The sequence below is a fragment of the Rhamphochromis longiceps genome, linkage group LG11 (genome assembly GCF_057381845.1).
Source record: "Rhamphochromis longiceps isolate RC_006_pf linkage group LG11, R_longiceps_female_GT1.1, whole genome shotgun sequence".
In the NCBI taxonomy this organism is placed as follows: domain Eukaryota; kingdom Metazoa; phylum Chordata; class Actinopteri; order Cichliformes; family Cichlidae; genus Rhamphochromis; species Rhamphochromis longiceps.
The window spans coordinates 8,833,957-8,906,045 of record NC_140567.1 but is presented as its reverse complement, the minus strand read 5'-3'; the positions used below and the strand labels follow the sequence as shown (position 1 = coordinate 8,906,045).

The following is a 72,089-nucleotide window of genomic DNA, read 5'->3' as shown; positions in this document are numbered from 1 at the left end:
TCCAGGACACCAGAGAAGCATCCACCTGCATCACTGCTAACTTATCACCCAGGAGGGTCGGCCTGATGGTGTTGAAAGCACTGGAAAAGTCAAAAAACATGACCCTCACAGTGCTCGCCGGCTGGTCCAGATGGGTGTAGACACGATTGAGCAGGTAGATGATGGCGTCCTCAGTTCCGAGACGAGGCTGATAAGCGAACTGAAGGGGATCCAGATGTGGTCTTACTATGGGTCGCAGCTGGTCCAGGATGAGCCTTTCCAGAGTCTTCATGATGTGAGAGGTCAGTGCCACGGGCCTGTAATCCTGGGGGCCACTGGGACGTGGCGTCTTTGGTACAGAGACGAGGCATCAAATCAAATCAAATTCAAATTTTATTTGTCACGTACACAGTCATACACAGTACGATATGTAGTGAAATGCTTGGACAACTGCTCGTGACCTAAAGAAAATGATGTCTTCCACATCACCGGGACCCTCTGCAGACTCAGACTCAGCATAAACAGTTTATGAAAGACTCCACACAGCTGGGGGGCACAGGTCTTGAGGACGAGGGGACTCACTCCGTCTGGTCCAGCAGACTTGCCTGAGTGAAGTCTCCTCATTTGCATCTCAACCTGGTATTGAGTGAAGGTGATGGGTGGGGGAGGGGTGTCAGGAATCTCACAGGAGGCAACAGCGCCATGTGAAGAGAGAGGCTGGCACAATGGTGTGGCTCTGGATTCCAGGCTGACTACAGGTGAGGTTGTGGGGGTGGGAGCAGACACTGTGGTGTCGAATCTATTGAAAAACAGATTCAACTCGTTGGCTCTATTCTCACCTCCCTCAGCTCCCCTGCTGTTGGTTGGCCTGAATCCAGTGATGGTCTTCATGCCCCTCCACACCTCTCTCATGCTGTTCTGCTGGAGTTTCCACTCCAGCTTCCTCCTGTAATTGTCCTTAGCCTCTCTGATCTTGTCCTTTAGTAACACCTGGATCTTCCTCACCTCCTCTTTGTTGCCCCCTCTGAAAGCCCTCTTCTTGTTGTTGAGGAGGGCTTTGATGTCCTTAGTCACCCACGGCTTGTTATTTGGGTAACAATGAACAGTCTGAGCTGGAACAATGGAGTCGGTGCAGAAAGTTATGTAGTGTGTGATACACTCAGTAAGCCCATTGATGTCCTCGGCGTGAGGCTCACAGAGTGTTTCCCAGTCGGTCACCTCGAAACAGCCCTGTAGTTCCGCTATTGCCTCCTCTGACCACCTCCTAACAGTCCTGGTGTTCACAGGTTCCCTCCTCACAATTGGCACATAGCGGGGGGTGAGGTGAATCAGGTTATGATCTGACCTACCAAGTGGGGGGAGGGAGGAGGAGCTGTATGCATCCTTTACGTTAGCATACAGTAAGTCTAAAGTTTTCTCTCCCCTGGTGGGACAGTCCACATATTGTTTGAATGTTGGTAGTGTATTTGATGCAGTGTGAAAAAAAATGCACAGAAATCAATTCTTTTTCAAGAAATATTAAATAGATTCAACATCTTTCTTCAACAAAATTGCAGACTGCACAGATGGTACCTTCCCAAAGGAAAATGTACTATAGCTTACTAGGGTATATTAGACTTAACAGTTACTATATACAGTAATGGACTTCTATACATTTTACATCAGATTAAAACTTTGGGTGTAAGATTCAGCTAATTATTTAATAACAGCCAGACATTTTAAATGAGAATAAGAAAGAAAAGTATGTCTTTGTGCCCCCTTTTCCCTGTTAATGCCCTATCGGCCCCCCTAGCTAAACTTTGCTAGATCTGCCCCTGCACAGTTACAGCCGTCAGCTGCGTAGAAAAGGATCCTGGTGTAGAAAGTAATATTAAATAAATTCTAACAACAGCTTATCAAGCTTAAATGTGCTGCTGTTCAGCCGCTGGTTTCCTCTTTCTGGTGCAAAGTGGGCCAAAAACAAAGAAGAGAGACGGACTCGCGACAGAAAAGCCGATCAGCTGATCATTAAGCAGTTTCATGATTGAAGTAGCAGCAAGAAGAGGCAGTCGCTTGTTAAGCTTAACGCAGGAATGCTTTACAAACATTCAGAGATGGATTTACACACTTGCTTTACTTCTCTCGGGATAACTTTGTCGGAGATGAAATGCCAGGTTGCTAGCAAAGCTCCAAATGCTATCCAGACCACCGACAGGTCCCGCATGCCACAGCCGCTCTATCACGTGATGCATACTGCTCCGACTGCTAACGTTCTGAGGTGAGTTACGGCGTGTTGCAAGTTTTGTGAGGTGCTTTCGTGATATTTAATGGATCGGATTACATTTTTTATTTTTCTCCGATATCCGATCCAGTAGTTTAGGTCAGTATCTGACCGATACCGATACGTAATATCGGATCGGTCCATCTCTAATATAAACATATATAAATAAAACCACAGTTCTTTTTTTACATTAGTAATTCCTTTTGTGCATAATTATATATTGTTGTTAATAATAATAAGTTAATTAAACCAACAAAACAACCTGAAGAGCCGGTTGGGAGCCGAAAGAGCCGGCTCTTTTTAGTGAGTTGAGCCGAAAGAGCTGGTTCTCTAAAAAGAGCCGGAAATCCCATCACTACTACCCCTGCGACCCGGCCCCGGACAAGCAGAGGAGGATGGATGGATAGATGGGTAGATGTTTCACTGTACATATTGCAGTTTGTGGCACTAACTTATGACTATTCCAGTAAATTTGACTTAATTGCACTTACCACTTAGAACTGCACGATAGCAGTGAAATGGTTGAATCAACACCAACGTGAATAACTCTGAAAAATTGCCTGCATTTGAACCAAGGTAGTACTCGCACTTGTTACTCAAAATTTTAAAACCCCACTGATTTATAAACAGTGTTCAGTGTGAACAGTGTTTCTGGTGGCCAAAAGACAGTGACCCCCCTAATCTGGGGTGGTGCCTCTGGATTGGCAGACTGGGTTGGTGGTTCTCATCTTTAAGAAGGGGGACCAGAGGGAGTGCTCCAACTATGGGTCCAAACTAGGGATCACGCTCCTAAGCTTCTAAGGAATATCTATGCTAAGATGATAAAAAGGAGAGTTTATTTGTTAGTCAAACCTCAGATTCAGGAGGAACAATTATGTTTTTTTGTCCTTGTCATAAAATGCAGGACAAGCTCTTCATCTTCTCAAGGATATACAAGTGTACATGGAAGCTTGCTTATCTACATGTGTTTTGTGTTTACTGTGTCCCTCAGTGTGTCCTGTAAGGGATGCTTTGGGACTATGGGGTGTTTGCCCATTGTCATGAGCCATTTAGCCCACGTACAACTGTTGCTAGAGCTTGGTCCGCAAAAAGTCAGAATCCTTTCTGGTGTTGAGTTCCAAATGTGATTTTCTGATCACAGTCCTGTTAACAAGTTTTGGAAAACATTTTGTTCTGATTTATGAGCCAGAGTATGTATATCTGTCCATCCATTCACTTCCACTTATCCTTTTCAGGGTTGCAGGGGCGCTGGAGCCTATCCCAGCTGTCTTAGGATGAGAGGCAGGGTACACCCTGGACAGGTCGCCAGTGTGTCGCAGGGCTAATAAGTAGACAGGGTCACATCGAAATCTTATTTGAAGAAACTAGCACCTTCCCTTTCTTTGAGAATCTGCACAACCTTCCAGTCCCTCAGTGGCTGAAGAGCAATCTCTTCACAAGTCTCAGGAGCTTGGAAAGAAAAGCGTCTGGACTTCTTTAAGTTGCTTGAAGACGTTCACCTCTCATCCGAGAAGCTTCTTCAGTTCTAAGATCAAATGGTGGAGAGTCCCAGATTTAAACCCAGTGGGAGTATCCCCCCAAAGGAGGGACCCCCTGATGATCCTCTACCTAATCACATGAGCCAGGGTGTGAAAACGGGTGTGGGTCACAATCAGCCAGTGTTTCCTATCATGTGATTTCCTGAGGTCAGATGACCCAGAGTGTGAGTGGGCGTTAAGGCGTCTGGGAAGGGATCTCAAAACTGGATTACAAGATTCATAACACAGTCTCTGTTGGAATTATGGATTCAGTGCAGTGTATACAGTCCATGGTTAATTCTGTGATCCCATCAAAATCCTCTCCATGCGACTCACAGAGAGGTTTGTAGTCAGGCACCTCAAAACATTTCTGCAGAGCCTCAAGAGGTCCTCTGACTGTCACAGCCTGACTTTTGACTACAGGGGTGTGGCAGGGGTGAGGTTAACCATACTTTTATTTGAACTACCAAATAGGTGTAGGGGAAATGAGCTGTATGCATCCTTTATGTCTGTATACAGCAGATCTGTTGTTCTCTCCTCTCTGATGGTTTTCTGCCATGTACTTTTTAGGAATTGTGATTTGAAAAAAAAAGTACTTAAAAGATCTCAGTAAAATAAATATAAAAATATCAAATGTACACATTTATTATTGGAATAATTACAATCTATATGTCCTCTTGAGCCATAGAAAATTAACTCACCAGCTAATTAATTATGTACACTTGTACACAGTATACCCATCTTCTGAAGGTTGCTTCCAGCAGGATAATGCACCAGAAAAGCTCAGCTCAAATCATCCCCATCCCCTGAAAGATCAAACCATCTCAAATTCGTTTCTTGAACATGGCAGCCAGTTCACTGCAGCAACTGTGTGATGCTATCATGTCACTATGGACCAAAATCTCTGAGGAATGCTTCCAGCACCTTGTTGAATCTGTGCCAAAAGTTAAGGCAGGTCTGAAGGCAAATGGGGATCCAAACAAGTGCTTGCAAGGTTTACTTAACAATGTGTTCCGTGAGTGTCTTTACTAGTTCTAATGTTATATGTTAATTAAGTAAATGATTTCACTCCAGCTATCTAATTAAATCTGGTAAATTCAAGCTCAGGAAGGCAACCATTTGTCCCAGAAAAAAAGATCAGTTTCAATGAAACCAAGATAACTGCAGCTGTTACTGTAACCACTAAAGCACCTAGTCCTTCAACTCAGCATTTTTTTGTGTATTTTACTTGACATTTTTTATTCATTTATGGATTTTACTACAACCGTTTCTACCACCTCAGACGCTTGAGAGACTTCCAACTGCCCTCCAAGGTGCTCAGGAACTTTTACTCGTGCACCATAGAGAGCATCCTGGCGGGAAACATCTTAACCTGGTTCGGGAACAGCACCATGCAGGACAGACGAGCTCTACAGAGGGTTGTGCGGTCAGCTGAGCGCACCATCCGCTCCGAGCTCCCTGACCTGCACTCAATCTACAGCAGGCGGTGCTGGACCAAGGCCAGGAAGATCGTGAAGGACCTCAGCCATCCCAACAACAGACTGTTCTCTCTGTTGAGGTCAGGAAAGCGATTCCGCTCCCTGAAGACCAACACAGAGAGACTGAGGAGGAGCTTCTTCCCGCAGGCGATACGGTCTCTCAATCACACCACCACACAGTACTGACCCACACATATGGTTCTTACACACACACTGGACTTTCTGGACTTTGGTTTTGCACAACACTGGTCACTATATTCTTCATTTCCGGTTAATACTTGTACAGCTGCTGTTATTGTGTATATATTTATTTATATTTAGATTTCTTCATACATTCTTATATAGTTCTATATTGTGTATTGTGTATTTTGTTGTACAGTTATTTTATTTTCAACTTTAATTTATATATTTATCTTTATCTTATTCTTCCCAGTTAAATTTACCCTTCATTCTAATTTGTGTTGTACAGTTATTTCATTTTTAACCTTCATTTATATTTTATTCCTTCCTAGTTAAATTTACCCTTTTTAATTTTTCATATTTATTCCCTATCTTATTCATAGCCTTTTCCTTTTTTGTTCTCTTTAGGTCACGAGCAGTTGTCCAAGCATTTCACTACATATCGTACTGTGTATGACTGTGTACGTGACAAATAAAATTTGAATTTGAAAACCCCCCAAATAAAGGCAATCATAGATCATAACTTTAGGCACCTTCACTTGTAATTTTCAGTAGTCTAGTTGTACAAGATGTTTGATTGTACTGATTTAGTTCACAGAAAGTATTCCTTTTTCTAATTTAATGTTTTGATTTTTATAAATACAGAGTAAACCTAGGACCTTCTTGATCCAAAGCAGCTGATGCACCACTGTGCTGTACTGGCTAACATGTGTAAAACTCAAGCTTTAGAGCACAGTGCACAGCGATGAAGCACTGTGGTGGGGTGTGGTTTGTGGCTCAGCTGCAGGGGAGGGTTGATGCAGTCAGTTCAGGAGCAGTGCCAGGGGAGGCTGGCTCGCACAGCTGCTAGCCTTCATCTAATCATGCCTCTCCTTCACAGTGTAGGAGGCTGGGACTGAGGTTAGCGTGGAGAGAAGAGACCAAAACTGGCAAAAGAGAGACTGCAGCAGTGGACTAGAGCTGACCGGGTGTTATTGTACAAGTAGTAAATAGAGCAAAAACTGTGTGTAATAAAGAAAATGCGTATTGAATGATAAACACAAGTGTCCAAAGCACATAGCACCTTTTCCAGGTTCCTGGGGTTTATACCCGGGTTTTATAACATCTCTGCCTGTGTGAAAAAGCATGTAAGGGAGAGTAGGACTAGCACAGCACAGTGTAGTGCAGACAAAAAGAAGCAGTGTACAAAAGGAGGTAAAAAAAATTGGTTAGCTAGCCAAGCTAAAAGGTAACCGTTTTTGGCCAACGTGCGCTCCTTCTACAACAAGGTCGAGTTAATTCACCTGAGGCTGGGAGATGATGAACTGTGCTGTACTTTGGGCATGTCTACCCTGGCTAGAACAACAGGATGCCAGACTCCCATTCCACATCAACACCCTGCTACTTTTTCCATGTGGACTAAAACCATCTGTCAGGGAAAACTAGAGGAGGAAATCTGTTTGTGTACATACACAAAGGTTGGTGCATAAACTGTGCTCTGGTAAACAGTCACTACACTTTTGACCATTAAATGCTGGTCGCTCTATCTGCCTCACAAGTCTACAGTGGTTTTTGTCATGACTGTTTACATCCCACTAGGTGCTAATGCTAACATGGCACTGAAGGAGCTGAACAGGAAAAACCTGATCGCTCCAAAATATGCATCGGGGCATTTTATGTCATAGCTGGAGACATTAATCAAGTAAATCTGATGAACATCCTGCCTACATTTTTAACAGCATGTCACCATAAAAACATGGGGAAACAGCACACTATACTGCTCTGCTAGTGGCGGGGGTTTCTTGGGTGCCAGGGTGGCCGGCTGCCTGTTCTCTCTGGGACTCTCACACTTAGGCCATGGGGGCACCACCTGACGCCTCCCTCCTTCTCATGCTACCGTTGATATCGTCCCCATCACCAGAAAGTCAGTGTCAAAAGCCGCTTCATAGATGATACCACTTCATGAGTGGTTATGTGGCCCTCACATGCCTGGAGAGTAACAACCTATATGTTTGTCTGTGTAGGTTCTCAGTCATGTAAGTCATGGCAGTCTAAAGAGCTTGGAAATAATGTGACTTGATTTTTAAAAACTTCTCTTGAAGATGTTTCACCTCTTATCCAAGAAGCTTCTTCAGTTCCAAAACTAAATGGTGCAGAGTCCCAGGTACTTAATCCTTGTGGGGTTTGTCTCTTAAGAGGGTTGTTAACTCACTATTACTCATGTGCCTTATCACATGATCCAAAGTGTGAAAAAACCATGGGTCATTATCACCAGAGGTTTTGGGTGAAACCACTGTTAGACCTTGCATCACCCTATCATGTGACATCCTGAGGTCACCTGAGGCAAAATGTGAGAGGGTTGTGAGGCGCCTGCACTGTAGATGGCTGACAGTTGGTGTTGTAAGCCACCCCCTCTGTTCAATGACAATCTTTCACTGTGGATATAGAATGCCTCTTTTACTCCACTTTGAAACCATCTGTCTTTTTGGTCCAAAATGTGAACATTGGCATCATCAAAAGAGTGATGTTTGTCCTTTAGGTGCAGTTATACAGCTGAGTCTTGTCCTGTCAAAACTGCCCACCCTATGTTTTGCCATGCATTTATGGAGTATGTACATGCATATATGTTATATGAACTTACATGTACATCTGCTTTTCCTAGACTTTACTTCTGGCTTCAACACAATGATTCCAGACTCTAGTGGAAAAACTCAAAGTGCTCGGTTTAAGGTTCTCCCTCTGCAATTGGGTTTCAGACTTCTTAACCAACAGGACATTGTCAGACTCAGAATCAGAGTACTTTATTGATCCTTAAGGAAATTATGTGGTTATTTATGTTGCTCCAAGACAAAAAGGACAGTAACAGACTCACCTAAATTAAATAATACAATATACTCTCCTGTGAATTTCCTCGTCTTCCATCGTGTTTCCTGGTTTTCTCCTAAAGGCCGTTTTGGTCTCATTGTACAGATCTTCCTGGACCCCTGCCTGTTTCCCTTGGACCATGTTTATGTGAGTGAGAGTGAGTGGGACGAAGAGGAGTGTGAACGTGTTACCCCTGCCCTGGACCTCTCCCTTGGAATCCCTGGAGCCCTCATCCCCTATCACTGTATATGTGTATATCATTCACCTGATATTGTTAAAAAAAAAAATCTCCCTTTGATTGCACAGCTCCAAGTCCTGCATTTGAGTCCTGCCTTAATCCAACGTGACAGAACAATCCAGCCACGATGGAGTCAGCAGACGACTCAGTACGTCGGGCCAGGTGTCACGAAGAGATGCTGCTCCACAGCAATAAGGAACTAACTGCTCTCACACAAGTCCTAGCTCAACGTACCCCACTGGTAAGGTCACCTCTGCCATCCTCCAACCCTTCTCCACCACTGGATTTTCAGACTGCTTCCGCGCCACTCGCCCCTCCGCCATTGAGGAGGGCTTTGATGTTCCTAGCCAGCCATGGTTTTTTATTTGGGTAATAATGAAGAGTTCAAGCTGGAACAACAGAGTCAGTGCAGAAGGTTATATAGTCACTGATACACTCAGTAAGCCCATTGATGTCCTGATGTCTGTAAAAATCCATGACATCTCCTACTCCATCATCCTCAGTACTGGTTTCCCTCAGGGATGTGTGCCGAGTTCCTTCTTGTTTATTCTATTGACATACACTAATCAGGCATAACATTATGACCTCTGAAAGATGAAGTCAATAACACTGATGCTCTCTTCATCGTGACACCTGTTAATGAGTGGGAGCAAGTGAGCATTTTGTCCTCAAAGTTTATGTGCGAGAAGCAGGAAAAATGGGGAAGTGCAAGGATTTGAGCAAGTCTGAAAAAGGGCTAAATTGTAAAGGCTAGATGACTGGGTTAGAGCTCTTGTAGGATGTTACCCATTCTGCAGTGGTCAGAATCTATCAAAAGTGGTTCAAGGAAGGAAAAGTGGTGAACCAGCAACAGGTTCATGGGCTGCCTTGGCTCACTGATGCATGTGGGTAGTGAAGCCTGGCCTGTGTGGTCTGACTCAACATAGGAGTTACTGTAGGTCAGACTGCCAAAAGAGTTAGGGCTGGTACTGAAAGCTATCAGCCTGCATCACCATAAATAATGTTGTTCCAAGTTCAAAATCGCAAGTGACTAATCACATTGTAATGATGTCATAGTTTTTCTGCATGGGGAAAAAAAAAACCCTGTCATTGTCTACTCAGGAAAAATCCAACAAAGGGGCAATTAGGGTCAGGATTAGGAATGGGTGAGTCTGTTTAGGGGCTATAGTTATGGTTATGAGTCCATGTCACAAAACTATGACATCACAACAATAAGAAATATAAGTCTAAGCTATTGGTCACTTGCAATGTCAACCTGGACCAACATTAATTTTAATGATCAAGGAACAACAACACAGGAATATAAGATTGTGCTCAGGATGCCCATGCTGACCCTTATCCATTGCCTAAAAGAGCGGTCCCCAACCCCAGGGCCGCGAGAGCTGAAGCTTGGGTGTGAAATCTATGGTTTTCAAGGTTTTTATCGTTAACTCTGTTTCCCTGGGTGTTTTCCTGTGTATTATGAATAAAAAAATTTTTTTATTGGACACCGGTGCTGGTTTTATTTTGTTGTACCTTAAAGGCCGGTCCGTGAAAATATTGTTGAACATAAACCAGTCTGTGGCGCAAACAAGGTTGGGGACCACTGGCCTAAAGCACTAACAATGAGCTCCATGAAGAATGGAAGAAGGTAGCCTTGTCTCATTAATCACTTTTTAATTTTTTTTTTTTTTTACATCACATGGTGTGTGGTGTGTGCTTTGCTTACTGTGGGACACCTGGGATCAGGATACATTGACACTGGTGGGGAATCTCGGTTTCTTCTATCCATGTGGATGTTACCTTGACACATACCACCTACCTAAGCATTGTTGCAGACCCTGTACATTATTTTATGGAAACTGTATTCCCTTATGGCTGTGGCTTCTTTTGCCAGGATAATGCAGCCTGCCACAAAGCAAAAATGGTTCAAGAATGGAGAGAACAAAAAGTCTAAGTTGTTGACTTGGCCTCTAAATTTCCCAGAATTCAATCCAATTAAGCATCCGTGAGATGTGCTGGAAAACAAGTCTCATCTATGGAGGCTCCAACTCACAATTTATGGTTCTTAAAGGATCTGCTCCTTATATTTTGCTGCCAGATACCAGAGCACACCTTCAGGGATCTAGTGAAGTCCATGCCTTGACAAGTCAAGGCTGTTTTGGCAACAAAGAAAGTTCCAAGACAATATTAATCAGGTGGCCACCTGATGACTGCTAAATAAAACATCACATCAGTCATATTGTGAAATTTGCAGATGACACAGCAATTGTGGAATGCAGCACCAAAAATGATGATTGTGATCACAGACAGGAGATAAAGCAGCTGGAGATTTGGTGCAGGGATCTCTGCATCAATGTCAAGAAAACAAAGGAGATAATCATTTCAGTAGCAGCAAAACCTTCCCTCCACCTATGTACATTAGGGGAGCAGCTGTGGAAGTGGTCTGCAGCTTTATGTATCGTGGTACACTCCCCACTAAAGACCTTAACATTTTCTGGTACACCATAACCTCTACTTTCTCAGGATAAAGCACAACTTGTGAACTACAATGTCAATTGAGGAACAGCTTCTTCCTGAGGGCCGTTGAACTCTGTTGCCATCTCATTTCTGCTGCTCGCAGCCGAAGGGTAATAGACATGTGAATCCACTTGTCTTTGCACTATCCGCCACACACTGTTTTCTTAAATTTAAAAACAGCGGTTTTCTAATATACACGTCAACTGTAAATATCTCGGTATTCCTTATTTCTGTATATTTTGCTATTACTTTTGGTGGCTTTCACGAGCACTTGAGTGCAAAGTTCATTTCACCTCATGAAAATACGTGTGCTGGAATGACAAAATTGCCTCGATGCTAACTAATCTTACTTTTTTTAACTAGTTAAGGCTAGGTATCCAACACTGAACCCCAAGTTTCACAGCAGTAATATCACCAGTGTCGGTCTAATCTGTAAAAAGAAAAAAAAATTATACAGGGTAATCTTCTACCCTCTCTAAATGGATTGAAATATATAGCACTTTTATCCAGCACTCAAAGCACTTTTTTTACTGGTGCAAGCACCATCCATAGAGACATAATTTACTGTCTCTATGGAGAGTAACAACCTATATGAGGATGGACACACACATGCAAACTCACATTAGGGGATATTTGGGGTGTATCTTACCTAAGGACACTTCAACATATGTGCAGAAGCTGGAGGATTAACCTCAGGCCTCCTCCAAATCCTGATCCACCATAAACAAGAACAACTTCAGAGGCCATATGCGAGAACTAAGGAACTACTGAGTAATGTAACAGGGTCCATCCTGATGTGATTGAAGAATAAAGGTATTACTACTTCTACTACAACCAAAAAAATCAGTTTGCATTGCAAATTACTTTAATAAAATTTAACTATTTAAGTCTTCTAAAGCTGACTTCAGCATGGTTGAACAAGTATTTGACACCAGAAAAATGCAAGTCCATTTTATTTTATCTGAAAAAACAGACAACCCCCCCATGTATTTTTTTGTCGACTGTGTGAAAACGGTCATCATCTTGAGTTCTCAAATTGATAATGGTCTTCAGCAAAAAGAAAAAAAAAAAGTAAGAACATGTACGAATTTTGGAAAAACTTTATTTTAATTTTGGTTGGTGAATTCCTCCAATCAGCTGTTCCTGTTAAATTAATCATTTTCCTGACAAGCTAAAAAAATTTCACAGCTTCTATTCGGTTAGTTTTTCCCCAGAGCAAACAAATACACAAAGACACAGATAGCTTTCCTCACTGACTTTACTTAAATGCATGAACTCAAATTTCTCAAAAGTAACATCAGTTTGTGGAAAGAAAATTCAATCAGAATATCTTTTGAGTGTACAAGATATTTTTCTTTATCAAAAAGCACCCTTTGACAATCAAAGGAAAAGAAACTAAAATCTACAAATTATATATATATACATATATACTTTTTACATGAACGGTCATACCATACAAAATATCAATGGATTAAAATGACCAGTGTAAAGTCTACTTTACATACCGACAAAAACCAAAAAAAAAAAAAAAACTGTTTAAAACTATTTCAAAATATATGCCGAACAAACAAACAAAAATATATGATCAGAAATCTAAGTCTTAATCCAAGACATTATTCTGTCATGCCTTTTCTGTTTAAACAGAATATTAAACTTCTTTTGACAATTTTACAAATACTGTCAAGAAACTATGTTACTTATTTATTGTATACAAATCCCAACATCAGAACTAAAAGTATATACAAGGGGAATAAAAACCCAGGAGAAGATCCATCACAGAAAATCTTAGTCTCATATCTCTCCAAGTGCTTTCCAAGTACGCACAAGAGGAAACAAATAAGGAGTAATTCTAATTATCAGTTACAAGTGGAGATTTACTGTTAGATGTAAGGCATGAACAGGGTTTGAAGACACCTTAACTTCCCTTGAATACCTGTAACTAAAGTATGTGGTATTTAGGAACCATTACTCAGTGGACCCCGCATGAGTTTGTTGATGTTCCTCCAGCAGGTGAGGAAAAGCAAAGGCTTTGTCACATTCTGTGCATTCATACACAACCTCACCAACATGACTTTCTTGGTGCTGTTTAAGAAGAGACCACTGGCTAAATGACTTGTAGCACATGTCACATCGGTACTCTCCAACGTCTTTTTCAGCGTGCTTTCTCATATGCAGAGACAGCTCTTGGGCTGTAGTGAATTTGCATTCGCACTGGGAACATTTGGACTTATTCTCAGCCTGAGTTTCGTTTTGGGCTTTCTGACGATGCCTGCGCTCGTGCTCTTTCAGGTATCGCTTCCTGGCAAATGTTTTTCCACAAAGCTCACATGTGAATGGCTTCTCATTTGGATGTTCTTTATTTTGATGCTCCAAAAGGACATTTTTAGAGGTGAACCGCATTGAGCAGACAAGGCAGTTGTACAAGTCGTCTCCTGTAACATCGACCTCTTCCTCCTCCTCCTCCTCCTCCTCCTCTGCTGCTTGAAAATATGATGGGCTGGATTTTTTAGAGGATGGATTTGAGCATTCTGTTTTTGTTGCCTGCTGTTGCCCGGAACACTTATGCTGGCGGAAAGCAGCTTCTCCCAAAAAGCCCTGCTCACACTCTGTGCATTCATATTCAGCAGCTGAGGTCAGCTTATACTGCTCGTGTTCCTTAAGCTTGCTTCCAGAGGCAAATTTAATTTTTTCAATTGTACCATCAGGATGCGTTGGGAAATGATGAAACAGATCCATGGCACATGGAAAACACTGGCTGCAAACTGGACACTTAAAAACATGTGATGGTTCACCATCTTCATCATCAAGTTCTTGTTTAATTTCTGCTACAGTGCCAATATGGCTCTTAAGATGGGTCAAGAAGAGCTGAGAGGAAGCAAAGCTACTGTTGCATTGATTACAAGAATATATACGATTGGACTGTAACTGTTGATGGGTATTCCTGTGCTTTTTCAGATGAGATGCATGAAGAAAATGTTTATTGCATTCGGTGCAAGAGTATGGTCGCTCTTTAGCTTCCATGCAGCCATGCTCTGAGAGCTCCTCTGGATCTCTGAAGCGCTCGCTACAAACACCACAGCGGTATTTAAGCTCTGAGGTGAATACAAATGAGCTTTCAGAGCGTGAGGCAGGTTGTTCACGTTCTCCCCTTGACACTGAAGGTGAAGGATGGTCACTTGATGTGGAATGGGTTTTCCAGTGTTCAGCTCTGCTACTCTTTGACAGAAACACACGATTGCAAATATCACATGGAAAATTCTCTTCACGGTGGGTCGACATATGCTCTGCTAGCTGCAAAGGTCCATTGAAAAATAGGTGACACTTGGAACAACGATGTGAGCGACTTTTACCATGACTGTGCTTGTGGTTACGCAGGGCAAAGAGAGACATGAACCCTCTGCCACATGTTTGACACTGAAATTCAGACTTGTGCATTCGATGATGCTGCTGCAGCTGAGATGCCTGGAAAAAGCATTTACCGCATTGTTCACATTCATGCGGCTTTTCACCCAGGTGACAGAGCTGGTGATCCTCAAGGCTTTCTGACGTTGGGAAGGTCTTTCCGCACACGTGGCACGGGAAGTATGGTGCGGAGTCTGAGTCACTGTCTTCGCTGCCGTTATTTTCATCCTCCTCGCTGTCACCAGCTGTGCTCACTTGGCTGCTTGAGTGCTGTTCGCTGCTGCTCTTTTCCCTCACAGCAGCCTTGATATCCTTATACTGTTTTGGATGCCAGTTTCTGTAGTGTCTTGCTAGTGATTTTTTTACTGCATACGATTTGCTGCAGAATCGACAACTAAATACATCATCTTCATGATCCTCCCTATAATGGCTGCATAAAGATGGTCTTGTCCAAAACCGCTGATTACACAGTTTGCAAGCATATGGCCTGCTTAGATCGTGACACGTTCTGTGGGCTTCAAGATCAGACCTGGTATAGAACAGCTTGGAGCAGTCGAAGCAAGGGAATTTCTGATCGCCTGTGTGCATCCTCATGTGTTTTTCCAGATTTCCTTGACTAGTGCACACCCGCCCACACTTAGGACATGTATTGCGCTTTTTCTCTTGTTCCTGTCTTCCATGGTCTTCAAGGTGACTGATGAGCACTAAGCCATCTGTGAAGCTCATTTCACATTCTGAACATTGATACTGCACGGCTTTCTTCTCTTTACTTGAGCTGCTTTGCACCTCATTTCCTTCTGAATTTTTTGTTGATTCGTCCATTAAATCATCGTTGCAGAAAAGCCCAGTGCTAGTCATTGTAGAGCCGCCTCCAAACGCAAGAGCAGAGTGATTAAGAGCAAAATCAAAATTTGCTTTTAAAGGTGTCTCCAACTGCTGGTTTGGAATACGTCCATTTCTACACTTCCTGTAGTGGTTTCGGAGGAGACTTTTATTCCAGAAGCCCTTATTGCAGGACTTGCAGTTAAAAGGATGGCCCACTGCATGTGTACGGAGATGACCAGTTAGTCCCGCTTTGTTTGCAAAGAACATATTACATTGTTGGCAAAAAAACTGCTTGGAGGGCTCCATATTAATAGCGGTATTAAGACTTTGTGTTAAATTGTCACTAAGTCTTTCATCACAACTCTCATCCACAGGCTCTTCTTTGATGCCTGACAGAAGCTGCTGTAGGGGGGCAGTTGACACTGGATGAGTCATTGTTTCCAGCTTGTGCGTGCTCAAAAAATGCTCTTGGAGCTGTGAAAAAAGCAGAAATCGGGAGCTGCAGTATGCACAAGAAAAGCCTTTTGGTGGGTCATGAGTGGCTGACTGCTGGCTTTGGAAAACTGGTGATGAGCTTGTTGTTAAACCACAACCTTTCTTGTGATTTTCAAGCTTGCTTGCAGGGAAAAAGCCACCACATAGGTCACAGAGAACTGTACTTGTCTGGTGTTTCTTGGGGCACTTTGGAAAATGACGCTGGACATAATCCTTCCTTATAAATCTCTCACCACAATAATCACATGAATATGGCTTCTCTCCTGTGTGCAGGCGGTTGTGAACACCTAACTGCCAGCTGTTTCCAAAAACACGGGGGCAATAGCTACAAACATACTTGTACTTCTTGTTAAAGCAAGGCTGGATCCTCTTCAGCATTTGGCTTCTGATCCCATCAAGAGATCCTGGCATGTTTTCTGCTGGAGGACAGGTTCCCTGCAGTAAAGCAGCTGCTGTTTCCCTCAAGACCTTTCTGCACCTTCTCATCTTTTTGTGCTTTTTCAGAGATTTTTCATGAGCGAATGAGGAGCCGCAGCGTGTGCACTTGAATAACTTTGTGGCATGGAACATGGTGAAATGTCGGGAAAGTTTAGACTGAGTTGTGTAGCTTCTAGAACAGACCTTACACTCAAACATCTCCTGCTCTTTAGCACTCTCAATGCCAAACTTATTTTGCCAACCTTTGCCAACATCTTCTAAACTGATTTTGGGAATACGGACCTCCAACCTTGTTTTTTTACCTTTGCAGCGAGTCTGATGTACTTTCAGATGATCGTACCTTGAAAAGCAGCTATCACAGGCCTTACAGCGATATGGTTTTACTTCATTGTGTGTCAGAATGTGACGTCTCAGGTACCTTGGTTTCATGAAAGTCTTGGTGCAGAATTTGCACTTGTACTCCGTTTCACCATGTGCATTGGGCTTTGGTTCTGCCTCTATGGCAGAAGGAATGTTGGGAGGTTTCGTTGCAGCAGTGCTTTTGAGTTTTGATAGCGCATCTTTGTTAACACCGTCACAGAAAGCTTCATGCTGCAAACATAATGTCTTTGATCTGTATCTCTGACCACAGTGCATACAGGCATATGGTTGCTCACCAGTATGTGAGACCAGATGTCTCAAGAATAATGACCTGAACCTGAACCTCCGGGTACAGTAGGGGCATTTAAACTGAAGCAGAGTGGTTGCATTGGGCTGTGTAGACATTTTAGGAGTATCCTGGTTTGTTGGTAGACTGCTTTTATTATAGTTGGTGTCATGAGATAAGCCAGTGCTCAGCTCTGTTGTCTCTTCACAGTTCCTCTGATGTTGTTTCATTTTATTAGGTCCATAGTACTGCCCACATCTTGAGCATGGATGCACAGAATTTATCTTGTGGGCATGCTGATGATTTTTCCAACGGTCTTTCTTAGAAAATTTCCGTGGACAATAGGGACACGGATATAATGTTTTTGTCTTTGTTTCAGACTCGAGAGTTCGGGTTTCAGGAGGGGAACACTTCTGACTGTGAATTTTAAGGCATATGTTACGGTAAAACTGTTTTCCACAATTGGCGCAAGAGAAGGGTTTGTCCCCAGTGTGTTTGATCATATGGCGCAATAAATAGCGGCGATTGTTAAAATTTCGTTTGCAAAATGGACACTGGTTTGAAGAAGACCCTGATATATGGGTGAGACAATGTTTTCTTAGAACTTGGGCATCATCAAATACTTCTTTACATAAGGAACACTGCATTTGCTTTGGTTCATCCTCTTCTTCCACAGATTCCAAGGTTTGCTGAAGATTTGATTCTGTTCCCTCTTCAAGTCTAAGTGCCCTGTTTTCTCTATTTTTGTGGGTTTTTAGATGTCTGAGGAGATGTGCGGGATGCTGAAACTGCATAGTACAGTCTGGACATTGAAGCGTTCCCCTCCTTAGATGTGAACTTCTGTGCTGGATCAGTTCTCCAATAGTCGGTAGAATCTTTTTGCAGACAGTGCACTGTATCCTCCTCTGGTGAATAATTTTGTGAGCAATCAGATGGGATCGCTTCTTGAATCCCTTTCCACATTCCAGACAGCGGTATGGTCTCTCACCGCGGTGATTGCGTTCATGCTTCTTCAGTGACTGTGAAGAGCTGAAATATTTACCACAGAAGCGACAACTGAGATTGCTCTTTGCTTCAGCTGAGTTCAAGTTTTCCTTTCCATCTTCATTCTGTGTACCATTTAAAGTTTCAGGATTACTCTTGGTGGAGAAAATGGAATTCCGGTACCTGATAATTTTCCCAGTGAGTTTAAACAACTCGTGTTTCTTCATATGTCTGTACTTTCCAGAAGCGTAACAAAAAACTGCAGGACAGAGGTTGCATTTGTATCGTGGCACAGACGTGGAGGTTGTCAAAGCTGATGGTGGTTGTTTTCTCTTCTCCTTTTCCCTCGTTTGCATTTTCTGCTCTTTTTCAACCGTTTGTGTTTTTTGCTTTCTTTCCACTGTTTCTTTCTCAACCGTTGTCCTTTCTTTTGCTTTCTCTTTTGCTAGTTGATTAAGAAATTCTCTGAGGCAGCTTGTTTTAATATGCCTATATCGATTGGATGTCATAGTGAACATAGTGTGGCACAAAGGACATCGATATTTACCAGCAATTTTTTCCTTGCCACCATATATCGCATCTCGAACACAGTCACGCAAATGTCGCGCTCGATTGTAAGAGTACTTAAAAAGCCGTGGGCATAGAGGACATTTATATTTTCCTATTATATCATTCTCCACTTCTTGAGTTTTCTCCTGCTTTTCATCACTCTCACTGACTGCTGTGGGACTCTGGTTTAACGACACTACTGTACCCTTTCCATGGTGTACTTTATAGAGATGCTTTTTAACCTTTTCTGCAGTAGGGAAGGTTTTACCACATAATCCACACAGATTTGTCTGGGAGATGTCGAAAAGCTTAACAAAACATTTTGGCATATCTATGTTACTTTGCACCCCATCCTTTTGTTTTGGTGTGTCAGTTTGTCTCACAGCCACATCAGGATTTTTAGCTGGGAGGTTGGACTGCTTGCATCTACCAGGTACACGCTTGTGTCTTTTCAGGCTCCCGCCTTGTGCAAAATAAGAGCCACAGTCATTACACCTAAATGGTGTTTTCCCAGTGTGAGTCCGCATGTGCTTGATATAATGCATTACTTTTGAAAATGTCAGTCTGCACCTATTGCACCTATGGTTGCCTTGGCGATTTCCCTTTTTCTGTGGGCTAGGATCTGAAGGACGCTGAGACCCGTCTTTAACGTCACCACACAAATGTTTTCGAGCTTGTTCATTTTTCACCAAATAGAGACTGCAACTTTTGCAAAAGTCAAAATTGTTCACTGTATGGCAACAATGGTAGTGTTCAATTGATTGATCTGTGCTATAAGTTGTGTGTTTGCAATCTGCACAGTAATACGAGTCACTTGTTCCATTTTCTGACTCCAAACTCTTCAATATTACAACAGGTTGCAGCATTTTCCTCATTTCAGCTGCGGATTTTAGTTGCGGAGCTTGTCCTCCTGAATGGTCCATGTTCTTCCCATCAGTTTCAGTAACAAATGCTTCTTTATACTGTGATTCATTAGTGTCACATGAGGAGTCATCTCTGGACAGAGGTTCACCATACAGCATGTCTGGCTGTTCCTCTGTAGAGATGTCCATGTCTTCAAATGAGTCTCTAGCATTTTCAGACCAATCCTCCCCAAGACCCAGAGGTTCTTGGCCAACTGGACTTTCACGTAGTGATTGCTGCTGATCAAGAGAACAGGTTGTCTTTGCGTTCACTTCTGAACTTGCCCAGTCTGAAAAATTTGTGTTGGAACTTGAGGGTTTTGATTGCAAGCAGGATTCTAAACTATTAGGACTTTGCCTGTTGCAGTCACTTGTCACCACATGGCTATTAGATTCATAATCTGTGGAAGAGGTTGCTCTTGCCTTATCAGCGGGACTTATACATTCATTTTCTACACAGCCATGTGTGTCTGTGTTGGAGCTTTCTTTCAGTGGGGAAGAGTCTGGATTAGCAGCAACACTTTGCTTGTTATCGTCACTAGTGTCAATGGAAATACCGTCACCGGTTACAGTGGTGTTGCCACAATTTTGATCTGGAGAAGAGGTTTTGATTTCCATTTTTTTAGAGGGACACGTGTCTGTGCTTAAACAGGATTGTGAAATACTAGGAACAGTTTGCTTGTTCTTGTCAGTATTATTAACAGAAAGACTGTCACTGGTGATGTTGGGACAATTACAATCTACATCTGGAGGGGAGGTTGGACTTTCCTTGCTTCCTTCTAGAAGAGGATGTGTGTCTGTGTTTAAGTACTCTAACTGAAGGGAGGATTCTGGATTAGCAGCAACGCTTCCCTTGTTCTTGTCAACAGCATCAACAAAGGGACTTTTACAGGTTGCACTAGGGCTGCTACAGTCTTGATCTAGAGGGGAGGTAGGGTTTTTCTTCTCAGACTGACTTTTGAATTCCATTTCTACAGAGGTTTGCACATCTGTGTTTAAGCTCTTTTGTTTAAAAGGAGATTCTGAATGGCTGAGATTCTTGTTGCTAGTATCAACAGTGACACTGGATCCACTACAGTCTTGATCTGGAGAGGAGACCGAGGTTGTTTCTAGCGAAGTTTTAAATGTCCTTTCTTGACAAGAATGTGTATCTGTGTTTAAGCTCTCTGGCTCCAAACAGGATTCTGAATGATGATCAACACCTTGCCTGTCCTTGTCAGTGATGTCAATAGAAAGACTGTCTCTGGTGATATTGAGATCACTATGATCTTGATCTGGAAGAGAGGTTGGGTTTTTCTTTTCCGATTGACTAGTGTCTTCCATTTCTAGAGAGGGATGTGTATCCGTACCAGGCGTCTGCAGTTGCAAGGAGGAATCTGGATGAGTGGCAACACTGTCTTTGTTCAAGTCATTAGTATTTGTAGAAAGACCTTCATTACTGGCAGAGAGATGACTGCAATTTGAATCTGAAGAAAAAGTCATATTTGTCTTCTCTGCTGCACTTGAAAGTTCTGTGTCTACATGGGCATTTGCACCTTGGCTCAAGCTGTTCAACTTTAAACAGGATCCTACATGAACGCCTGCACCTTGCTTGTTCTCATCTTTAGTGTCCATACATAAATAGTCTTTAGTGTCAGTTCGGCCACTACATTCTGGATCAGGAGAAATCTCAACGTTTGACTTTTCTCCTGCAATTGCTTGTACTTCATCTACATTGAGATGTATGTTGTTGCTGCAGCTTTTAAGCATCAAACTTGGTTCTGAAAGCCCTGAAATACTGACATCGCTCAACAGATCTTCACTGTGCTCATCAAGGTTTCTAAAAACTTCAGCCACACTTTCATCAGACTTTTGTGTAGATAATAAGTTAGATTTAACATCATGACTGGTCCTTGTGCATTTCCACAGTTGTTGTGTAGAAGCATTAGAATTGGATGCCTTGGAGGATTTAATGGCATCTGTCTGAATTTCTTTCTTCTGGCAGTCAGAATCCTTATTTTCAAGTTGACCTCTGTTGGATTTGGGAATTTGGGATTTATGTTCATCTGAAATCTTGTTTTCAAGTAAATCTGATTCTCTCGTTTCCCCTTCAAAGACCTCATCATTGTTTTGCACATCTTGACCCATATTTCCATTTTGACCATCTGCTGAGTTTGGATGATTAAGTCCTGCCTTTTCTTGGTTCAACAGTTCTTTCATGTCCTTTTGTGAGCCATTTTCATTTATGGGAACTTGATCATATTTTAACGTACTTATGATATTTGGAGAAGCTGAAGTAATTTGCTTTTCCTCACTGTCATCTGGATACTCATCTATTCCATGACCAAAGTTTTCATGACCACTTATCAAGAGGTCAGAATGAGTATGTGCAAGATCTCCCTCCACATCTTTCCTTTGTTTTTCATCTTGGAAACCACCGTATTCACTTATTTCAAGCTCAGTTTTGCTCTTGGTAGTTGTCTTCATGTAGGAGGTAGTAGAGGACTGATGATGTCCTGTGTATGATGTAACTGTTTTCTCTAATTTTTCCAAACTGTCCTCTGGAGACTGAACTATGTTTTGTCGTGCCTTCAAATTTGACGATAAAAGTACATCAGTCTCCGACATATCTGAACACAAACTCTCAGTCGGAAAAGTCATATTATCCGTATGAGTAAAAAACCATGATGATGAGCCTTGTTTTTCGGAACCATCAGTTTTAGGATTTGAATAGGACTTACTTGCCATGAATTTACAAGGTGGTCTTGTTTCACCAGCGTCTGCATCAGAGCAGCTACTGACATCTGAGTAGTTCTCAAGAAATGATGTACTTGGCATTTCATAATCTTCCTTAAGTCCTTGAAAGTCTGTTCCAAAAGATGATGGAAAAGAGTCAGATGTTTGCAATCCGTCTGCAGCAAAATCCGGGATATTACCATTTTCACATCGTTGCAAGTAATCCTTTCCCATTTGTTCTCCATCAGCTTGCCATTGTGTTTCACCACAGTATCTTTGATAAACATAATCTGACCTGGAATTCACAACACTGGGGTCTGAGCAATAGTTTGTGTTAAAGTCAGAGTTAAAGACAGGGGCTTCATGTGAAGCACCAGCGCTGGCAAAGCCATGATGTCCAGTGAAGTCCTCAATATGATGGGAAAGGCACCCATCTGACTCAGATGTCCTTCTCAAAGTCCCTGGATCTGATGGTAGAGGTGGGGGATTATGGAAATATGAATCCCACCCATGCGCCATCCTCAATATGGAGTAGTAACTAAGGCTTACTGTAGCCTGAAAACACAGATAAACAAAGAATGAATAAATACAAATTAAAACCAAAACCATCCACAGAAAAATAAAAATAAAAAATAAAAAAATCTCACCTTATTTTAAACATCTATGGACTGTCCAGAGAAATGTGAATTACATCTGATTGGAAACCTGTGTAAAAATTAAAATGAATATTTTTATTGCTCTGAACATTTTACAAGCTACAGAAAACATCACAAAAAACACATCACACCTCTTTCACACTGCTGTTGTTAGTATAAATTAAAGTTTCAATGATCAAATTGGTATTGCCACCACTCTACAGTCAAAAATTATATGAAAAAATATTTTATAACTGTTTTCTCTGCAACTACAATCTCTTATTTTGGAAGTATTCACATCCGCTATGGCACTCCAAATAATATCTGAGAAAGGCCTGTGTCTACAACTTGATGAGTCCGCATTTACAAGGCTAATGAAACTGACACCATGGAAGCCACCAAGTTGAGAACCTCTTCAGTAGGCTTTCTGGCCATACCTAATATCTAAGTCAGTTGATTCTTGGTCAGGGGGGTGCCCAAATCCCAGTATTGTAATGGAGCTTCAGGTGTCATAATAGATGACCAAATAGGCAGCACTTACAGCAGAGGTGGCCAACTCCAGGCCTTGAGGGCCGGTGTCCTGCAGGTTTTAGATATCACCCTGGGTCAACACCCCTGAATCACATAATTAGTTTGTTACCAAGCCTCTGAAGAACTTCAGGACATGTTGAGGAGGTCATTTAGCCATTTGAATCAGCTGTGTTGGATCATCTAAAACCTACAGGACACTGGCCCTTGAGGCCTGGAGTTGCCCACCCCTGCCTTACAGACTTTTATGGTAGAGCAGCTCGGTCTGAGCAACTATGAGACCCATACGGCATTTTAAAGAAAAAAGTCTTTGGTTTAATAAGAAATAAAACTCCACTCTTTGCACAGAACTCCAAACAATATGTTTGGCACAGTAGCAGGCACAGATCATCGACCTACTAATTTGATTCCAGCTTCGCTGTTGCTGCTGGAGAAGTGGGCGGCTGCCCGAGCTGTCATTGCCCTGTTGCTGCACCTGTGGCTGGGGGTGCCGACGGTCCAGGCCGATTCCCTCTCTCAGTCACGCGGGGTGGGCTTAGGTTTGGCCAGGTGGCTCCCTGGCCTCAGTCGGCCAATCGGGGTATGTGGCATGGCCTGCGGTGCCAATGACTTGCTGAGCAGTAGCCAAAACTGAAGAATTGGGATGCAAACCAGGAACAGAGAACATCTGCCTTCAAATTATAACTGATGCTTTACTGAAAGCAAAAGGTCCAACTTTTACAGTTTCTGTTTCAGGTTTGTGTTCCACTGTCCATAATTTCACCACTTCTCACAGTTCTATATACTTCTCTCTAATCAATTTCACATCAATCTCCTCCAATTCATCTTGTCTGGTTCTGGGGAACAGCTGGTTTATTCTCCTGCCTTCTATCTCTCTGATGTACCACATTCTTCATTGCACCTTTCTGCAGCCCTGATAGTTAGCTAACCTCCTTTCGTGCTACCTTGACTTTGGCCTCTAGTCTCCTAGGGTACTGCTCGTGTGGCTTTTCAACTTGTAGCCAAGCATCTCACTGATCACTGCTGCCGTAGTGTTAGCTGGTTAGTCTCGGTAATGATACCGTACTTTGGTACCATAGGTACTGTCCAATAGTGCTGCATTCACATCATCTAGTAGATCTTCTGAGGGTAATTCACATAATCTTTCAGTCCAGCTTTGTCCACCCACTGGTAGGACTTCTGGATGTCAGCCACTTCCTCTATCTGCTGGTAGCACGTACCGTGCAGGGGCCTATCCTTCCACGATGGTTCCTCCTCTTAGTCTTGAGCATGCGGTGGGTTGGGGGCATCTTCCTGATGTATTCGTGGGCGTTTGTTGTCTAACACTGGACTGTGGTACTGACACTCACCAGTCCCCGGCCTCCTTCCTTACGCTTAGCATACAGCCTAAGGGTGCTGGACTTTGTGTGAAACCCTCCAGCTTGATGTCAGTGGCTTCTATTTCCTCCTTTGGCCATCTTATTATTCCAGCAATGTAACTGATCACAGGCAGGGTGTAGGCGTTAGCCCGGATCTGTTCTTACCATTCAGCTTACTCCTCAGGACTTGCCTGACCCTCTGCAGGTACTTCATGGTTGCAGCTTTGCTAGCGGCCTCTTCGTGGTTTCATTTGCCTGTGGGATCCCAAGGTACTGACCTCAATAAATTATGACCAACTTGTAAAAGAAGTCACAGAAGCACTAAATCGATGGTCAAATCTGCCTATATAGGTAGATAGATATACTAGATATACTAAAAAATGACAAAGTTTTTTTTATATTATTTCCAAACACCTCTGCTGCATACTCTATTCTCTGACAGTTTAAACAAACTATTTAACCAATTTATTTGAAGTAATAGGAGGGCAAGGCTCTGTCTAAAGCTACTTTACTTGACCTATGAAATAGGACGACTCCAACTCCCCAGTCTCAGATGGTATTACATGACTGCCCAACTAACATCAGCTTCCACCGTTAACAAAAATAGAGGTGGTATGCGTTGGGAATATAAAAGGGAAAGGCTTTCTCTCTATGCATTATAACTTATTGACGCTTTCGTCCTCAGACTCAGCAGCGGATAAGTTAGATGCATGGAGAAGGGATATCCAAGAAAACAAATGTTTTTAAACATTGTTTTGTTTTGTTTAAAAACACAAAAACAAACAATAAAAACATGCTTTAAACTTGTGCAATTTAAAGCACTCATACGTACAGTATAACACCCGTCAGGCTCTATCATATGTCCAATCACATTCCAGACATTTGTACCAAACGTTTAGTTGAAGGAGGAACTTTTTTTCTGCTCTTGCTCTTGACGAAGGCCAGATGGTGACGAAGGCCTCTCCTCCCTGCTTAGCCTCATGTCCTTGTCTAGTCTCGTGTTTTTTGTATTACTTTTCCCTGGAACACTCTCACAGTCTGTTCTCTAAAACCTAAAAGAGGAATTATGGGTTTGATCAACTGGTCCCTGAATGCAATTGACACCCTTTTCTTAACAAGAAGTCTGGGCTCAGGTGAGCCTGAGTGCAGAAGATATCGACCTATTAGGAACCATGATAACAGGGTTCTTGCTGATCGGAGCTGGCTTGGCCCTGACTTATCGAAGAATTAAGAAAGCGGAACCAGCTGTTCAAACCCCCACAAGGCTGCCCGCTGGGATTGAAACGATGGGACGACGCATGAGTTTCTCAAAATGGGCTCATTGAGTGCAGCACGGATAAGATCTTGGAGAAGCTCGCGGCTCTCCAACGGGAGATTGAGAGACCAGTGTCAGACTGTTAGAAGAGCTTTGAAAATCATATGAGTTGTTCGCACTAAAGTAAAAACCACCATCACTTCATGCGGATACCCCTTCGGCGCCAGCTGCGGTCTCAAGGCTGAAGCTGAACAAAAACACCCTGATAATGACTGTGTTTAGACTGTTCTTCCCATTCTATTCAAGGCCACCTGGGTTGGCTGGAAGACTGTTTACTTAGCCTGGCAGGGCGAAGGACACTGTCTCAGCTGAACTCTGGACACATACACACACGCACACAGACATTTATACACATGCAGATGTACACTCATCCCCCCTCCCCCTCCAAACACCTTCGACGCTTATTCCCTTCCGATGCTGACGGTGGATCGAGGACCAGCACATAGGCTCCAGGCCCAGATGTACTGTCTACATTGGCCGTCTCTCACCCTTTACCCACCCCTGTTGCTTGTCATGTGGTTCTTTGGTGTATTAAGAGTTTTTTCATGTGCTATATGTAGAGGTGTTTTTTTTCTGTTCTCAAACGGATCTCCCTATTGGAGCTCAGTCTGGGGGGAGTTATTTTTTTCTCCTTATCTTTCCTCATGTGGTGCATTTTCCATTGTTATACCTCTCTGACCTATCTTCCTCATGTGATGTTTTTGTGTAATGTGTGTATGGTCGGAGGGTAAGATTACACCGCCATTGCGTGCAATAGGTCAGCAGCCTTAACATGAAATTTCCCACTTGTGGGACTAATAAAGGTATATCTTATCTTATCTTATCTCTTCACCATTGTCTATGGCAGGGGTCAGCAACCTTTAAGACCCAAAGAGCCATTTGGAGCCGGTTTCCACGCAAAAGAAAACACTGGGAGCCGCAAATACTTTTTGACATCTAAAATGAAGATAACACTGTATATATTGTTTTTTACCTTTATGCTTTGTGTGAACTAAAGTGTGTTGCTTATGAAATCCATGAAGTGCTACAGAGAAAATTACATTTTATTCATGTAATTAACACATTTTGAACTCTTAAAGAAATATAACAAAAGGAAAGACACCCAGCACCTGAGCAGCACCCGCAATCGTGGCTCGCCGTTTAACGTCTGTGCTCTCTCTGCTGTTGTTGGTATATGTCGGGCTGTGAGCTGAAAAGCTACAGCCGGCTGTGTGCGTACAGCAACCGTGTGTGAAAAGTGTGTTCATGCAAACATCGTCGGGTCTGCCGTGGTATGTTTACAACGGGACTTCTGCTCCTGAATCTCTGCACACAGCGTCTGCAAATCGGGGCTGTACGAAGTCACTTTCATCTTCACGCAGGACTGTAAGCTGTCATCTGTGAGGCGTGAGCGGTGTTTGTTTTTAACATAGTTCACGGAGGAGAACAGCTGCCGACATAATGTGGATCCGAAGATCCATAACTGGCCTACCTGGGGTTGAAAGTCTCTATAAATGCACGGCGTTTCAGCGGGTACACCGGCTTCCGCGAGTGTGACGCTTATTTTGGGCGATGAAAAAATAATAAAATATAATTTTATTTTTATATTTCAATGTCACAATAATCTTCCAATTTAGAAGTACATAATAAAAAAAACCTAACATAAATAAAATACACTTTAGCTAAATACTTCAAATTTATTTTCCCAAACCACGTGGAGCCGCACTATAAGGACTAAAGAGCCGCAGGTTGCCGACCCCTGGTCTATGGGAATGTTCTGAAGTTCATGAATTGTAGAAAGATGTTGCCAAGTGTTTGTCTGAAATGTTTAATGTAAAAATCCCCTTAATGGTTAAACTCTGGGTACTTGGTAACAACTAAAAAAAGCTGACTAAATTACTGGACTATGGACTACTTCAAGCCAGAAGTAGCCTGGCTACTGACTACTTCAGCCCATGTTGGAGGAGTATGGATGCACACTCCATGGGACTCTAGAAGTAGGAAACTGCAGAATCTGTAGGCCTGGAAAGACGAACATACATTGCCAAGGGCAAACGACGGGACTTTGTGAATATCCATTTTTTAAATAATAGTTTGACTACTATTGTTCCAGATAAACACATCCAGACCCTTTTCAGTGCTGCTGCTATTTGTAGATTGCTCTATGGAAATCTTGTTCTGTCCCTATCCCTGTGTGAATGGTGGACAACTTCCCAGTGCACATCCCACTGAATGTTGAAAAAAAATATGACTGGCTGGACTCCTCAACTCATGTGCTGCTTATTAGCTTGGAATATGATGAGTCTTCAATTGTAAACTGCTGGGTCACAGCCAGTAACCATCTATTGTCATCTGTCTTGATGATACATTCAAAACTCAGGTCAGTTTAAAACAGAAGTTCTTTTCTTTGGGAAAATGTTGGATCTTTGTTAATAACGCAGGGGCAAGTGGCCAGAATGGACCTTCAACTGAGCAAACAATAGGGGATCTGTGCTGGAAGAGATCCAGAGGTGCACACGATTATCTTGTAAGCAAATACTTAAAATTCAAAAACATCACATACGGTTTTTGATTTTTTATTGGGCTAGTTTGTGGAACGTATTCCACTTGAGCTAATTTAGGTTACCTGATGTACTTCGGTTTTGTTTACTTACCTATACACCAGTCCTGAACTCAAGACATAGATGTGCCATTTTAAAACAAAAAGAAAGAACACACTCAAAAGCTTAACACTAAAATTCTTCTTTACCTGGTGGTAAAATGTCTGCTGCCATCCAAATCTTCAAGATGTTTTTTCAGTTTTCTGTAAAAGAACAAAAATAAATAAAATATGTTAACATCATTATTATTGTCATCATCATCACTTTGAGTACTAACAGTAGCTTTGGCACCGTGTACAAATTAGATCATGCAACAGAAGAATCATCCCAAACACAGTAGCAAATCTAGAACGCAACGTTTGAAAAAGAAAACAATCCATGTGTTGCATTGGCCTAGTTAAAGTCCAGACCTTGACCAGACCTTAAGACAGCAGTGAACAAACAAATGCCCGCAAACCTCAGTGAACTGAAGAAACAAAGAAGAACAGACCAAAATTCCTTCACAACAATTTAAGAGACTGACGAAGTGGTATAGAAAACTTGAGTGTACTTAGTTTTTCCTCCCACACATTGTTACTGCATTTTTAGTTTAGTTTTTGTTGGATAAGTAGCTGTGATCTAACCATTGCTCTCAGCGTGAGCACTTCCCTCTCACTCAGTCACAGCAGTGACTGCCAGGGTTCAGTGCTCCTCACTGGGGACATGGCTGCTTTCTGTCTTTACTTATGAGTGTGGCACTTGACAAATTATGTTGTGCTTATAAGAATCAGGATCTTTAAAAAGCAACGGCTTTATTTAAACACAAAAATCTAATCACACACTGGTGACGGCAAGCTACATTGTAGCCACAGCTGCCGGACACTGGCGCCACCGGGCCCTCTGACCACCACCAGTAGACAAACATGGGGTTAGTATCTTGCCCAAGGATATTTGGCATGCAGCTAGGAGGTAGCCTGGGATCGAACCACCGACCTTCTGAATAGTGGCTGACCTGCTCTGCCTACCCCACAATGCAAAGACTTTTCAATTACAATGTAGGCCCATCCCAATGAACCGCTTACTTTTTCATAGTTTTCACTCAAATCGGAACTGTATTTTTCAGTATAAGAACATCATATTTAGTAAGATGTGACACTAACCATTGAAACCATCACCTTATCAGGACAGTATTCACTGATCAAAATCAGATGAGCAGCTTTAGACCCATGCCATGCTTCTGTTTTTGTTTGTTTTTTTTAAATATAGGAATTATGGTTCAATACCCTCCCAACCCCCCCAAAAGGGGAAATAATAACAGAATTAGATTTATTTACATCACTGTATCTTCTATCTAATTTGCAAGGCCAAAGCACTGTAAGCTTTAACAGAGCAGCATGTTCTTGCAAACCAAGCCAGCTGTGACAGTCCATGCAAGTCAATGCTTGTCAAGCTGGCAATAGTGCTGGTTTGTGCAGTTCCAGTTTACCCTACAGCTACAGGATTTTACCCTTTACTTCTACTTAAGGAAGCAGTATTTTAATGTCAAGTCAATAATACATATTATTTCCCTTGTTAATTTTTGTGCTTTTCCTTAGAAGTAATTTTTAAATTGGCGTTTTATTTTACTAGTTTATACTATTGGCTTATTATTCTGGAAGAGCCATGTGTCAGAAAGATCATGGTAAAACCTTGAGGCCTCGGAGATGTGAGTCATGGGCAGCAAATGAATCTTTTCAAGTGGCACAGATCTGGATTGCAAAATGAAACTCCAAAAATATTGTATTGGTAAAGATACATTGTTTCCATGTCCAGGAGACCACGTTCAGTTGGCCTTCATGAAGTTTGCTGCTTTGCTTCATTGCTTCAAGCTACAAGCTACCTCAACCACACGCCGTTTTAACATGTAACACAAGCCAAAAATAAATGTAGGTTCCCATTAACAAAACACCTGAAGAAAAAAGGATCGTGCTACCCTTCTTACTCATTTCAAACATAAATCACTTGGCTTTGTAAAGATCATCTTTTGTGCTGATTATAATTTAGCACTTCTTTTCTAGTCTACCACTGCTAAGGTATAGTGCTTACTGGGTCAGTTTAAAACTCCAAAACCAATACACCTTCTTGTCTGCTGTACAAGATGCGGTTGGCATTTAAAGGGTTAACAAGTAGCAACCATTTTGTGTCCAAGACTTGCTACAAAATGGCACCCTCTTTCCTTCTGCTTGTCTATTACACAAACGCCTTTTGCTTGTGAAGGCACACAGGGAGCAGTTCCAAAGGGGACAAAGGAAAAAAAATTCTGGAATAGGAGCAGGCAAAATCGTTAAAAGGCTGAAAAGAAGCCCATGGATCAGTCTGACACTGAGATGAGGTTGCTTTACTCAACTGCACATAAAATCCCAGACATCCAACTGTTTCAATCTGTACTCTTAATGTCAGACTTTGCTCCATGCTACTCCAAAGGTCCTCTGCCAAACTGTAAACTGATCCCACCTGACTCTGTAGAAATGCCACACTCACACTGCAGCTCTTGCCTGTCAGTACACTTGTATCTCCAAGGTCATAGGCTTAAATCCTGAGATTCATTGTAAAACGCTTCCTTGGATAACAGCTAAATGACTTCTCTGCTGGCTGCACTAACAAAAAAACCCTCTTTCCATACTTTACCTCTAAAAAGGAGACATTCAGACTGTTTTAGTGTTCGTTTGTGGTGCTGTGGGAAGTGGGAAGTACCACGGGACCTTGGGAGGAAAGTCTTAGTCCTATTTGTTATCTCACTGCTACACATCTGACCAAATGCTGTGTAAAATTGGTATTGTTGTTGTGAGGCTCAGCACTTAATTAGATTTTAGCTTCAAATATGATTTTGATTCTCAGTAATAAGGAAACAAGAACACTGGGGTGAAGCAAGCACTGTTTTACATTCATCAAGCACACCTCCTTTACAGCTATGTACTTTCAGGCCTCTATAAAAGTCCAAAAAGACTCACCACGTGTTTCAACTTTAGTCAACAAGTTCTGTCTAGAAAAAATTAAAATCAATATGTTGTTCAGTGACCTTTTGAAAGGCTATTTAATGCTTGCTTGCTGCTGCTCTAATCTGTCAGGAATCCATCACCTGTGCCAGACTAAGGTGTCATCTTACTTAAACTAAAGCCCCTTTTGCCCCATTAGTACCTACTCTGATTGTTCAATAACTACAACAAAGGTGGACACTGAGGCAAGAATACACCTGCTGCTCAGTCTGTGGCTTTGTTCAGACTTCCCTCGTTGCCAGGATTCAAAATTGGTGGGGTTTTTTTTCTTCCCCCCCCCCCCCCCCCCCAATCTTTACCAGTCGTCATCCCAAGTCTTTCTTTACAACTCTAGATTCTATAATCTCCTCTTATATTTGGAAGGGTAAACGACCTCGAGTAGCTAAGGTGCAACTACAGAAACCTAAGATTGAAGAGGATCTGGCACTCCCCAACTTCCGCTTATACTATTAAGTTTATTTTGAAAAGTCTCAACAGGAGCTTGAGCTTTATTGTGAAAGGTTTATGTGGAAGATAAACAAGCGGACACGCGATGGTTTTACCGTCGTTGTTGCTAACGACAATGCATAAAAGCAGGCACTTGTCCATCCGTAGTGTGGTTATATTAAATATAAGAGAAAGAGAGAACTTTAAGAAATGAATATAGCCACTACAGTGACCATCAAAACCATGAAAAAATATTGCCGTAAACAGTTTATTTTGTGACACCATGAAACAAACGATAGCGTAAAATGAAACGATAGATGTTTTTATATCGTCATCCGATATATCGTTATATCGAACAGCCCTAACCCTTGCTGTAACAGATGCAGGTCCATCCATCCATCTTCATCCGCTTTATCCGGGGCCGGGTCGCGGGGGCAGCAGCCTAAGCAAAGAGGCCCAGACCTCCCTCACCCCAGCCACCTCCTCCAGCTTATCCGGGGGAATACCAAGGCATTCCCAGGCCAGCCGAGAGATATAATCTCTCCAGCGTGTCCTGGGTCTGCCCCGGGGCCTCCTCCCGGTGGGACATGCCTGGAACACCTCACCCAGGAGGCGCACAGGGGGCATCCTTGTCAGATGCCCGAACCACCTCAGCTGGCTCCTTTCGATGTGGAGCAGCAGCTGCTCTACTCTGAGCCCCTCCCGGATGGCCAAACTTCTCACCCTATCTCTAAGGGAGAGGCCAGCCACCCTTCGGAGGAAGCTCATTTCTGCCGCTTGTATCCGCGATCTCGTTCTTTCGGTCACTACCCACAGCTCGTGGCCATAGGTGAGGGTAGGGACGTAGATCGACCAGTAAATTGAGAGCTTCGCTTTTACACTCAGCTCCCTCTTCACCACGACGGACCGGTGCAGCGTCAGATGCAGGTCTGATAATGCTAATCTAACCCACATGTTTTGGACCTGCCCTGCCCTGGCAAATTTTTGGGAGGAGATTTTCTGCACTTTGCACAAGGCTTGAAACTAGCTCTCAACCCCCTAACTTGCTCTCTTTGGTACAACAAGAGAGGATGATAAGTATATTTCCAGAGCAAAGCGTAGGGTGCCGTCTTTTGGTTCCCTCCTGGCTAGGCGTGCCATTTTGATGAAGTGGAAGGCTGCTGCCCCGCCCTCCCATGTTCAGTGGCTTGCTGATCTCTTCCCTCTTCTTTTTTTTTTCTGTGTAAACTGTATCCACAATTACTCAATAAAAATATTTTGAATTTAAAAAAAAAATAAAAAAATAAAAAATGGGTGGTTTTGATTTTAGTAAACGAGAGACTCTCATGACGCCACTGACCAGGCAATCAGTGGCACGTAGTCTGACGACGTCACATTTTAGTACCTGCTCAGATCACTTGGGATCCCGGCTGAGAAGGTACTACAAAGAGTACCTGGTACCAGGTACTATGACCTAATGGAAAACCCTGAATACCGTGATGAATCATGCTGAGTTCTTCCAAGTAGGTACTAATGAAAAAGGGCTTAATAGCTTGATTCTACTACTACCACCTACCCGGGTCGGCTCAGTACAGTTCGTCACGGTTTTCCCTTAGATGGTAGTACATGGTTCCAGACTCCATTTTTAGAACCTACTTGGTTGGTGTTCCAAGCATTCTGAGTCCGGAATTGTGACATCAACAAACTGCACAAAAAAAACAACACTGCAATCGCAGAGTGTGACAAAAAGTGATACCCCGAAGCAGCAGGTACACCACGCCTCAACATCCTACTTTGTTGTGGTGTTCGTGTTGCATTCAAATGATGTCCCAGGACTTTTGGCCATGTTGCTACAATGACCCCACGCACCTTAGGTGGTACTCCACTGTATTGGAAAAAGAGTCAAGCAGAGTCGAACTGCGTCAAGTTGTGTCGAGCCAATCCAAGTAGGTACGAATTGAAAAGGGCTATTACTTTTGCCACACTGGTTGCTGAATGTGCTAGTTGAGAGTTCACCACAGTCCTTCGTGTCACCATTAAAGCTTGAGGCTAGACTAAATCTCCTCACAAAAACCCCCTCTGAATCAGCTGCAGAAGTTTCTTAAAAGTTTTTTTCCCCAGAAACTCTGAAAAGCTGAGAATCTCTTAGCTGCTCTAATGATATCTAGGCAGCAAAGATTGAATTGCTTGCTTACAAATTCTCCACAACAGGAAGGGCATCTGGCGTAAAAGATTTTTCCAGAAAACATAATCTTTTTAGAATTGGAACATCTCCCTCTGGATAATCTGTGGAGCTCTGAAGTTCCTCAGTGATATCATTAAAATGGCGGTAAACAAACTAACAACGCAATCGTCTTCAATTCTGCTTTCCCAGCCTCAGCACCGGTACGATGTTACAAAACCTGAGAGATGAATAAATGACTAAAAACAACAACAAAGCATGCCTTGCGTCAGTACTGTGACATCACTTGCCATGGGTATAATGAGCCCCTTAGAATCTCCATTGATCTCCCTGTGGCTACTTGAGCAGTTTTCTAAGTCACTTACTACCTAGACCTCATTTTGATCCCATCTGCAAGAACAAACATCTTGTGGTAGTGACTGCACCCTGGCAGGGGTCATTTGTTACCCTTGCTTACTGAAGCGAGGCCACAGATAAAGTGAGCAATTTCTTAACTGGGTGACGGTTCTAGCCTTCAATAAAATTTATGATTCACCCCAATGACCCCCACAATTTAAACTAACTTAATTTTCTTTACACCACTTTAGCATCTGACTACAATAAGAAAGTGCAAGGAGAAAGTACTATGCAAGCTTTACAGGAGCAGCATATTCCGGTACACAGAGCCCCTATAGACCATGCAAGACACTGTTTACCAAGCTGGCAACTGTGGTGGTCTGTGTGGTGCCATTTTAGCCTAATAATCCTAGTATGTAATCCCATCACCTTTAAAAAAATAAAAAAAATAAAACTATATCCCAAGATTCATTAGTTGCTTTATGTGTTTTTGTCAAAAGCAAGCAAAACGCCTGCAACAGAATCAACATTCATGCGTGTTGCCCTGAGACCTTTAGTGGAAGAACTTCGAAGTGTTTGTTTCCACTGTTTCATATATTACTGCCTTTTTCTTTTTGAGAAGCTATATGCTCAGTGCCATTTGTCTTTTTGTCAAAAGACCGATGAGGATATCATTGTTTCTACCGCACTGTCTAAACTGTCCCCAACCCCCGGGCCACGGACCAGTCGTTTGGTACCGGGCCGCGAGAGATGAGGCTTGGGTGTGAAATTAATGGTTTCAGGGTTTTTATCGTTAACTCAGTTTCCCTGGGTATTTTCACATGTGTTATGAATAAATCTTGCTTTTTTTTTGTACCGGTACTGGTTTTATTTTTTTGTATTTATCCGTAACACCTTAAAGGCCGGTCCATGGCACAAAAAAAAGTTGTGGTTTAGCCCACATTTACAGTCTTAGTCTGATTGAGCTAAAACAAATATCAGCAAAAGAACAAAGGATGGTTAGCATTATCAACAAATGAATCCTACTTGCTACTAATCTCACAGATCAGCCACTGTGAAGATTTCTTTCTGTAGCAATAATTAGAAATGGTTGTTAACAACCAGTAAAGTTGGCTTTGTAAAGATCATCTTTTGTGCTGATCATAATTTAGCCCTTCTTTTCCAGTATACCATTACTGAGGTATTGTGCTTACTAGGTCAGTCCAAATGCTGCAAAGCCAATACACCTTCTTGTCTGCTATGCAAGATGTGATAGGCATTTAATGGGTTAACAAGAAGCAACCATTTTGTGTGCAAGACTTGCAACAAAATGGCACCCTCTTCTCTTCTCCTGGCCTATTACACAAACTCCCTTAGGCTGCAAGGGCACACAAGAACGAGTGCCCATGCGGACAAAAACAAGCAGCAGCAACAACAACAACAACAACAACAAAAAAAAAACAAAAAAAAACTACTACAGAGCAGATAAAATGTTCAAATGGCTGAACAGGAGCTCCTGCATCAGTCTGACACTTTGTGACTAGACAGACTGAGCTGCTTTACTACATGACTGAGTAAAGTAGACCTGCCATCGAGGGGAGCAGCAATGAAACGCTCCACTGATAAGGAACTGGTTAGATACATGTTTCTCAAGTGAGATTCAATCCATGTATTCTTGTTAGAAAAATGCTAAAGCTTGACACCTGACCATTTTATTCCCCAATTTCAGGATTTTCACTATAAACTGTTTACTCTCCTGCAGACTTTCTGGGAAGTCTTTAATAATGTCTCTGATTGTGGAAAAAGCACTAAACAGATCTTGTCTGAAAACTTCACACTCATTGCAGCTCTTGCCTGTCAGTGTACTTGTGGCTCCAAGGTCATGGGCCTAAATCCCAAAACTGGATGTAAAATGCCAATTTGGACAAAGAAACCCCACCCCTCATTTCAGTTTCTTTATCCAAGAGTGTTTTAGTGGAGCTGTGGCAGTTAATACACACGAGAAGTACAGGAAGTACCAAGGGAACTGAGGAGGGAGCTTTCAAGCATGATTTTGACTTGCAGTGAATCTTAAACTTCCTGTTTTTGAAAAGTTTGTTTTTGCATTTTAACAAATCCAGTCCTCTCCTCTAGCACCATGCACTTTCACCCCTCTCTAATAACCTACTGGAACAGGAGCAGAAGGAAACAAAATAGAAAGCAAAGCAACTGGATAACATTTTGCAGAAAGTCTCAGCTTTTGTATAATCTTTGATTTTCTGAGAACCCTATAATGACATATCATTGTAATGATGGTAAAGCCTAAGACTCGTACATATTTCAACCCAACATGGCAGCTATTTGCACGCAATCAAGGTACTACTGGATTGTAATGGAAAACCAGTCGATCCAAGTTGAGTTGAGTCTATCTGTAACGAGTCAACCCGAGTAGGTACTTTTCCCACTAGTATCTACTTTGGTCAGCTCTGAATGGCTTGACTCAGTTTTTAGGGTTATCCATTACGTGGTCTTAACAGGTACAAGTTCCTGTTTTAGTACCTACTCGGCCAGGGCCAAGCAATCTGAGGTGATCCCACAATATGCTGTCAACAGACTGTAGGTTAGTCAGTGGCGTCACCCAATCAATCAATCAATCAATCAGTCATGACTAGTGGTGCAACAGATCACGGTTGATCCGAAATCCGAACCGATCCCACTCCACGGTTCGGTACGCACGTGATCCGAAGATTCGAAAAAGAAAAGTATGTGTATGGTGCGCGTGGTCAGTCTGTCAAGCGGTAGTTATGGCCAGTGCTAGTGGTCCAAGTGGCGGAGCAGAGGAGCTTGCGGCATTTAAGCAGGCTTTTGTTGCCCAATCCGACCGGGCTAAAGCTATTACAAAAGCTACTGGGGTGTTTAGCTGCAGATGGGAGGCCGTATTCCGTTGTGCAAAACAGGGGGTTTAAACTGTGATGAACGTGCTTGAGCCACGCTATGATATCTCGTTGCGCGTCCACTTCAGTGTGACAAGATCATTCCAAGCATGTATGAGCAGGAAAAGTTTAAGGGTATGGCTGAACTGTCCCAGGCATCTTCTGTTGCTCTAACTACAAACGGGTGGACCTCCAGGGCAACGGAAAGCCACGTGACCGTGACAGCTCGTTATATCACAGCGGAGTGGTAGATACAAAGCCCTGTACTGCCCTTTAGATTACATTAGATTTGATGAAACTTTATTTATCCCTCGGATGGGTTCCTCCGGGAAATTCAGTTTCCAGTAGCACAGCACTGACAGAAGTTGCAGAATGTGAGCAGAAATATACCATATATAAATACAGAGAATACAAAAGGGATAAATAGAATAAATAGGAATAAGAATACAAGGGAACGGCACATTTCAAGTATTGTGAGTCTATTACACAGCTGGATATTAACAAAAACTAAGGCACTACAGCTTACTTGTTCCCCCCTCCTTTGTTCCCGTTTCCCCTTCCTCTCCCCTCCAGCGAGGAGTTAACAGTTTTATGGTGTGTGGGACGAAGGACTTCTTAAGTCTGCTGGTCCTTGACTTTGGGAGAAGCAACCCGTCACTGAACAGACTCCTCTGGTTGTTTATGGCCATGTGCAGAGGATGCAGAGGATGCCCAGCATGGTCCATAATGTCCATATTACACTTTATCTCCAAAAGTTGATTCTGTTCATCTGGACGTAGTGTTTTGTGGGAGAAACGTTTTGTCACTCATCCAAGTAACTTCTTCAGTCTCAGCTGACTGCAGGTTTCCCCAATCTTATAAACAGTACATTTGCATTATGACTGAAACCAGCCTTTTCAAACCTATTGCACTTTAATTTGTTTTTATATAAGTCCGTGGAATGAGTCTTCAGTTGAATGTTTTTTAATAGGCAAAAAATACTTGAGTAAATGGGGAGTCGAATTTTTGCCTTTTTTTCTATTTTTGCTGATCCAAAAATTTATCCGATCCGTGACTTAAAACCGTGATCCGATCTGAACTGTGAGATTTTTGATCCGTTGCACCACTAGTCATGACAGAAACAAAAAGCCATATATCGAGAAGCAGGTGTACCATTGCCTCAGCATCCTCCGCATACAAATGACATCACAGGACTTTTTGGCTGCATTGCTATATGTACCCCTCGCATATTAGATAGAACTCAATTGTAACCGAAACAGAGTCGAGTCAAGTAGCTACTAGTGGAAAAAGGCCATTATAGTCCGAATCTGTGATCAAGACAAAACAAATGCGGGATTCTGGAAATGTCAATGAAACAACAAAAGGAAAACAGGACGGTGCCACCAATGAATAAATATTACTTACATCTAAACCCACAGAAGAACTGTTGTGAAGCCCATCTTAACAAGGTGCCTTTTTCAGTCTTCCACCACTCGGGTACTGTGCACACTCCCTCAATGCAATTGCAAACCAACACACAAAATAGGACAGAGGCACATATGAATTCCATATCCACATCTACCACCTTCATTCTCCAACTCCTGCAACTGGACTACCCAAAACAATTCTACACTGGTGTGCTTACTAACTACTAGCTGAATTGATTCAAATGCTGATTTGATTTTTAACAAAGCTTAAAGTAAATTCTGTTATAATTTAGTGCAGCAGTAACAAACAAGATCGAATGATCAGCACATTTTAAATGTGTCAAAACATCCAACTGTGGTGAGTTACAAAAAACTCTGACCAATGATAGCTGTCAATAAATTAGACCCAACTTATATAAAACTTCACATGCTTGCAGAGCTTTGTTTTATTTCAACAAAACTCACCAAGGACAAGGATCAAGGCTCAAGCTAACACAAGTGGCAGATAACAAACTGAGGAGTGTTGGGGGGTGTTAGAGGACTCTTGTCTTAAGTAAAAATTTACAACTATATAGCACCCTAGCCATGTCTAGGCTGCTGTGTCACAGTGAAAATTAAACCTTCAAGCACAAGTATGAAACAAAAACAAAACCAGTATGACCAATTAGTGCTCTTTGCACTCATGAACTGTTACAAAACAAAACTAAAACTGAACTTAACAAAACACCGGTTAAAAACAAAGACCTTCTGCTGATAAATTGAGAATGTTCCACCTGCCATGACGGTGTAAAAGATGTAGAACATGTCTGAGGTCAAATTATTAAAGTACACTCCAGAAGAGTAAATCTAAGGATGAGTGTATTTTTGCAATTTTACAGTTACATTGAGCCTGTATGTAAATATTTTATGGAGCAGGATCTCTACACTAGGCAGTCCCCACCAGTTCCTTTGGGGCAAAGGATCTGGTTTGACTTGAGGCAAAATAAGTCCCAACTGGCCTTCAAACTGCCTTGGTGACAAATGGTTAAGTGATATAGGACTCTTGATTTCACAAGATGTTACAAAATAGCTAATAGAACTTCATAAGGTATCATGTCACTTTCCACAACAACCTAAAATACAAATAACAATACTACAACTAATAATAATAATAATAATAATAATATTAATAGTAGTAAATGCTAGCACCTAAGCAGATTCTCCCTCCCAAATCTTTAAAGTTGCTTCAGGCCAAATAGCTTGGCTTCAGGTGTTTCATTATGGATACTGTTTCAAGAGGTACAATGAATGCACTATGAATCTGGTATTTATTAACTAACATGGTGTTGACCTGTTATCCACAAAAAACAACAACAAAAACAAAAGCTTTTTAGTCAAATAGCAAATTATTTGTGTAGCTCAGTGTCATAAAAACCAAAATGTGATCTTTAAACAAATGCTAAAATACCTTACTCATTAAACAGTTCTGTCACCTTTTGAGCAAATAATACACTATTTTTGATGACAACGAAACTAGCCATGAGAAAGGCAATATGTATATGAATAAAATTAGAGCAGTTTACAAGAAAACATGTATACGGAACAAGTATGATAAACTGATATTATATGAAATCCAGGTATTTCCAGGTGTTTCCCTTTCACTATTTTTGCTATTAGTCTAAACCTTAAGCTTTCTAGGATGATTAAAAAAATGTTGTTAACTATCACATTCAACTCGTTTTTTGAGGTAAAATTTAAGAGTAAGAGTTGTTGTTTTTTTTAAAGAAAACTTTAAAAGTGCACTTATTTGATTATTATTGTAAAATCTGATACAAACCACAAAGTAACTTCTTCTTTTTTTTTTAAATGAAATTACTAGCAATATCAATTTTATTGTGCATTTGTTGTTGGAGGGTCACAGAGAACACCAACACTGTGACCACATTAATAACAAACAGAAAGCTGAGCTAATATGGGGCAGAACTATTGTGTTAAATAGTGTAAATAAATAGCAGGTCTGCCCACTATACCTCATTATAACAGTGGGTTAAACCACACACCTGTCTTACCGTTCCAACAGCAACCTGAGCTCTAATGAACCACTGGCAGGTAAAGCAATATATAGATGTGTTTTACCACATGGGTTTATTATGCATATTACTAATGACCCTTTAGATTAACGAGCCCACACTTAAGAGTACAAAAACAGCTCCAGTGTACAGGCTATTTTCTGTTAAATTGGGTTAGACAGATTAGCGCTTTACATCATTTATTGTGTGACCATCTGAATTCGTTGTGCTCCTCTTGCCCTGATGTTAGACACTGATTTTTTTTTTTTAGCGAGCCTGGACGCAAGAGTGCAGACCAAAACAAAGCGCTGTGATGCATTCGGGTCAACAAAACCACGAATAGGGCAGCGGTGCGGCTCTCGACTCCAGCCACGTGTCTGTTAATTTTACATTGACGATAGCCGATGTTCTGACAGTAGCTACCTTAGTGCCTAGCACCGTGCTAGCTAGCATTGGCACCCAACAGCTAATGGCTACGCTGCGGCTGGTCTTTAGCACGACCCCCTTACCAGATCAAAGCTCCGCGCTGGTCTTGCGTGCATCACAGCCACTCTTCCCCTGTGGTTTATCAGCTAGATGTCCCGTCTTGTAATAACCACTCAACAGGCTCCCATTGAAGCATCGGCTTTGTTTGCCAGTGTAAAGAGAAAGCGGCAGTCCTCCTTGTCGATGTCTTCCGTCTTCCTGTGCAATACCGTCAGGATAATCTTTCTATTTTCCTTTCAGTGAGCTAATGGAGGTTGTTCAGTCAAAGACACTAAAGCGTTTTATTTTAAGTCCGGTGCAACACAGCTCGCTTTGTCGATGATAGCAGTGCTAGATCCGCCTCCATTATCTGAATTTGCGCAATTACGGACAGTGTGCCCGAAATTCTGCGCATGTTACACAATATCTGCTAACAACCAATGACAATGTGCGAGGAATCCAATTGAGCCCGCCCCTTCATGTTCTATGGCTCTCAGAGTCTGGCTGGGCGGTAGGAGGATCTCTTCCGGGCGACCGCGCTGCGGTTCTCTGCGTGCTGCTGCAGCTGCTGCTCCTGCGCTCCCTACGTGCTGTAACAAACACCCTGTACCTCTTGCGCTGACGGTGACTGCGCCCATTAATGAAGTCCTCAGTGGGGCTTTCCTGCTCCCCTGTGCAGTTTCAGTACTCTGCTGATGTTGCACGAGCATCACCAAACTTATCTGGGCACTCAGACCTATGTGCCTACTTGTCTGCTGTGCAGGATGTGGTTGGTATTTAAAGGGTTAACAAGTCGCATACAACCATTTTGTGTGCAAGACTTGCACACAAAATGGCGCCACCTCTTCTTCTGCTGGTGAGCCAGACAAAAAAGAAAAAAAAAACCCTTTGGCTGAGAAGGCACATGAGAACCAGTTCCCATAGGAGGGAAAAAATGTTCAAAAGACTGAACAGGAGCTCGTGGATCAGTCTGATAACAGTGTGACCAGACATTGGGCTATTTTACTGGTGCTCTCATGCTCCTAACATATGAACCTTTTAAGGAATAGGCAGTTAATTGGATAATTAACCATAAGTCATTCGATGAAATTAAATGTGTACTACAAAAGTTTTGCAAATTAATGTTCAACTGTTTCTGACCAGATTTTACACCCCCAAGCAGCAAGAAAAGGCTCCACTGATATGGAATTCGTTAGATCACTGTTTGTCATGTGGGATTCAATCTAGAAATATCAGAAAGTGGAGATCTGACCATTTTAGTCTTTTTCCCTAATGTCAAGGTTTGCCCCATAGATATTTATCTTCTCCTGCATGACTTTCTGGGGATTATGTTATGTAATTTCCTACTATTCTGGAAAACTAAACTGATCCTGTCTGAAATGGTAGAAAAACCATACTTAATAAAAGTCTTCCCAGTCAGTATACCTGTGGCTCTTGGGTCATCGGCTCAAATCCCAAGACTGTCCATAAAAAGCCAATCTGGATAAAGAAACCCCACCACCCACCTCCATTTCTCTGGCCTGGAGGGGTTTTGTGACGCTGTGCTTGTTCATGTGGATGGAAAGTGGTGGGAATACCATGGGAAATGAGGAGAGATACCTCAGTTATATCTGCCGTCTCATATTTCCACATATCTGAGCAAATGCTGTCTAAAATGGGCATGGATTTTAATTTTCAAATATGATTTTGGCTTTCAGTAATTATGTAAACAAGAAAATGGTGATAAAATGTTATTATAAAAAAATATATATTTTAGTAAATCAAGCACACCCATTAAGAGTTCTGTTCTTTCACCCCACTCTAAAACCCCCAAATCAATCTCTGTTCAGTTCAGCTTAAGATTTCTCAAAGTGAACCTGTAAAAGGACCATAATGCTTGTCCCTAAGGGTCTCTCAGCTGGTCCCTTTCAACAGTGCCCAACTGAGGTGTACATTTGCTGTTTGCTTTGGCTCTCCTTTGCTCTCCCAGAGGCTACTGTGCAGTTCTTCCAAGCAACATGAGTCAGTTATTGTCTAGGCCTTTCTTTATCCCCATCTGCCAGCACACACATTGTGTGGTAGAAGCTCCAGGAGGGCAGAGGCCAATGTTTGTTGTGACTTTACAGAAACACCAACTAGTTTGGGCCAAACTTCCTACTGGATAACCCTGTGTCACCCACTTCCTAAAAATATTTTTTTTCACCACTTTAATGTTTTTCATTTGAATTGTATTAAACGTTTCTGGATATACCCTATAAAAGTCACATTTTTTAAGTTTAACCTAGTAAACAATGTTTGCAAAGTCAATGAATAATTATGTTAATAATACAAGATCAGGACAGTGACCAAAATAGTTGAGATTATGGTTTTTCCCATAAATTAGCAGTCCTAAGTTATTGCATTGTCAGTTTTGGAAAATGACACAACTTGGAAAGGCATACCCCTATGTGTCTGCAACGCTGGGTGGGGTGATGGGGGGATCTAATGTTTACTGATAATCTGTCAAGCAGATTGGTTCCTTAAGTTGAGAACTTAAAAATAAACTAACAAGCATTTTCTAAAGATGTGATTGTGACTGATAAGTTTGTTGCAGAAGTGATCAGACGAGGGTCAGTGACTGGCTGCCATAAGAATAAGTGCAATTTGGAACAAGCCAGACAAAGCACTGGAACATGGAGCCATATTAGCACGGTGGTAGCAATTGGTATTGCAACATAATTGGCATGCACTTGCCCAGATGATTTTTCCCCCCACTTTCCTACAACAACAACAACAAAAAAAGTCCAGCCCTTAAATGATAAATACATCATAGATACTTTTTGTGGTATTAAATCCTTGTCATACAGTTTTATTAGTAACTTCCACCCATCGATCCATTTTCTTTACCAGTGGGAGTCTATTTCCCATCTGTCAATGGGTGAAAATCATGTCTGGTCAAATCCCTAGAGTGTATATGAAGAAAAGGGACAACCCCCAAGAAGTGAAGCAAAATGGGTACTGAAATTTTGTGCTGGTGACATCAGTTGCATAAATGCCAACTCTTAAACCCCAAGTCATTTATGTACACTTTGGCGGAAAATCCTAAAAAGTGCAAAACACCTATTGAGGTTTTGCAGACATGTGATCACCAACCACATGGCTTGTCCACTATTTTGACAGTAATGATGCAGTCTAGGATTAAATAAATAAGGACCCAGTCATACAGGCCTAGACTGTATGACAATGGTTAATTAGCTCGACATTCCTCAAAGTCATACAACGCCACTGACTATGTTTCCCGAGTGCACACTCCGTAAGATTGGACACATGTTGGCCTTTCAGCTTAACAATTACTTACTAATAAGTAAAGCTCGGTGTGAGGCACCAGTTTAAAATACATGGTGTGCATTAAGGACAGGGACTGTCAAGAACTTTAGCTAATAGACGTCAGCTCGGTCCATGTATTTCCCTTGATTATTTTTTAAACAGCTTTGACAGTGGTGGAGTAGTTGGCATCGTCCCACGGAAGCAAGGTTTTGGGTCAAATCTCCTGCTCGATTGGAACCGTGCTGTATTAAGTTTGCCACTTGTCCCTGTGCCTGTGTAGTTGCTCCAACTTCCTCTTGCAGTCCAAAGACATGCATATTCGGCTAATTAGTGATTTAAAGTTGGTTGTATAAGAGATTAAGTGAACAGAATAAAGTGCTTTAGAGTATATACCCAAATGTGGTTGCTAGTGTAGAGAACTTTGGTCAGAAAGACCAGAAAAACAAGCAGCTCTTTGAAATGTTGCCTCAAAGCAAGAAGGTATGGGTTTGAATTCACTGCCCAGATGGGGTGTCTGTTTGTGTGTATTCTCTTCTCCGGATTCCTCCCATAGTCCAAAGACATGAATTTTAGGTTTACTGGTGATTCTAAATTGGCCATAGATGTGAATGTGAGAGTGGATGTTGTCTGTCTTTCTATTTCAGCCTTGACTGTCCAGGCCCTACTTCCAGCCCCGTGACACACGATAGGCTTCAACACACAAGTCGTTAAGAAAATGCATGGATGGTAATTCTACTATGTAGTCAGCTATATATGTCAGTCTTTTCCATGTCTCTTGACAGTGGTTATTGAATTTAAAGGAAATATTTGCCAGAAACATAGCAATCTAATAGAAATTTAACCAGCTCCTTCTTAGATGAAGTCTTATCAGTTACAGCAAGCACATAAGAGACAATGGGTTCAGTCGTCTATATGGGCTTAGTTGTGGGTACAGTGATGTACTAGCCAATAGGCATACCCGAACAAATCCAATTGGGCTACCACACTGTTGATCTGATAAGACTGTGAAAAACTGCAGTCTTTAATGTTCTTCTCTGTTTGTCCATTGTTGGTTGGTGTTGAGGGTGCTGACCCTACCCTTGCTGGATATAGTGTTATTAGCCTTCAATGACCACACATTTCACCCTCCCTTCAGACTGGTCCTGAGGGATATGTCCAGGACTGAATTTCTTTCTTCCTACTCCTGTGTGGGTGGAAGGCGAGTGAGAGACTGCATAACATTTGCAGGATTAAAAACTTCCTATTGTATTAAAGTTTGAGAATGGTATAGGAGATAGATATGTTTTACACCCTAGTCGGGCCAATATGTACAGTGAAGGACCATTGCTGCTGTGAACGCAGCATGTGTTTAAAAAGTGACTGACCATACATACTTGATATCAGGACTGTATGGGTTGGATAGGGACGTCAGACAGCAGTGACGCCATCTACACAGCCTGTGCAGATGGTGCAAAAGCCAAAGCCTAAATGGTACATTTCTTGACACTGACCAGCACAATGCTTTCTTGTACTATTGCCTGAGAAGTTAAATGTGGTAAATGCAATAAAAAGCAAACACAAACTGCAACTAACCACTAAGGATAAGTGCTCTTCACTACTGTTACTGTCTATGGAAGAGGAATACATTTAGAATCAGAATATCAATGACATAGTAGCTCATTCATTTTATGATCAAAGTGTTTGCTAGAAGTTACTGGCAGTCCGTAGCATGAAATTGGCCAAGTGGCAGTGAAACTGTAACTTTGATGCAAAGTTAAATTCTTCAATTGTCACTACCACTTGGAAAGTAAATAGTGAGTGTTGACAAATCACTGGAAATTACAGGCAATCTGCTTGTGAACAAAGCATTCACAAGTGTTTTTTTTGGTACAACACCCATTTTGTGACCATTTTCACCTGTTGCCAGCCACTAACCTCCAACAACCAATTGGCAACTGGTTGGGGATGACATCTTTCCCTTGTGACCAGAGATTTCCACGGGGTCTCTGTCCAATCTCTAGACCTGTGTGACCAAGGCTGCTACTGTACCCGTCTTTTGCTGACACATTTGCCTATGGAGAAGCTCTACAGTTGTTTATATAACTCCACTTTTCTCTGTGGTAGGCTGATGGACCAACAACAGTACAAGCAAGAGTAGCCAAAAGATCGGCTGTATCATAGGTAGGCATGTAGATAGTCTGACTGCCAACACGCTCCCGCCGCTGATCCATAAAACCCCCATTTCCCTATGTGTGCAAGTTTCACTTATTTCTGATCAATACTGTAAGAGTAGAGATTCTAGTGAATTGTGGATAGATTGGCAATGGATGGCTTACCATAGCAATAACAAAGAGTGTGTCACCTCTCATGCAGTTAAAAGATTTGTATAACTTGAAGTTATACCATTTATAAACCCAGCTACAGTACTGCAACCTACAGTGCTCCTGCAAGAATCAACAATTACTAGTTTCCCACTGGTGCATCTGTGATTCATACAGGACCTTTGTCAGACCAGTTGCCCTTCAACTTGAATTGCATTTTGGGGAAGTGGAAAAAAAAACATCACGATGCTCTTAATTTGACATGCAAGTAGTGTGCGAAGATTGAATTCTCAGATAGAAATTTTAGTGTGCCATCGGCTTATCCATGGTATGCACCACCGTTCAGGTGATTTTTGCCAAATGTTCCACCATCAATGGGCCCGGACATTAGAATATAAGTTTGTGACCTGATTGATCATGGGGTACAAATGCAGAGTACACCTTACCTTCCCACCTAAAAACACAAGCAAGCACCTGCTCTAGGCTTGATACATCACCTTAGGGCCCCATTATACCCTAGTGTTGCTGTCGTTGAATAACAGCGCATGGCTCAAGTGACTGTATATCGATTGACAAAAACCATGAGTGTATGATTGTGTCAGTTTTTATCGCCATCAGTGCTGAAGTTCAGAGTTTCCCAGGTCTTACATGAGATTAAGAAGATGAGACTTTACAAAGAAAAATCTGCAGTTTTGTTGTTTCTGATTTCAACAACTTCTACTCCTATACTGGCACTGATGTAGAGGTTTTGTCTGAGTGGCCATACCTATGGTTCAGAATACTAAGTACCTGCGCTCTCAGTAGTGGACTAAATAGTGGCATCAACATTTGCATGCGACATGACCAGTGCAATAACCATAATGGGCCTTTTAAATCTTCAACACTGCACTCCCTGTTGTGTCTATTGTGCTTTTTTAGCTAGTCCTTGCCCCTTCATTTTTAAGTCTTGCACTTGTCTACCTACAGACCGACCAGACTACTGCTGTTGAGGTCCTTCATATCATTCAGCTGCCTCTTACAAAGGTGTTTCTTCTAATGGTCACACTGACTCAGCTCAACGATAATAGCTGGTGGAACTCTGCTCTGGAGGGCCACCTCAACTAGCACTTGGGACAAAGCCAAAAAAGGACTACCAGACTGGAGTACCTCCAACCATGGGACAACATACTTACTGGAGATGTAGCTAAATATATTATACAGAAATCTGTGACCGAGTACTTGGTTAAAATATATATGCAATGTTGTGAACAATGTGATTAACAGCTTTAAATGGTTCTTAAACCATACCAACTGTCCGCACAATGGTTAACTTTAATTATGCTCAGTTTTGGCAGTTTGAGTGTTTTGTTACTTTAAGATTAGTTTGCCTGATTTTTCATGTTCTTCTACTTAAAGTAGCCAGGAACATCCCTAGTTTTAACACTGCACTGTGACCTGCTGTCAACTAATAACTTTTTTGACTATCAAAGATTGCAACCAAAGAAAGACAAGTGTCGATATTTCCTCAACAGAAGTGGTTTCTTATCTTATGTTAATGCAAAAAAAAGAAAAAAAAAAAGAAAAACATAACTACAGATTTTTTGAAGAGCAAAACAGGATCTTAAGTTGTTTCTTGGTACAACTTTATTGGCACAATTACCCTACTAAATGACAATGCAATCCTTTCAAAATAAAGAAGTATGCATAAGATTTAAAATATTTAAAAAAGTTACATAGTAAAAGATGAATGCAGCAATTTGACTTACACTGACAGCATAGGTAACCATTAAAAATACAATGGAGAAAACAACATATTTACTTTCAACTGCAACAATAGTTTGAGACAGAAAAATAGAAATAAATATGCATTCTAGCCATACACACGCAAACACTGCATTTGTAACCCATTTTCACAATGATTTTAATAAAGAACGGATTTGGTATGGTCTCCACTTGTGCTTCATTTCCAAGTTTAATCTCTGAAATTCACCAAACATAATTTTCATGGCATGCCAACGAAAAATGTATAAAAGTACTTATATAAAATGACCAGCACAAACAAACTTTACAGTCCATATTTAGAGTTATCCAATTAGATGCATTCTAAAGTCAAAAAGACTCAACTCCCTACAGCTTAATTGTTGGCAGGAATAATGAAAAATGCGTCTGACAGGATAGTTACCCATTGTTTTCTGAACCATGAGAAGTCTGATGCTGAAGGAACGTCTCCAAGCATGAGAATGTCTCAGTACACTCTGTGCACTCATAGACAGCCTCTGAAGAACTTCCTTTATCATTTTGAGTATGGTCCATATAGTCATCCTCTATGTCCTCTGCATTACCCTTTTCCAAGACAACATCCACACTAGTACCAGTGCCATGAGATGTTTGTCCAGCATCGCCCACTTCCTCAGTGCTTGGGTGATTCTGAAGATGAAGCTCAAGGGATGAGGAATTCCTAAATTGAGCTGGACACTGGGGACACTTGTTGGGTTCCTTTTTGTGGTAACGCAAGTGCCGTTGGTACACACATAACAGCCCAAATCTCTTTCCACATTCCTGGCACTTGTAGTTAACTCTACCTGCTTTTCCTGATTGTTTATCATTTTGATTCTGCTCTGGTGAAGCTACAGCTTCATAGTCAGAAGAGCTCTTGGTGTTTTCATTAGCAGGGCTCATGTTTTTCTCACTATTACTAAGAGAAGTGTATGGAGGACCTTTTGGTGGAGTTGTGTACAAGTGTTTTAAACCTGGCTTCTTATCCAATTCAGCTTTGTGATACATGACTACATGTCTCCTCAAATCGCAGCGCTGAGGAAAATGCCTACCACAAAATACACATGTGTGCATTGTACCTTTATGATATCTCATGTGCCGGGACAAACTACTAGAATGATTAAAGACACGATGACAGTGCTTGCACGGATGGAGCTTTCCATTTGGATTACCCCCTCTTCTACGTCTGGCTTTAGGTTGGACTCTTTGCTTTAAAGGTTTTTGGGACTCTTGATTCATCTGATCAATTTCCTCCTGAGTTTGATGTGTGAGATGATGTTCCTTTAAAGCTGCTAACTTCTGGAAATGATCCCCACATAAACCACATCTATATTTTCTGAAAGAGTAGTCATAGTCATCGCTACAATGCCTAAAGATTTTAGTCTCCCCATTTTGCATCTCAATCGCTGTGCCATTACTATGGCAGTTTTCAAGTTGCGCATTGTGTAGGTCCTTAGAATTTATGTCAATTTCGATTTCAGATGCAAATAAAGCATCAGGCTCTTTCCCCTTGCAATGGTAGAGGGAATGTGTCTGGAAATCTGACATCCAGAAAAAATTCAGTTTGCACTTCTTACAAGGATATGTTTTCTCAAGCTTTTTTTCCTGTTTATTCTCAGATTTACCCAGAGCTGTACCTTTGGAAATAGGGTGATTTTCTTTCTGGTGAGCATTCAGGGCATCTGCTTTCAGGAATCGCTTACCACAAAGACGACAGCAGTGAAACCTCTCATTTAAGTGGTCATGGAGGTGTCTCTTGAGATCCTGCCTATCTTCAAAGATTTTGCAACACAAAGTACATTTGTATCCTCGTTCTGTGTTTCGATATTGCTGGTGACGATGTAAACTCTGCAAGCTATTAAATGATCTATTACATATTTCACAGCGGTAATGTCCCTGGCGAGACTTGTCCGAGTTCACATCAGACGGCCTTGGCCTGAATACCTCTTTGTGAGGAGCAGGCTGTGATTTTACGTTTGGAGATACTGGCCTTACAGAGGATGGGAAATGTGAATGTGATGGCAAAACTCCAGGAGATACTGGCTTCAAAGGAGAATGTGACTGTGTCAAACCATTCACAACTGTCAGTGTACCATTTTCTTGTAGCACATATTCTCGGGGGACTTCAAATCCATTGGATGAGCCATCAAAGGAAAATGACTCCAAAGGTCCATGAACTGCCATATGTGCCAATACATTAGCGTACTGACTGAATCCATCACCGCACTCAGTGCAGATGAAGTTAATTTCTGCGGCTGAATTGCCTGAAGACGCACTGTTCCCAGACTTCTGCTTTTCCATTATGAAATGATTTTGTCCATGTACAGATGGCATCATTTTTTAACCGGTATGTACAAGTAAAACTATCCAGGCACCAAGAAAATTGGTCTCCATGTGGCCATCAGTGGGTTTGCTCAAAACCCTGGTATTCGAAAAAGATGTGTTTCACAAGATGCATGTTGACTCCTCTGCTTTTCCATGCTGGATTAGGACCTGGAGGGATGAAAGAAAAGTATTACGAAACAACTGACTCCGAAGTTTGTTTAAAATTCAAACTGTATGACAAGTAGTGCAAGTCAGCATTCATTTCCCATGATCTACACTAGGCAAAAACGATGATCAATAGAGGTTTAACATGCCTAAAACCTATTATAATTTCTGTATCCATAGATCCGGTAAGGTCCAAATGACGTAAGTTGTGTCAGACAGTGTGTCAGCATCCATGTGTGTGACAGTTTTTTTGGTCAAACACGTGAACTCTACCACTGAGACTTGCATTATAATGCACCAACTATGCATGCGTCTTTCAGGTAGACTTCAAAGACATGTAACAGGAATGACCAATCATCTGGGGCATCTGCAGTTCAGAGCACAATTACCAATTAACTGTGCATTAACTGTGAAAATGTTTCAGAGCTCGGCTATAGTCAATCAGTCTATCGGATAAAGCTGTCTGAATAAGTCCCCAGTGACACAGGCCTAGTGGCTGGTCTGTGACCATCTCGCAACCACCTATCCTGACAGAACAATGTGTATTCTCCAACAAGTTGTTAGTGGTTGCTGGTGATTGCATGTGTGAAATTGGTCACAAAAAGGGGTACAGTGCTGAAAACCTTATGTGATCATTTTTGTCTGCATATAAGACACAAACTCCTCTGCAAACTAATTCAAAGTGCTTCCACAAGCAGTGATACTGAGTGTGACCGCCTCGGCTTGTCTTCATAGAAGTTATACCCTTTTGCTGCAAATGCATTTCATAAAGGGGGAACTTTTAGTTTTTAAGGCAAACATTTTCGTTTTTTTGGTTCGCTTTTCACTTTTTTAAGTTTTACTACATTTTGGAGAATTAATGGTGAGACAAGTCAGTTTCTTCCATGCAAACTATGGGCACCCGTGACTTTTAGGTGCAGCCCCCTCTTTTCAACTGATTAAACCTAGCACCAACCAGCAGGGAATAGACATCCCACACTCCCAGCGACTGGAGGGGGTCAGTAGAGGAAAGGTCTGCTATGGGTGGTGCTGCAGTATTCACAGACACAAGAAAGAAAGTCTGGTAAGGACCATCCATCTTCTTTCGCTTATCTGGGCCAGGGCCGCGGGGGCAGCAGCCTAAGCAGAGAAGCCCAGACCTCCCTCTCCCCAGCCACCTCCTCCAGCTTGTCCAGGGGAATACCAAGGTATTCCCAAACCACCTGAGAGATATAATCTCTCCAGTGTGTCCTGGGTCTTCCCCGGGGCCTCGTCCCGGTGGGACATGCCCAGAACACCTTGCCCAGGAGACACCCTTGTCAGATGCCCAAACCAACTCAACTGGCTCCTATAGCCTTAGCCTGTCGCTTATAGCCTGTCACTGAGTTTCTCCATCTGCCCTTTTAGAATTCCAAGTTCCAGCCCTCATCTTGTTGAATAACAGTATCTTACATGATGATCAAGTAGACATCATTTCATCAATCTAGACCCATCTTGACACCAGTGCAGACCTTACTCGGCAGACTGGACATTGCCCTTGATGCAGCAGAGGCACTTTAAATTAAATGCCTTTGTCATTACCAAATTAAAATTAACAGAAGCTACTAATTCAATATTTAGTGTAACACCTGGATTCATGTTACCCAACAACAAAATGGGAATAACTAAGGACAAGTACACCAAGTGGCTGATACTGTTAAGTATCTGAATAAAGAGAAAATGTTCCCAGAAGTAGCTCACATCATTGGAGTTTCATAATGTCCTGACGGTCATACTGGGCTGCAAATGCTCCAATTAAAAAACAGCATCTAAAAACACAACTGCCCAGTCCCTTATGATGTTCACTTTTATTTATTTAGTTTCCGTTTTCTCAAAGTGACCACTTAGGTAACTTTGCTCAAGCATCACAACAGCTAGCACGAAGTTTCACACGTAAAAATGAACTTCTTTATATGTATTAGGGCTGCCACGATTAGTCGACTAGTCACGATTACGTCGACTATCAAAATCGTCGACGACTGATTTAATAGTCGACGCGTCGTTTGAAGCTTTGTAAGATCCAAAAAACGCAGAAATAAGTAGCAGGATTTAAGAGTGTAATAACGGACTGAAACAGAAGATGGCAGCACTGCATGTACAAGGATGCCAGCTGCCGTTAAACCCCGAAGAAGAAGAAGCTGTGTCCCAGAATTCATAGCGCGGCCCAGCTCAGTTTCCAACAATGGCGGCAGCTAGTTAGTTTTAATGTTACTCTTATTATTCTTTCTGGGTCACAAAATAAACGTTTAACATATTTTCAGGCGAGAATGTAGCTGTGTAAACTTCAAATATCTGCTCAGTTTATCAGGACACCACATATTTTCAAAAGCGCTCCGACGTTTTCGGAGACGTCTGTTACCCACTAGCTCGATAGCTAGCCGGGGGCTAGGCTAACTAGAGCCGTGAGAGCACCGGACTCCCGGCAAATAGTTTTCAAACCCACCGCCGTCTTTCGCTCCTCAGGTTAAACGTGATATATAAGTCACTTAGATAACTTAAAAATGTTATTGTTTTGCCTTTTTTTTTTTTTTTTTTTTTTAGTATTTTATTTGTTCCTGAGTAAATCAGTTTGGCTGAGATTAAAGTTATAGTTTTTACACAGCTGAATAAACGTCAAGCAGACAGCTGATTATCAGAAGTGTGAGATGCTGTTATAGTTTAGATAGCAAGGAGTTTATTAAACTTCACCGAAACAATCTGCAAATTTCATTAAAATTTAATAAACTATCATCCTGTCTTTATTTTTAGTTAGCACAGACCTTAAACACTTAAAGCTGTAAGCTAATGATAGTTATATAAGAGCAGATGCTGCTGGTGCAATAAGCTGTACGTTTTACGTCCAATGGATGATGATCTGATTAGTCGACTAATCGCCAAAATAATCGGTGACTAGTCGACTATCAAAATAATCGTTTGTGGCAGCCCTAATATGTATAACAAAATTCAACCCTATCTATAGCTACTTCCTACTGTTTAATTTTTACTTTCACAAGTAAAAAACAACTTTTTTTTTTAACTTTAAAAGATCCATGCTCTCAGGATGGTAAAAAAACCTCTGGTTTTTGGCTCATTATTTTACTCGAGCCGGTTACTGGTAAATCAGAACAGTTCCCTTTCTGGACCAGCAAACACTGTACTTAACACAGTCTGGAACCACCCAAGACTACATTACAGTGACAGTCACCCCACTTGCGTGCACTTTACAGTGTCTGTGTCAACATTTCACACACACACTCTTGCACCAGAGAAAGACTGTAGCTTACCACCGACAATAAAAGCCCCACTGAATCTAGGTCACACTCAGGGAGGAGAACTTGGAAGCAGTCTAAGTGGGAAGGCTCAGCTGGTAACAAGAGGCAATGGAAAAATGAACATGACGATATTCCAGAAATTAAGTAAAGAGCACCTTTTTATGCATGTTCACCCTGTATATAATTAACAATTACATTCTTTAGCAGTAAACAGATATGCTCACCCTTTTCCCAAAGTATTGGCATCTTCAACAGATGCTTATGGATTACATTATGAACATGCACACTTCATTAAAATATATAACCACTGTGCTCAATACGTTTGCACCATTAGATAATGATCTCAGGGAACAATTGCCAATGAAGGTGATTTTGTACTTGATTCCCAATTAAGGCATTATGTTAATATTAGCATTATGTTCTTCATTGCAATTTTATTTACTTGGTGTATTTTCTTATCTAATCTTTGCATACAACTGACACTAAAAGACATAAGAGTCTGCATCCCTGCTTTCTTTGAAATAAATGGGCGATTGTGGATCAGCTTAATTGGTTCATCATTATCAAATGGGAAAAAATATATAAATAAAAGCTGGGCATTTTCTGTATGTTAATTTGATTAGAAATGAATTTCATAATTGTAAGAATCTCCTCTCATCAAGTGTATTTGTTGGTGTAAGACTGTGTGGGAGAGCAAAGTGAAAGGGTAAAGAGACAGGTGAGCCATTTTATTAAAAAATTGTTTTATAAAATATACATTAGTAGAATCAGGATAATGTTAAGCTCTAATACAGTCTTAGATGTTCATTTAATAGCTACCCACTAATGGATATTAATTATGAAACCTAAATCATTCATTTGTGTATAAAAACAAAACCTCACTCAAACAAGCTCAATTACACCACGGGCTGTGGACTGAGGGTAAATAATACTACTTTAATTGGTGAGCATTAATCCCATTCTCTACTTTGCTGGGAATGGCATTCATTATTGGCAATCACACAGTAGGAAGACTGGACCACGGATCAGATCACCCACCCCTTGTGCCCAGGTTTTAAATGGCAGGGAAATCTCTCTATATTGTTGGCTTTCATTTGACATTTGCTTATCTTTTGCACACCTAAAGCACAAAAAGGGTATTTTATTTACTCAATTTCTCCACTATGTCTAGAATCAGAAACAATCAAACAGCTTTCATGAAAACCTACTTCCCTTACAAGCACACTTGATTGTCACCACCAGTAAAATTATAATCAATAAACATCTTCAACAAAGGACAATGCTGACAAAAACAAAGCACCCCGAGTGAGCTGGTTAGACAAGTAACCTCAGATGACAGTGCAGCCTCTATTATATATCAAAAGCAGTACACCACAATCTTGGCACCAAGGTCTTTGTCAAAGTTTCATGTGTATTTTCCACTGGTTCAAAGTAATGTAGTGCTACCCAGTTTAGGAAGTCTTTTACCTTGTTTTTATCAGCTATCAGGTGGATAACATGTACCTAGATTGGTTACATACAACAACAGTCCTACGAATGCAATTCTTTCTATATTTAATGTAAATTTTACACCGTTACATCTGTCCAGGTAGGAAGCATCAACCATTGCGAGTCAATTTCACCTGCTTTGAAGCAAATGAAAGTGACTTCTTTCAAGTCTGTTACATGTACACACTGCTCAACTGCAAAACCATTGTTATTGCAGATTATCTTGTTGCTGCCTATCCAGTGCATCCATTTTCACTTTCATTTACACCAAAGAAGATAAAAGAGATTCACAATATTTTATGCTTCCTAACTCAGGGCTCGCAAAATCGCTAGCCCGACGTCCCGGGGCTAGCGATTTTTCCAGTCGGGCTACCAAAATCTATCTCTGCCCTGCCCGTCGGGCTATTGTAGGAAGGAAAAATATATGCCAATGCTTTTGCATTCTTTCAGAAATGTAGCTGGGTAATTATGTCATTGGCATCGGTGAGCCACTGTCAATATGTGACATATTGAAATCGCGTTTGAATTTGCGCTTGTTTTTTGCTTTCACTTTGCAATCGCGCGAACTGTGTATAGAGAGCGACAGTACTGATTGGTGAGTGAGGATAATTTGCGCACCAATTCCTCTGACATCGTCTTATCAATCGTTAGCTTACTATGCAAACATGACAAGTGAAATCTCCCGCAGCAAGCTTAAACATATGAGAGGTTGATTGAGCAGAGAATCGCTGACCGTTATGTGTGTGTATGTAAAAGCAGCAGGATATATATTTTAGTTCTGCTGAGCCAAATAAGAGAGGTCAGGGTGAAGAAGTGACAGCCAAAGAAAAGCTTACCACAAAACGTAAAAGTTATGACAAATCAGACTATAAGGCAAAAAGAAAGTGCAGCTTTATGGTTTCATGGACAAAAGAATTTCTGTGGCTGCAATATGACGAGCTAAATAACCAGGGCTGCACATAAGTGGTCCGCAGGTGCGCATTCGCTGTCAAAATAAAAAACGCGCACAAGATATGAAGTTGCAACGCGTGTTTGCATACATAAGATTTTCTGGAGGAGGACAGACATTTGTTTAGAACTCTTAAAGATGTCGAAGAAGCTCCTTTAAGCAATTACTTTGGTGTTCCTCTACCTCCAAAGAAATGTCAGAAGGAGTCCGAACCACAAAAGAAGCATGTATTCTCAGAAAAGTGGTTGCAGGAGGTGAGCTGGCTTCAAACAAATGATGAACGCACAGAGATGTGGTGCGGAATGTGCCGTGAAAATCCCACTCTAGCGGACAAAAACAGTGCTTTTTATATGGACGCAAACGCGCGTTGCAACTTCTTATCTGGTGCGCGTCTTTTATTTTGACAGCGAATGCGCACATGCGGACCACTTATGTGCACCCGTGTAAATAACATAATGTTCTGCCGGGTGTGTTGTTGGTTTTCTCTCGATTTCTGAGTCGACAAGCGCCTTTGTTACTGGGACCAGTCATTTTAAGAAAGGCCCCCATTAGAACCCATGAGAAATGCAAGAAATGCATTATTGCTCAGTCTGCAATATCTTTCCCAGAACAAACACCAATTGCAAATAACATACTAAAAATAAACCTGAAAAATCTGTTTAGAACAGCGTACTATGTTGCAAAGAGTGAACTACCACTGGCAAAATTTAGCAGTCTTTGCAAACTTCAAAAAGCAAATGGCCTCGATCTTGGTTCCACTTGTCTCTTACCCGTGACTTCAGCGGAAATTTCAAAGTCAGGATCTGACACAGACTGATTCATGTCCTACAGTTCTTACAAGTTCATAGAAATTTCTGTTCAATTAGAACCAAGTATTTGAGTTGATGATTGTAATTTTTATACAATGTTGTAATTTGTTTTTCAACATTTTCTTGATTAATGTTTTGTTTCCTTTACAATATTATACTTTAATGTATAATATTGTAAAGGAAACAAAACAGGAAACAAAACATCAATCAAAAAATTGCTCTCTTTTTTTATTCGGGCTACTTACATTTATTTTGGGCTACCAAAAACTGAAGAGTCCCTGCCCGAAGGGCTACCAGGGATTTTGAAATTTTGAGAGCCCTGTAACTGAACTGACTGATAGTTCTGAAGTGAAACTGACTTTGTGTTATATAGCAATGACTGAGCAGCATATATACAGATATTAAATTGCTTTCACTTCAGAAACATGTGGTTGAGGCATGGAAAGACAGAGAGCAGCAAGTGATTTAACCTACTATAATTATCTAACATAGCTATAAGATGAACAGTGGATTGTGAAACATGTTCCTACAGATATAAAAACAAACACACAAAAATTAAATTCAAACAAATCATAATATGTAAACAATGCTGTTAAGCTGTGTTTGTGCTACAAAGTAAGAGAACTAACCTATTTAACAGGCTGAAAACACTCAGGATGCAGATATATGAATGCAAGAACGCCAGGAAAAACAAAACAATGGTTGTTACTGGAAACAACAGCTCAGATATGCATAGAAATCATTTCCACTGAAATCAGCAATGCAGTTGTAATCCTTTCAGCTAAAGCTACATGTCTAATAAATACAGTGATTAACAAAGGCTTTAGGAAAAAAGACATTATCTCCTCAAGCAATTATTTTTTTCCTTTAAAACACTAAAGTTTCTGCATAGTCTGCCTTGAATTCTTCTCAGATGATTTCATTCCATGATAGCATATTTATTTATTCATTTTTAGTTTTCCTATTTTGCTTCTGAAAGATGCATTCAGGTCAGATGAATTAGTGCCTGATAGTCTGCAATGATATTTTGAGAAAAAGGAATGGAGCACAGTGTAATAGTAGCATTTAGGTGAAAGCAGAGAATCATTTTCATTTTCACGTGAAAACTTGCGCAGTAAGGGCAATATTGCACAACGTGGATGTGAAAGCACTGTTATCTACCTGACAATCAAAAATATTTATGTCCACTTAAAAAAAAAGGAACAATCGTGCTAAATATTAATCAAAACAGTCATGATTATCATTTTGGCCATACAGCCCTAGAAGCAGTATAATTAACACTGCAAAACAACAACAACAACAAAACATACATTTTGCAGATTATGAAAGAAATACACCGTGCAAATCTATTTTGTTCCTCTTGTTTTCCCCCATTACAAGTAACAAGCTTCGGAAAATATCATCCATCGCCATTAAACACAAAGAGATTTGTTTACGGTTTAGCTTAAGAGTACCGGTTTACAAAGAAGCTGTATGCCGCCGATTGTCGTCTCGTTAGCATACTTTGTGAAAGCCATACTAAAATAAAATACATTATGCGCTGACAAAGGCTGAGCGAAAAAAAAACAACGTTAAAAACAAGCGTGGAGGAAAGCCACACACATGTTTTACCTTCATCTAAAGCGGAGGATTACCATTGTAGCCACACAGCTAACGCTAGGAGGTACTGCTGCTAGCCGCTTCATAGTAGTGGTATAAACGCACTGCAGTTCGATATATATATATCCATAAAGGAATCTTAGTGTTCAAACTGTCACTCAAGCAGTGAACTTTGACATGACTTACCATTAAATCACAGAGTGCAACAAATCACACCTGCATGGTCCTGCTTCAGACCACTGTCGGGCTACTGAGTGCTGCAGGCCGAGGTGTCTCCTCCTGCGATTACTTCTTCGCATTACTGCGCTGGAAGTCAGCTTACCGGAGCATTACCGCCACCTGCTGATCTGGAGTCTGGACGAAAGAGCAAGCATTTCTGTTTTATTTTATTTGTTTATTTTTTGTAATGAGCTGCTTCTCAAGAGGGACGCTGTTCAGAGGATCTAAGGATTTGGAAGTGAGGTAAAAGTAAAACCCAGGAGATGGCAGTAGTGCAACATCTTTGGATGCAAGCTGCTGTTAAAATTGTAAGAAGAAGAAGAAGGGATGCTGTCCAGTCATTCCCATATTAGTAAATCCAGATCAAACTTCTTCTGCTTACTCACGGGGCGACTGTGGCTCAGGGGGTTGGGAAGCGTATCTGTAACCGGAAGGTCGCCGGTTCGATCCCCGGGCTCTCTGTCCTGGTCGTTGTGTCCTTGGGCAAGACACTTTACCCTACCGCCTACTGGTGTTGGCCAGAGGGGCCGATGGCGCGATATGGCAGCCTCGCTTCTGTCAGTCTGCCCCAGGGCAGCTGTGGCTACAACCGTAGCTTGCCTCCACCAGTGTGTGAATGTGAGAGTGAATGAATAGTGGCATTGTAAAGCGCTTTGGGTGCCTTGAAAAGCGCTATATAAATCCTATTCATTATTATTATTACTCCGTCATCTATCTCCATCTCACCATATCGCTAGCATCCTTTTCATTCACACCAAGCATCTCCATGACCTCCTTCCTTACATCCATGAATCTTTCTCTGTCCTCTTTTTCCAAGCTTAACAATCTTTGTCCGACATATTTAATATCCCTCCTGAGGGATGAGGTGGCAGAGCCATTGCAGGGGGCATGGTATGAATTAAAAAAAGAATGCTTAGACTTCCACACAAACGCAAAGCAAAAGATAAGACATCGCCAAATATGCTTCCAAACCTCTGGGACTCTCCACCATTGACCCTTAGAACTGTAGAAGCTTCTCGGATGAGAGGCAAAACGTCTTCAAGGAACGAAGTCCAGACGCTTTTCTTTCCAAGCTCCTTAGACTTCCAAACCAACTTCCTTCCAAGCCAAAGACTAGAAAATATGATGAAGCATATCTTGCCTGTGGCTTCACCTGCACAACGAAGGTGCCAAGATAGGTATCGCCAACAGAATTTGTTTCCCCTGTGTCAGAAACACTGAAACACTGAATGCAAATAACCCCAATGCTCATTAAAGTAGCAGCTTATAAAGTGCTCTGTAGTTATCTAATGTAACTGCCATTTGTTTCAGGACATCAGCACAGTCTGTAATCAAGGGTAAGGACATTTTGGGAACACTTATAGCTCATGGCTTAATTATTGAAATAACTACTATGTGGTTGATGCTTCCTGTTCCGCCATATTAGGTGGACCCTTTGTGGAAGTGGGTTCCACTGGACCTGTGTCTGTTAACCATCAATTGAGGGGGATTTGTTTGGCTTTGACTGTGTGTAAGGACCAGAAATACACACACACACACACACACACACACACACACACACACACACACACACACACACACACACACACACACACACACTGCTGTGTTAATTTCCCTTATTGCAGAAAAAAGATTTCTTATGAAAATTTGTTTGTTTCTTGGCTTTATCTTTACCTTCATTCTCATAAAAAGAACAGAATCGTAAGAATGTAAGACCACAAGCACTGCAAGTGTAACAAAGAAAAGGTGACGTCAAACGGTATTTGCAATCCAGCTCTGTTCTAGGATGCCCTCTGGACCCAGTGGAGGTGGTGAGTGACAGGAGAACGGCGGCTAAGCTGTCATCCCTGATGGACAACATCTCCCACCCCATGCAGCAGACTGTGACAGCACTGAGCAGCTCCTTCAGTGGGAGACTGCGGCACCCACGGTGTGGGACGGAGAGATTTCGCAGGTCTTTCCTCCCCACTGCTGTCAGACTCCATAATAAAGACTTTAACTGATCAAGCACACACATCCATACATATGCAATAATACTAAGTGCAATAATCCTTTCTGTCATCGTTGTATTTTTAGTCAGTTGTATATAGTATTTGTATTTGTATTCTATTTTTATCTTATTGTATATTTATTTTATTTTATTCTACTGTATATAGTATTTTATTTTATTCTATTCTGTACAGTTGTGTACTGTATTTATTCTTATTGTATTCTAATTTTTGCGTCATAACTTTTGCACTGTCCACTTCCTGCTGTGACAAAACAAATTTCCCATGTGTGGGACTAATAAAGGTTATCTTATCTTATCTTATCTTATCTTATCTTATCTTATCTTATATGAAACAATGACACATCTATTTTTTCCTATTTTTTCATTTATTTGTTTCCAATTGTCCAAATTAGTCTATAATTGGCCTTAGTGTTCCAGAAATCATATTTATATACAACTAAATATGAGTGGCAAATATGTTTTAAATGGATGATTCCTCACTTGATGACAAATTGTCCGTTTACATATTTGCAGAATCCTAAATTTGATGCCAGTGAACTTTTCAGCGGTTGGTTTTAAAGAAGCCCCAGAATCCCCTATGAGCAAGCACTTGGCGACAGTGGGGAGGAAAAACTACCTTTTAATAGGTAGAAACCTCCGACAGAACCAGGCCCAAGAAGGGGTGGCCATCTGTCTCGACTGACTGGGGTTCAAATGTTCACTGACAATTTAGTTGTATATAACTATGATTTCCAGGACATAATGTTGAGACCATTTAAGTGAAAAGGTGAAGCAGCCAGTTCCGCTTCTTCTTCTTCTTAATCGGAGGCATTGTCTGTACAGATTCCTGTAAGACAATGCAGGTGAGTCCTCTTTATCTTCCTTTTCTTGTTCTCTGGTTTCATTTTCTTTCAGAGGCTCCTGACTAGAGATTGCAATTGATGGCAGCAAGTCCTCTTTTTAGTCAAGAATGCCTTTATTTGTCACATCCAAGTTGCCCTGCAGCAAAATGGGACCCCCCCGGGATCCCCCTCCCGACCTTGCATACACAACACAGACATCACATGGGGAGACAGGTCGGAGACTGGTAGTATTATGGAAAAACACTGAAATGTACAATACAATGGGCAAGTTGAGGAAGCGAAAAAAAGAGACCTCTACTCATGCTGGGCTCCTATGGGGGGACAGCATGAGAACAGAAAACAAAAAATCTCCTCTGCACAAAGAGCACATAAATGTCCACATCACAACATCATGAAGCACATGACAAGCAACAGGGCTGGGTAAGGGGTGAGAAGTAAGCCAGACACAGCCATCCTGCCCTGCAGCTATTCATCCAGCGCTGGGCCCTTTCTTTATTCTTCGATAAGCCAGGGCCAAGCCAGTGCCGATCAGCAAGAACCCTGTTATCATGGTTCCTGTTAAGAAATATACTCTAAAACACTTCTTCAGTAAAGACTCAGAGAAGAGAAACACACAGAACTTCTTGCTAGCAAGGGCAGCCTCCAAAACTGAGACTCGCACTGAGGACTGCCCTGGTCTTTATTCATATGCTTCAGTGAGCGTTTGTTCCTTACATTGGAATGTGGAGGTGTACGTGCGTGTATGTGTGTGTGTGTGTGTGTGTGTGTGTGTGTGTGTGTGTGTGGGGGGGGGGGGGGGGGGGGTCAAAGTGTGACCCCATAAATGACTCCTCTACACCTGCTGGTCTCGAAGTCCAGCAGTTCATCGAACCAAAAAGCACTTAGACTAAGACAGATATAGCTATGTTAATCCTACCGTAAAACAATAAGACAAGGTACGACTCTCCCATACTCCTAGGATGTGGGGGTGAAGCCAGAACACCCTGGAATGTTATAGACCTCCTAGGATGAGACATTCTTTCAATATGCCACCAACTATATACTTCTACACACAAATGATTACATGCAGTATTCTACCATATGTAAACTTATATCATTAAAAGATTATACTGACTACCAAGTACAATTTTCTATTGACAGTTCCAAAAAGATAGATGTCTTCAATGGGCTCTCCTGAACCCAGGCTTCTCATCGAGAGGAGGGTGTCAATTGCATTCATGGACCAGGTGATCAAATCCATAATTCCTCTTTTAGGTTTTAGAGAAAAGACTGTGAGACTCTTTCAGGGTAGAGGGAGAGAAGCAGACAAGACTAGACAGAGACATGAGAAAGCCAAGCAGGAAAGATAAGGGAAGGGAGAGGGAGAAAGTGAGAAGGGAGAGGGAGAACGTTTCTGTCATCCCCTGTCCTCCAATGTCTTTTCCTTTCAGTCTCCTGCAAAGACATTCAAGGTGATGGCAGAGAGGCCTCTTTTTCTTCTCCTGTCCTCCAGTGTCTTTTGCTTCCATAGGCTCCAATTTTTGGATTTCATTTGTTGTGGTTGAATTTTGTTCTTTTGGCTCCTCTGTGATTTTAACGTTGGCTTCTTTCAGCTCTCGGTCAAGAGTCTCTACCTTCAAATCATGAAGGGCCTTGTTGGAGCAGAGCTGGGACTTCAGGTCACTGATTTCCATGTGGAGTGTCTCCTGCTCCTGGCTATGTTTAACGGTCTGCTTTTTGATTGGTTCTGAGCTCCTAGGAGCTGTTTCTGGAGCATCTCTATCTGCTCTTGTTGATTCTTACACTGGAGCTTCAATTCAGCCTCTCTAGAAGACTTCAGGCCTACAGAGTCTGTGTGTGAAGCCTCTGTGGTTTGAATGGCAGACTCCACACACTGCTCTTTGGTAGGGTGGCTGATTTGTTCCTGCAGGGCAATTATCAGATCATCTATTTTGACAACTGCTTGATTGTCATTTGTGAGAGCCTTTGTCTCACTGTTGTTATTGGGCTTATTACTAGAAGCCTCCTCCAGCTGCTCGATGAGGTCTTTACTTGTTTCCTCATGATTTCTACTGTTGTAGTTCATGTGTGAACAAAGTTCGATCACTTGAGTATGGTAGAAAGTGGCCCACAGGTTAGCAGCTAACATTTTCCAATAATCTGATGTTTTTGGGAGGCTTGCAGTTGCAGATGATCTGATATCCTGGTGTCGGTGTTGTTCCCAGATCATCATAATAAATGTGCAGGCAGTGGGATCTTGGTGGTTGCCAAGGTGACAAAATGTCATCTATGTTTTGTTTTAAATTCAGTTTCATTGCTGAATCTAAGAAACAACAGGCTGTAGAGGGGGGACTTTAATGGAGGTTTACTAACTTTTACTATCATATCCACACCTTATTTTTCAAAGTTTTTCAAAGTTATCTAAGCTCAGCTCTCTACTGCACACAAGCATAACATTCAAAGATGTATTTGAAGCTGAATTTGGTGAACAGAAAACGATCCCTAATCACAAGATGGAATTCAACACTGAGACAAGTAAAGGCTGTTCTTCAATGTGAACATCTAAAACTCTCTGCTGTTCTTGACATGTCTGGGCACAAGGAGTTATTATTCCAGAATGATACTGTTGAAGGAGATGGTGGACAATTTGAAGCCGTTTGGAGAAGCAAAAGATTTGATACAAGGTGAGAAAAAAAAGCTGTACATTATAGAGGTGCGATTTCAGAATTACTTTCTGTATATTCTGTAAGTTTGCTGGTTTCAGCATGTGTTGAGATAAACACAGATTTAAGAAAGAACACATGGCCTATTATTTACAATTAACATATAATTGCAACATTGTTTTCTACGTTACAATATGAAGTGACATGAGACAAGATTTGTTGACTGGTGCTATATGAATAATCACCTGGATCACCTGTTGAGAAAGAAAAAAGAAAACAAGCAGAAGAGAACAAGAGTAATAGAATAAACAACATCACAATGATATATGGGAATATGACAGTAAATACTAAATAATAAACATTATTGTGCAGCACATAAGATCAACAGAACACAGTGTGCTTTGAGGTAGGAGCCAAAAAGGGTGTAGTTTGTGGGTGTGATCACCCGTGTGTACACCTGTGAGCATGAACGCGCTTGTTTTTTTAAAAGGTTCCTTCATGTAATGATCTGCTAGAGGGTGTGGGGGGGGCCACTGCCCCGTCCTCCAGGGCATGAAGCAGGTATGGAGGAGATCAAAACTCCAGACATCTAGAGGCCCCCAGAACACAAGAGACCAAGGAAGACTAACAGAGGGGCAGCCGCGCCACTGTCCCAGAAAAAGCTGAGGAGAGTCCCAGATGAGGGTTCACTCAGAAGCCGCGGAGCAGAAGCCAGGGGGAGTTGCAGTGACGCGCCCGTGAGCTCCGCCAGCAGCCAGCCGTGCCTGAGTGACCGAGCCCCAGGCCGAGAGGCCGGTGGCACCCCACCTCTGAAGTGGCCCAAGTGAGCCCCAGGCTCCAGGCCCCGATAAGCGGCCGCCAAGGAGTGAGCCGGTGTGTACCTGGACGTCCATCCCCAGACACAAAGAACCACCAACGCACCGATGTCTGAGGGGGTCCGCCACTGGTAGGGGAAGTGGTGGTAGGGGGAGATAGGCCTCCATACCTTGGAGGGCCTGAGATGTCCCTAGAGAGGTGGCGTCTGATACCCAACCTGACATATAGACACAGACATACAGACCGCGATCTTCACATAGGCTCTCTGGATTGCAGTGGGGCATGATACAAAATGCAGTCTGGGATTCAGATGTCCCAGCTACACTAGCTGATATCAGAATCAGAATCAGAATACTTTATTGATCCCTGGGGGAAATTATTTTTTGTTACAGTGCTCCATTTTAAACCAACATTAAGACAAGACAGACAATACGCTAACTAAGAATAGTACAATATATACATATATATACATACATACATACATAAGTCACTTATAAATAAATATTTGGAAAAGAAACATGTGTAGTTGTAGCAGCAAACAGTGTGTTAAGTGGATGCGTTGTACAGGGAGATGGCCACAGGCAGGAATGATTTCCTGTGTCGTTCAGTGGTGCTTTTCGGTAATCTCAGTCTCTCACTGAACGTGCTCCTGTGACTGACCAACATGTCATGGAGTGGGTGGGAGGTGTTATCCAACATTGTCTTTATCTTGGACAGCATCCGCCTCTCCGACACCACCTTGAGGGAGTCCAGCTCCATCCCCACAACATTGCTGGCCTTACGGATCAGTTTATTAAGTCTGTTGGCATCTGCGACCCTCAGCCTGCTCCCCCAGCATGCAACAGCATAGAGGATCGCACTGGCCACAACAGACTCATAGAAAATCCTCAGCATTTTCTGGCAGATGTTGAAGGACCTCAGTCGCCTCAAAAAATAGAGACGACTCTGGCCCTTCCTGTAAAGTGCTGTGGTGTTTTTAGCCCAGTCCAGTTTATTGTCAATGTGTACTCCAAGGTATTTATAGTCCTCCACAATGTCAACACTGACCCCCTGGATTGAAACAGGGGTCAAGTGTTTCCTGGTCTTCCTGAAGTCCACGATCAGTTCCTTGGTCTTTGCCACGTTGAGCTGCAGATGATTCTGCTCACACCACGTGACAAAGGAGTCGACCACAGCCCGGTACTCTGTCTCATCATCCCTGCTGATGCATCCAACCACCGCAGAGTCATCAGAAAACTTCTGAAGATGGCAGGTCTCTGTGCAGTGGCTGAAGTCTGTGGTGTAGAGGGTGAAGAGGAAGGGGGAGAGGACAGTCCCCTGTGGTGCCCCTGTGTTGCTAATCACCTTGTCAGACACACACTGTGGGAGACGTACATATTGTGGTCTTCCTGTCAGGTAATCAACAATCCAGGACACCAGAGAAGCATCCACCTGCATCGCTGCTAACTTATCACCCAGGAGGGTCGGCCTGATGGTGTTGAAAGCACTGGAAAAGTCAAAAAACATGACCCTCACAGTGCTCGCCGGCTGGTCCAGATGGGTGTAGACATGATTGAGCAGGTAGATGATGGCGTCCTCTGTTCCGAGACGAGGCTGATAAGCGAACTGAAGGGGATCCAGATGTGGTCTTACTATGGGTCGCAGCTGGTCCAGGATGAGCCTTTCCAGGGTCTTCATGATGTGGGAGGTCAGTGCCACGGGCCTGTAATCCTGGGGGCCACTGGGACGAGGCGTCTTTGGTACAGGGACGAGGCATGATGTCTTCCACATCACCGGGACCCTCTGCAGACTCAGACTCAGCATAAACAGTTTATGAAAGACTCCACACAGCTGGGGGGCACAGGTCTTGAGGACAAGGGGACTCACTCCGTCTGGTCCAGCAGACTTGCCTGAGTGAAGTCTCCTCATTTGCATCTCAACCTGGTATTGAGTGAAGGTGATGGGTGGGGGAGGGGTGTCAGGAATCTCACAGGAGGCAACATGTGAAGAGAGAGGCTGGCACAGTGGTGTGGCTCTGGATTCCAGGCTGACTGCAGGTGAGGTTGTGGGGGTGGGAGCAGACACTGTGGTGTCGAATCTATTGAAAAACAGATTCAACTCGTCGGCTCTATTCTCACCTCCCTCAGCTCCCCTGCTGTTGGTTGGCCTGAATCCAGTGATGGTCTTCATGCCCCTCCACACCTCTCTCATGCTGTTCTGCTGGAGTTTCCACTCCAGCTTCCTCCTGTAATTGTCCTTAGCCTCTCTGATCTTGTCCTTTAGTAACACCTGGACCTTCCTCACCTCCTCTTTGTTGCCCCCTCTGAAAGCCCTCTTCTTCTTGTTGAGGAGGGCTTTGATGTCCTTAGTCACCCACGGCTTGTTATTTGGGTAACAATGAACAGTCTGAGCTGGAACAATGGAGTCGGTGCAGAAAGTTATGTAGTCTGTGATACACTCAGTAAGCCCATTGATGTCCTCGGCGTGAGGCTCACAGAGTGTTTCCCAGTCGGTCACCTCGAAACAGCCCTGTAGTTCCGCTATTGCCTCCTCTGACCACCTCCTAACAGTCCTGGTGGTCACAGGTTCCCTCCTCACAATTGGCACATAGCGGGGGGTGAGGTGAATCAGGTTATGATCTGACCTACCAAGTGGGGGGAGGGAGGAGGAGCTGTATGCATCCTTGACGTTAGCATACAGTAAGTCTAAAGTTTTCTCTCCCCTGGTGGGACAGTCCACATATTGTTTGAATGTTGGTAGTGTATTGTCCAGTGATACATGGTTGAAGTCACCCGAGATCACAATAAAGGCACTCGGGTGCTGAGTCTGTAGCCGAGCTATGGCAGAGTGGATAGTGTCACATGCAGCTGTGGGGTTAGCAGAGGGGGGAACATAAACAGCCACCAAGATGACGTGAGAGAATTCCCTGGGTAAATAATACGGCCTGAGTCCAACAGCACACAGTTCAGTGTCCGGGCAACAAATCCTTTCTTTGATTGTTATGTTGGCAGGGTTACACCACCGGTTGTTAACTAAAACAGCAAGCCCACCTCCTTTACGCTTACCGCTAGCGATGCTGTCCCTGTCCGCCCGAACAGTGTGGAAGCCTTCCACGGAAGCATTCTCATCGGGAATGACCTGGTGCAGCCATGATTCGGTGAAACACATCAGGCTACACTCTCGGTATTCCCTCTGACTCCGTACCAGTGCTGAGAGCTCGTCGATTTTACTTGCCAACGATCGCACATTTCCCATCACGATAGACGGCAGACACGGTTTAAACCTCCTCCTCGCTTCGAGCCTCCGCTGTCTCACCGTCACCTTTTTTCTTCTCTTCTGTCCTTGACCTCTGCATCCCCGATGTGTTTTCCTCCAAATTTCAGCTGGTACTTCTGCGGGCACTTCTGCGGGCCTGGCCAGCGAGCCGGCCGGCATCAGGGTGATCAGCTGATCTCTGGAGTAAACAGTCCGTGCGTGTAGGAGATGTGCCGCGGTCCCGTTCCATGATAAAAGTAACAGTTCCACGGCCACCAGAAGAACAAAAACTCTCTCAATCCACATGATTGAGTAAGAGATAGAAAACGGAGGAAAATACAAGTCAGAAAAAAAAAGAATACGTAAGAAAAAAGAGCTAAACTAAGAGAAAAGCAGGAGCGACTGTAACAGGCTGCACGCTGGTTGGCGCATGCGCACTGTGATATGATTACTGATGTCATGAAATCACTTAGTGCAAGCATCATTCAAGCTTCACTTGTAGCAGTTCAGGACCGACTGACAGATGCATCGTCCCAGACAAGCTTTAGCATAGCCGTGAGAAAAATAAGATCCGTATTGGGAGACTCTCTCTCAACCAGCATTGCTGCCGCTAATGTCGCCCACAAGGAATGTGAGCAATCTGTGGTGCTGACACGAATGGTTGAGAAGGAGATCTCAAATAAAGTCAACTCTGGTCGGGTATGTGACATGTACAGACCGCGATCTTCACATTCTGAAAGCTCAGAGAAAACGGATTTTCAAAGTAATTGTAGTGAAACTAAATCCTTTACAATGTCTGTACCCAGTGTTAGAACCCCTACCCCCATTAATTCAGAGGATATTTTACCTGCTATGAGCGGGTGTTTCGATAGACTTTCTGGATTACAGTGGGGCTTGATAGAAAATGGGATCTGGGACTCCGATGTCCAAGTAGCACTGGCCGATATGATTACTGATGTCATACAGTCAGTTAGTGTAAGGATCATAAAAACGTCGCTTCTAGCAGGTCAGGACCGACTGACAGAGGAAATTTCCAAGACAAGCCTTAGCATAGCCATGACAAAAATAAGCCCCGTATTGGGAGACTCTCTCTCAATCAGCTTTGCTGCCGCTCTTGATGTCACCCATGAGGAATGTGAGAGTGCTGTGGAGCTGACACAGATGGTTGAGGAGGAGATCTCAAATAAAGTCAACTCGGGTTGGGTTCTAGTCCCAGAAAACCCTGATTCTGTTTATGTCACCAGAAAAATAACAAACATAAAAAAACCTCAGATGCATGGTTTCTCATGCTTTCTCATTTCTGAAGAGATATGAAGGTAAGCTGAGCTGCCTGTGCATGAGGGGGACTTTACCCAGCTCCTTTAGTTCAAGTGATGAGAGCCTTGAATCCAAGCTCTCTGAGATGGGAACAATTATAGAAATAAGTTTGGCTCTCATGAGATGGTGTCACGACCTGCAGGATCAGCCAGGTGCTGATCAGAATCTCTCCACTCCTAGCCCTCCTTCTCTTTTTCCCTCTCTCTCCCCCTCTCTCCTTCTCTCCACTGTTTTGCCAGGGCGGACCTCATGGCGGGTTCACACCCTCGGTCCACGCCTTCCTGGAAACCTCTCATGTTTAACTGTTTTCCACTTTTTCTTTGGTCATTTTAGCCTTTTTGGCCAGGGTGAAGGGAGTATCCGCCATCAAACAAGAAGACAGCCGCATGTAGCTATGATGGCGTTTGCTAGTTCACCTTACATGCATTAATGTAATAACGTGGTTAGCCTACTCAACGTAAATTAGCTACTCACGCAGAGAAGAACGGCTGCTGCTGCCATCATCATCCGTCATCATTTCTGCTACACTGGCAGGGCTAGGGGCCAGGACTCTCCTCTTCGGGTTTTTGGGGGATGTTGCTAACTCCGGGTCCGATAACAGGCACCACACCCGCAGTAGATGTGCTCGGTGTGAGGTCTCGCAGCAAGCTATCAAATACGGCACATTTCTCAGCTTTTAAAAAAAACGCTATGCGTCGCCAGGTGTTTCATCGGATTTGAGGTGTTACTTCCTTTGACAGTATCACAGTATCAGCTTAAAGCACTTGTTGCAGGCTGTGGAGTTTGCATATTTTGCTGTGAAGTACAGCCAGACTTTTGACCGCTTCGCCTTGGGCATTTTTAATCTGTAGCTCTGCTCTAAAAGAACGTACGTACCTGGACCCGCCTACTATCCTCGGAAACGTAAAATGATTGGCTAGAATCTAAAGTGTATCACAGCTCAGGAAAAAAAAAGCACCGAAGTAAAGCACCGAAATGCGTGCTGCTTTTCGGTCTGGTTACTACCTTTTATGTCAGAACACCGGTACCCATCCCTAGAGGAGAGGGTTCTGGGGTGGGGTTTAGGAGTGCCACATGACCTGTTTAAAAGCAGCTACTCCCGTAAAACAGTCTAACCCACAACCACACGAGCCCCCTGACCTTTCAGCCGTTCCGTCTGAGTATCATGATCTCAAGCAAGTTTTTTGTAAGAATTGAGCCCGCTCTTTTCCTCCTCACTGCCTGTACGATTGCAGTATTGATTTGCTCCCAGGTGCACCTCTTCCCACTAGTCGCTTACACTGCCTCTCCCAACCTGAACGTGCATGCATGGAGAAGTACATTAATCAATCCTTGACTAATGGACTGATTCGCCCCTCTTCATCCCCCCGTGGCTGCCGGGTTCTTTTTTGTAACCAAGAAGGATAAAAGCCTTTGGCCATGTATTGATTTCCGGGGTCTCAATAACATTACCATTAAGAATAAATACCCTCTGCCACTCTTATCATCCGCTTGAACTCCTGCAGGGGGCGACCGTTTTCACTAAGCTCGATCTGCGAAATGCTTACCAAATCAAATCAAATCAAATCAATTTATTTATATAGCACTTTTCACAGGATAAAAACCACAAAGTGCTTCACAGTAATATAAAACAGAAATACATAAAATACATTAATAATAAAACACACAGCACAAATCTAATTAAAAGCCAATCTAAATAAATGAGTCTTAAGTTGCTTTTTAAAAGAATAAATACAATCAAGGCAAAGTAATGATGGAGGGAGAGCATTCCACAACCTGGGGGCCACCGCTCTGAAAGATCTATCTCCTCTGGTTTTAAAATATGTTCGAGGTACTACCAACAGCCTTTGATTAGAAGATCTCAGGCTGCGAGAGGGAGCGTGGGGTTCTAAAAGATCAGAAATGTAAGCAGGGGCATCACAATTCAAAGCTTTAAAAGTCAGTACCAAGA

General features: G+C 42.3%; 2 protein-coding genes across 2 annotated transcripts; both read right to left on the bottom strand.

Annotated features, from left to right (window-relative positions):
- Positions 1 to 12,128: 12,128 nt before the first annotated feature.
- On the bottom strand, positions 12,129 to 41,786 carry znf1035 (zinc finger protein 1035). The gene is made up of 4 exons (XM_085422161.1): positions 41,158 to 41,786; positions 28,516 to 28,569; positions 22,599 to 22,656; positions 12,129 to 22,506 (listed from the first exon to the last, which is right to left on the bottom strand). Exon 4 carries the CDS (start codon positions 22,468 to 22,470, stop codon positions 12,961 to 12,963), a length of 9,510 nt encoding a protein of 3,169 aa, XP_085278287.1. The 5' UTR covers positions 22,471 to 22,506; positions 22,599 to 22,656; positions 28,516 to 28,569; positions 41,158 to 41,786; the 3' UTR covers positions 12,129 to 12,960.
- A 6,916-nt stretch (positions 41,787 to 48,702) lies between these two features.
- On the bottom strand, positions 48,703 to 59,493 carry LOC146658518 (uncharacterized). The gene is made up of 2 exons (XM_085422166.1): positions 59,244 to 59,493; positions 48,703 to 50,946 (listed from the first exon to the last, which is right to left on the bottom strand). The coding sequence occupies exon 2, from the start codon at positions 50,788 to 50,790 to the stop codon at positions 48,856 to 48,858; it is 1,935 nt and encodes a 644-aa protein (XP_085278292.1). The 5' UTR covers positions 50,791 to 50,946; positions 59,244 to 59,493; the 3' UTR covers positions 48,703 to 48,855.
- Positions 59,494 to 72,089: the final 12,596 nt, after the last annotated feature.

Coding starts and splice junctions, on each gene's coding strand:
- znf1035 (XM_085422161.1), bottom strand. CDS start 22,470: ATGGCGCATGGGTGGGATTCATATTTCCATAATCCCCCACCTCTACCA.
- LOC146658518 (XM_085422166.1), bottom strand. CDS start 50,790: ATGATGCCATCTGTACATGGACAAAATCATTTCATAATGGAAAAGCAG.